This window comes from Mus caroli, unplaced genomic scaffold (genome assembly GCF_978045245.1).
Source record: "Mus caroli unplaced genomic scaffold, Mus_caroli_1 scaffold_5, whole genome shotgun sequence".
Taxonomy (NCBI): domain Eukaryota; kingdom Metazoa; phylum Chordata; class Mammalia; order Rodentia; family Muridae; genus Mus; species Mus caroli.
The window spans coordinates 47,354,159-47,426,247 of record NW_028227260.1 but is presented as its reverse complement, the minus strand read 5'-3'; the positions used below and the strand labels follow the sequence as shown (position 1 = coordinate 47,426,247).

Sequence of the window (72,089 nt, the reverse complement as noted above, 5' to 3'; positions counted from 1 at the left end):
GGATCCTGTAATCCTAAGATCCTGGTCCTGTTACAGTGCTTGGAAGTGGTGTCTCCTCTGGGGTTCATGGGGCTGTCTGGTGTGTTTGAAACCAAGGTATACTAGCACAGATCAGAAGGAACCGGGGCCACTGGTCAGGCAGGTCTCCTCTGTCCTTGCTCCTGCTGTTACTGGCCCATCATGATTTGTTTGGAACTGATGTTGTGTTCTGCTTACCAGTTATCCTAAGATCCTGGGTGTGCTAGGGTGCCTGTGGTGTGGAGAATCCTCTGGGGACTGTGGGGACATCCATAGATTCTTTCCCACGGAGATCTGGAGTTGACACTGACCAGAAGGGCCACTTTCCCTTCTATTACATTTAGTGTATATGGTTTATGTCAAGGTCCTTGGTCCACTTGAACTTGAGTTTTGTATAGGGAGAAATGTATAATTCTATTTGTATTCTTCTACTTGTTGACCTCCAGTTGAACCAGCATCATTGTTTGAAAATGCTGTCTTTTTTTCCACTGGATGGTTTTTAGCTCCTTTGTCAAAGATCAAGTAATCATAGGTGTGTGGGTTCATTTGTGGGTCTTCAGTTCTATTTCATTGATCTACCTGACTGTCACTATACCAATATCATGCTGTTTTTAATCACTATTGCTCTGAAGTACAGCTTGAGGTCAGGCATGTTGATTCCCTCATAAGTTCTTTTATTGTATATAATAGTTTTCATTATCCTGGGTATTTTTGCTATTCAAAAGGAGTTGTGGGATTTGGAGGGTTGATGGGGTGGAGGGAATGGAATATTGAATGTAAAAAATGAATTAAAAAATAAAATAAAAAGAATTGCTCTTTTATCACTATGAAGAATTAAGTTGGAATTTTGATGGGGGTTGCATTGAATATGTAGATTGTTTAGGCAAGGTGGCCATTTTTTTACTATATTAATCATGCCAATCCATGAGCATTGAAGATGTTTCCATCATCTGACGTCTTCTTTGATTTCTTTCTTTAGGGTCATGAATTTCTTGCTATATAGATCTTTTAAGTGTTTGGTTAGATTCACACCAAGATAGTTTATATTGTTTGTGACTATTGTGAAGAGTGACATTTCTCTAATTTCTTTCTCAACCAGCTTATCCCTTCAGTATAGGAAGGTTACTGATTTATTTGAGGTCATTTTATATTCAGCAACTTTGGTGAAGTTGCTTATCAGGTTTAGTTGTTCTCTGGTAGAATTTTTGGAGTCAAGTATGTATACTATCATATTATCTGCAAATAGTGATATTTTGACTTCTTCCAATTTCTATCCCCTTGCCCTCCTTTTGTTGTCTAAGTGCTCTACCTAGAAATTCATGTACTATATTGACTACATAAGGAGATAGCCCCAGCCTTGTCTAGTCTCTGATTTTAATGAGATTACATTAAGTTTCTTTCTATTTAGTTTAATGTTGATTACTGGTTGGCTGTATGTTTCGTTATTGTGTTTTGGTATGGGCCTTGAATTTCTGTACTTAATCAGTCTTTTAATATGAAGGGATGTAGAATTTTGACAAATGATTTTTCATCAGGTAATGAAATGATCATGTGTATTTTTCTTTTGATTTTTGTCTATGTAGTATATTATGTTGATGGATTTTCATATATTGAGCCATCCCTGCATCCCTGGGATGAAGCCTACTTGATCTTGCTGATTGTTTTACTGCACTTTTGCATACAATTTGGGAGTATTTTATTGAGGAGTTTTGCACTGATATTCATAAGGACTGAATTCATAAATCAGACTGAAGTTATCTTTCTTCATTAGGTCTCTGTGGAATTTTGGTATCAGTATAACTATGGCTTCAAAGAACCAGTTGGGTAGTGTTCCTTCTGTTTCTATTTTGTGGAATAGTGTGAAGAGTATTGGTATTAGGTCCCTTTGAAAGTCTGAAAGAATTCTGAACTAAACCCATTTGTTCCTGGGCTATTTTTGATTGGGAGCCTTTTAATGACTGCTTCTATTTATTTAGGGGTTATGGGACTGTTTAGATAGTTTATCTGATCTTGGCTTAACTTTGCTACCTGATATCTGTCTAGAAAATTGTCCATTTCATCCAAATTTTCCAGGTTTTATTTTGAGTATAGTCTTTTGTAGTAGGGTCTGATGATTTTTTGGATATCTTCAGTTTCTGTTGCTATGTATTCCTTTTTATTTCTGATTTTGTAAATTTGGATACTGCCTCTGTGCTTTCTGGTTAGTGTGGATAAGGGTTTATCTGTCTTGCTTATTTTTCCATAGAACCATCTTATGTTTTTGTTTGTTTGTTTGTTTGTTGATTCTTTGTTTTGTTCTTTCTGTCTTTACTTGATTGACATCATCCCTGAGCTTAATTATTTCCTGATGTTTATTCCTCTTGGATGTATTTGCTTCTTTGTGGTCTAAAGCTTTCAATTGTGCTGTTAAGCTACTAGTATATGCTCTCTCCAGTTTCTTTTTGGAAGCACTCAGAGCTATGAGTTTTCCTCTTAGCACTGCTTTCATAGTGTCCCATAAGTTTGGGTATGTTGTGCCTTCCTTGTCATGAGATTCTAAAATGTCTTTAATTTCTTTCTTTATTTCTTCCTTGACCAAGTAATCATTGAGTTGAGCATTGATTAGCTTCTATGTGTATGTATTCATTATGTTGTTTTTGTTGTTATTGAAATTTTTCCTTAGTCCATGGTTATCTGATAGGATGCATTGGATTATTTCAGTCTCTTTGTATTTGTAGATGGCTGTTTTGTGATTGATTATATAGTCAATTTTGGAGAAGTTATCATGAGGTGCTGTGCATGTATGTTCTTTTGTTTTAGTATTAAATAGTCTATAGATATCTGTTAAATCCTATTGGTCCATAACTTCTGTTATTTTCACTGTGTCTCTTTATTTTGTGTTTCATGGATCTGTCCATTGAAGAAAATGGGATGTTATAGTCTCCCACTATTTATTGTGTGAGGTACAATGTGTGCTTTGAAAGTTAATAAAGTTTCTTTAATGAATGTGGGTACCCTTTGATTTGGAGCATAAATATTCAGAACTGAGAGTTCATCTTCATAGATTTTTTGTTTGATGAGTATACAGTGTCCTTCTGCATCTTTTTTGATAAATTTTGGTTGAATCTCAAATTTATTAGGTATTAGAATGGCTACTCCAGCTTGTTTATTGGGACCATTTGGTTGGAAATTTTTTTCCAGCCTTTAACTTTGATGTACTGTCTGTCTTTGTCACTCTGATGTGTTTCCTATATGCACCAAAATGCTAGGTCCTGATTGTGCATCCAGTGTGTTAATATATATATATATATATATATATATATATATATATATATATATATATATATATTTTATTGGGGAATTCATTCCATTGATGTTAAAAAGATATTAAAGAATAATGATTGTTGCTTCCCATTATTTTTGTTGTTAGAGGTGGAATCATGTTGGTGTGGCTATCTCTTTTTTGTTTTGTTTTGTTTTTGAAAAAAAATATTACTTTCTTGCTTTTTTTTAGGGTATAGTGTACATCCTTATGTTGGAATTTTCTATTTATTATCTTTTGAAGGGCTGGATTTTTGGAAATATATTGGGTAAATTTTATTTTGTCATGAAATATCTTGGTTTCTACATCCATGGTATTTGAGAGTTTTGATTGGTGTAGTAGCCTGGGCTAGCATTTGTGTCCCCTCAGGGTTTATATGACATCTGCCCAGGATCTTCTGGGTTTCATAGTCTCTGGTTAGGAATCTTGTGTAATTTTGATAGGTTTGTCTTTATATGTTATTTGACATTTTTCCCTTACTACTTTTAATATGTTTTCTTTTTGTGTATTTGGTGTTTTGATTAAAATGTGACAGGAGGAATTTCTTTCCTGGTCCAGTCTAGTTAGAGTAGTGTAGGCTTCTTGTATGTCCATGGGCATCTTTTTCTGTAGGTTAGGGAAGTTTTCTTCTATAATTTTGTTGGAGATATTTACTGGCCCTTCAAGTTGGCAATCTTCCTTGTTTTCTATACTTATTATTCTTAGCTTTGGACTTCTCATTGTCTCCTGGATATTCTGGATGTTTGGGTTTAGAAACTTTTTGCATTTTGCATTTCTCTGACTGTTATGTCCATGTATTCCATGGTATTTCTGCACCTGAGATTTTCTCTTCTATCTCTTGTATGTAATTGGTGATGCTTATGTCTATGACTCCTGATCTCTTTCCTAGGTTTTCTATCTGCAGAGTAGTTTCCATTTGTGATTTCTACTTTTATTTTTAGATCTTGCATGGTTTTGTTTAATTCCTTCACCTGTTTATTTGTGTTTTCCTGTAACTCTTTAAGGGATTTTTGTGTTTCCTCTTTAAGGGTTTCTAGCTCTTTACCTGTGTTCTCCTGTATTTTTTAAGGGAGTCATTTATGTCCTTCTTAAAGTCCTCTATCATCATCTTGAGATGTGATTTTAAATCAGAGTCTTGTTTTTCCAGTGGGTTGTGGTTTTCAGGTCTCCCTGTGATGGGTTAACTGGGTTCTGAAGCCATGTAGCCTTGTTTCTAATCTTGTGTTCTTGCCCTTGCCTCTTGACATCTGGTTATCTCTGGTATTATCTGGTCTGGCTGTCTCTGTGTCTTGTTCCTGTTGTAATCCTGTCTGTTGGCTCTCTGGAAGACCTGTTCTCTCTGGGAATTATTTGCATATGGAGAGCTATGGCCCAGGTTCAGCTCTGAGTTTCAAATGGAAATTGGAAAGACCCTGTTCCATGGTGTTCCTTGATTCCTGTGTCCTGATGCCTCTGGTTAGGTCCTTCTTGGGCCAGGAATTTGAACAGAAGTGGTGGTCTCACATGTGCTCTCAGGTGTGTCCACACTCTTGGGAGACCTGCCCTTTCCTGGCAGGATCTGGGTTTCCTTCCTCCAACTCTTACATAAGTCTCCCAAAGTTGTTTCTTATGTTTGGCTGTTGATCTTTGCATCTGTTTCAGTCAGTTCATTTTTGGAGCCTCTCAGCGGACATTATGCTTGTCTCCTGTCTGTAGGTATAAAATTTTGCAATCTAATTTTAATAAGTGTTCAAACTCTCTTCTAGCCCACTACCCAGCTGAAGTAGTAGAAGAAAAATGTTATTAGGATATAGGGGAAGTGTTCCTGTTCAGCAATATTTCTTTGGGGGTGAGCTTGAACTTCTTTGGCAGCAGTTCAGTCCTACAGCAAACAACAAATATGACTTAGCAGCTACAGACCAGTCTTCTAGGCAGGTAGACAAAAAAGCATGAACCAGCAGTTACAGTCTACTCCTTTCAGAAAGCAAACACCAGGCACAAACCAGGAGCTACAGTCCTGACCTTTCAGTAAACAGATACCAGTCATCTGTAATTCAATCCTGAAGAATCTGCCAGGCTAGTCCAGAGGCCTAACGAGCTTCCTCAGGAATCTTGATAGCTGTTCTTGGGTGGGTTTCTCTTAGTCTTGGTATTATCAAAAGTTGAGCTCAAAGAAGCCATGTAAGGCAAACGAATTCATGTGTGTCATAGCAAAGAAGAACAAGGTGTAGCAAACCAAACCAAGGCTCGTTCTTGTTTTCCACTGTTTTTGGGGTCATATTTATATTTCTTCATCAAGTGTCCTTTTGTAGGGGGCAGTTCTTATGTTAAGGTCCTGCTTTCCAATTGGCTCTTGATCTGTCAGTAACAAAAGCAGAACAAAAGCAACAGGCAGTTCTTCCTGTTCCCTGAACACAGGCAGGGAGAGGTGAGGGAGGATAATGAGGTTCACTGTGCTTTGGAGAGAGGAGAACCAGGCACCCATGTGAGATCTCGGGAAGAACTGGGGCCTGTGGCCACTGCTACAGGTGAGTAGTCAGGGAAGGGACTAGTCACTGAAATTTATGGCAGCTGGGAGGTATAGAGCTAAGAGTATTAATAAGGGTGTGTTTTCTAGGTAAGAGATCGCAGTTCCTAGCAATTGTGCCAAGAAGGCTAGTTGATATTCAAGTGTCTATATCTTTATCTGTGGATTCAAAGTAAGCCAGTAGGGGCTGGTAGCATGGCCACCTCCTGGACCTAAAGGCTGTTAGAGCACAAATCTATGCATTACATCCCTTCTTGTGTTTGCTGTATCCAAACATCTTTTTACCTGTGTCTGCTTCAGGAAAACAGTCGTTCACATGTTTGCTTTAGCATGACATCCTTTCATCTGTGTGCCCCAACAAAAACAAACATCATTTGACAAAACTAATTTTCCAAAAAACTGGAAGTTTCCTCTTCACATGTCTGTATGCATAACAGTATTATCAATAGAACCAGGAATTGGTTCTTGGGATGGGTCTCAAATTTGACCCATCATTAGTTGGCCATTTCCACAGTCTCTGCTCCATCTTTGTCCTTGCACATCCTTTATGCAGGACAAATTTTAGCTCAAAAGTTTTTAGGTTGTTTTATGTCCCTATTGCTCCACTGGAGTTGATGGATTGTGACAGGAGGTGGTCTCTCTAGGTTTCTTATCTCCTATTGGTAGGAGCTTCAGCTAGAGTTGCCCTCATAGACTCCATGGAGTCTCCATTATCCCAGGTCTCTGGCTCCACTCCCGCCTATCACTGATTTCCATCGACTCTCCTGGTCTTCTCTTCCTGGCTCTTCCTACACCTGGTTCCCCTCAACATCCATTCTTTCCCCTCTCTCCCACCCAGTTTCCTCCTTCCATTCACCTGCAATCAATATTTTATTTCCCCTTCTGAGTGAGATTCAAGCACTCTCCCTTGAGCTCTCCAAGACTATAATTTGTCAAATCTTTAAAATGCAAAACCATGTAACTGAAGCTAATAAAATATAAACAAAATTGATTATATATTGTCTAGATTGAAGTTTTAGAAAAAAAGTTATATTTCCCTTCCTAATGAAAATACTTATTTGTACAATGTCATTTTTTTCTTCATTTCAGTTTTTTGTTTTGTTTTGTTTTTTGTTTTTGTTTTGTTTTGTTTTGTATAAAGTGAATGGTCTTGTTTCATAATTAATTCATAGATATTGAAGAGTCACATCTGGATCAAATGTAAGTATAAGTTTTGAGTTTGGTTTGAGATTTCTGTATTGACACCACAAGAGGTTTCTATTTTGACTCTCCTAAAGTATAATAATGCTACTTTGTGTGAATAAAATAAGTAAATTAAAACATAAAGCTCAAAATGCAAGAATACTGTGAACACTTACTTCTGGTCATCCTTTTTCAATCTAGATTAGAGTTCCTTAGTTCCACAGTTGTTTATGGCCACCTGAATAGTGTTAAAAATGAAGGGTGAAGAGATATTCTATACATAATTACTATGAGGAAATTTTGGAAGACAGTGCACATTACCTTTGCCATTATCACAATGGTCAAAGCATCTAGGATGCCAGGTAGTCTTAAAGTGTTGGGAGCTATTAAGACAACACTATTGTCCTGACCTCTGAATTGGGCCTCTCCCCCCCGAGAAGAAAAGGGGGTCAAAAGCGGGCCACTGACCCACCGATTCCAAGAACAACCACAGAATGTTCCAGACCTAACTCATCGCTGATGTCCTGACCACACCCTGATACCACCAAGTTCCTGCTTCCCCATGTAGCTGCCAAAAGAAAAAATTTCTATTGCCCCCTTCCACTGATAAGTACTTCTCCTTTTGCTTGTATTGCCCCACCCCTCCCACTGATAAGTATCTGTACTTGCCCTTTTGCTTGTACATTTAAGCCTTGGGCCTTTCTCAATACAGTGGGGTCTTAATGCAATTCAGAACGTTTCCGTGTAGTTATTCGCACAAAACCCTGTCTCTCTCTACCCCCCATTTGGTTCTTAGGAGAAGGTCCCCTCGAGACCCTCGAATAACTGGACCTGCTGGACAGGTCATTAAAATAATGAAAAAAATAGAATTTGGACCACAGTCAACTTGAAATACACTTGCAACACAAAAGAAGAAATAAGCTTTTGTCCTTTGTTGCTTTAAATCCATTAAAAATTGAGTGATTGATTACTCAAAATAGTTCCCCTTGGCTTGTTGACAACATAAAATGGTCTTCTAACCTCATTGGATAGTGGTTGTTTGTTTTTTGTTTGTTTGTTTGTTTTGTTGTTTATTTTATATTTTCTTCATTTTCATTTTCATTTTCAGTTTATATGTTTAGATACAATTTTTTCTAGTTTTCTGTACAAATAACTCATTCATTCCAGCATTTATTAGCATTGTCATAAAATGGAAGGAAATATTTAAACAAGTTTTGTTCCATATGTTGACAATTTCTCCAAAGTAATTTGAGAAAGATTATAAAGTTTTACCTTGGCTAAATTTAAAAATGAATTATAAAAAGTCAAAAAATTCCTAAGTAATAAAATAGCTGACAATTATGCTTTGTGTTATGATTAGGGGCATGTTTTTAGCCCTAGGGATCTTACATTATATTTTTGTATTCTCATTATAACTTAATGAGATACTGGCATCCTTAGAAACAATCATTCATGGGTAGTGTTATTATCTTATATTCATTTTTATCAGCTATTATTCCACTAAATAGAAAATATTCTGCTACAGACAATAACAGTGACCCAAATAAAGGACTAGAAAACTGAAACTTTAGATTAATCAGGCTATCCAGTTGTTTTTAGTGTTGATTTTAACCAAATAATGAAATTTTATGTATTTAAGGGGTCATAAAAAGCCCAAAAGTATATTTTTGTGAATCAATTTATATTAAAATAAAAATATGTTACTAAGTATAATTTTACTAGCACACATTCATATACACTTGTGCATTTTTTGTTTCATACTATCATAGCAGAGATGAATAGTAACTTACAACAGAATTTGTAGTCACAAAACATAAAAATGATTAGCTATCATACTTTCTTGCTATTTTTTTTTTCAAATTACTCTAAATTATTCACTCTTTGGTTCCTCTTATTCAATTAAACCCATACATCTTGTAGTGATATTTTGTATATGCACAATCTCATGTGTGTGTGTGTGTGTGTGTGTGTGTGTGTGTGTGTGTGCACGTGCATGTATATAAAAAAAATGTAGATGAATAGAGGCTCAAAGCCAGTTTACAATGTATTCCACAATTCTTCTTCACTTTATTTATGCAAGACAAACAGAGAATTCTCTAATTTCAGAAAGTCTATGTAGCCAGCTTAACTATGAATATTTTGGTTTTATCTCCAAAGTTCTGGTATTATAGGCACTTACCAAGATTTCTCAGTTTGTAAGTGTGTTCTAGGGTTTTTCACTCAATTCTTGTGTCTGTGGATCAAGTTCCTAGTTGCTGTATTATTATTTGATTTTGATTCTTTCATTATCATAATAGATCATCAAAAGGAGTTTTTGTAGAACCATAATACTTGTCATGGAATATCTTGTCATGGGCTATCAATTGTAAATAACCTTTTTTTAACGCTAGGACTTAGTTTCTACTTCACCCTTCTCAGTGATGGAATATTATATATTTGGGCTGGTACAAGTCTGTGGATTCTATTATAGTCTCTGTGTTTAGGAATGCATCATTCCTAGAGTGATATCTGAAAAACATTTGTTTTCTTAAAATTTTTCATCACTTCTGGATCTTACAACTTTTCCATATTCTCTTCTGCATTAATTCTTGAAATTAAAAGTGTGGGGTTTAATACAGTATTTGGACGAGCACTCCAAAGTTTCCGACGCTCTTCCTAATGTCCAGTTGTGTGTGTCTATACTCATTATGATCTACTTCAAGAAAAAGCTTCTGCAATGAAGATTGAACAAGTCTCTGAGACTTGATAGCCCTAATCAAGAAGCTATTAAAAACTGATATCTGCTAAGAAAGGTAAAATCTTTCAAAAAGGTAACACTGGCTATATAAACCATGGCACACTCCATGTCCAGAAGGGGTTGGCCAATGATAAATAGATTATGTATTTTTGTATGTCATCTTTGTTTCATTCTTATAGGCATTGTCTAAATTTTTTTATATTTCTATTGATTTTTATTTTTTGCTTTTTAAAAAGTTGGTACTTTAAGGTAAAAAGGAAATAATGAGAGGTATGACAAAATAAAAAATAAATTAATTAATTAAAATATGTAGAAAATTTAATAAACTCTTTAAAAATATAGTTCATAATTCCAACTTTCTGTAAATAAATAACCAAACAACTTCATTTATTGAAGAGTATTTCCTTTCCCTTTTATATATTGTTGACATCATTGAGAGAGGTAGGTTTATAATTTATACTGACTATTTCAGAGTTAATTCTTTATTTTAAATTATACATCTATATGTGTGTACGTGCAAAGAATGCTTTTATCCCCAAAGGAATAAAACAGATATATATGGCTGTTGTACCAGAATCTAGAAGCATTTACAAACTAAATAATTGTGTGCTGGAAACCTAGTTGGAGTATTATGAAAAAAAGAATAGAAAAAAAGAAAACAAAGCAAGTACAGTCAACCATTGGACCATTTCTCCAGTTCTTGAACTCTACTACACTTTCAGGATAGGGTTTCTCTGTATAGCCTTGGCTGTCCTGGAACTCACTCTTTAGACCAGGCTGGCCTCGAACTCATAAATCTGCCTGCCTATGCCTCTTAAGTGTTGGAATTAAAGGTGTGCCCCACCACTGCCTGGCTCTACTACACTTTTAATATTGCAACTCTGTAATATAATTTGAAATCAAGAATGTCATAATTCAAACTTTCATTGCTCTTCTCTTTCAGAATCGCTTTGATTACTTATGGCAATTTGCAAATTAAAGTTTTGTGGTTACTTATAAATTGTTGGATTGTGTTTATATTGTAGTGCAAAATCACACTGAAAGTTTGAGAAATATTGCACTGAATGAACAAATATTTTTAATGATATAGATATATTTATCCTTAAATGTCAAAGTCAAATATTTTGAAAATGTGCAGAAATTACTTCTAAATTGTTTAAAAACTAAAATGTACAACTGGCAACTGATAATTCCAAAAGTATCAGTGGAAACAGTGTGTCTTGACATTGTTATGACTGTGATTTTATAATATATTAGTAGCACAGAGAATAAAAGCCAAAATAAAAAAGTGGTACTATATGAAATTACAAGGGTGTTACAAACTAAAATTGACAACTAAAAAAAAAATCAAATGACAGCACATGCTGGTAAGGATGTGGATAAAGAGGAATACTCTTCCATTGCTGGTGGGATTGCAAGGTGGTGCAACCACTCTGGAAATCAATTAGGTGGTTTCTCAAAAACCTGGAAGTAGATCTAGCTGAAGACCCAGCTATATCACTCTTGGGCATATACCCAAAAGATGCCCCACAATGCCACAAAATCATATGCTCCACCATGTTCATAGCAGCCTTATTTGTAATAGCCAAAGCAGGAAACAACCCCAATGTCTCTCAACTTAACAATGGATGCTGAAATTGTGATGCATTTACACAAATGAATATTATTCAGCTATTAAAAATAGTATATTGTTAATTTTGCAGGCCAATGAATGGAACTAGAAAAGATCTTGAGTGTTGTAACTCAGACCCAAAAGGACATACATGGTATGTACTCACTGATTAGAGGCTATTAGCTAAGAAGTACAAAATACCTAGGATACAACCCATATACCATAAGGAGTGTAACAAGTAGAAAGGCCCAAGTAAGGATGTTTCAATTCAGCTTAGAAGGGGGAAGGAAATAATCACGAAAGGCAGAGGGAAGAAATGATGTGGGTAGGAGAAGGAAGCAGGAGTGGAAAGGGGAACATGATGGGGGGGGGGGCTGGAGAGAATCCCAGAGGGCCGAGAGAATGAATGGAAATCAGCATCAGGAGGTGTCAGGGGACTCTCTAGAATCTCTAAGGACTCAATGTGTGCTACCCTAGCCAAAATGTCCAACATTGGGGAGAGGGAATTCAAAGAGTCCACCTCCAGTAGATAGAAAGGGCCTCAAGCAGAGAGACAGGATTACTTATCCACAGTCAAAATTTTTGATCCAGAACTGCCCAATGATTAAAAGAATTACAGGGATAAACATGGAGAAGAGACTGAAGGAAAAGAATTCCAATTACTGTCCCAACTTGGGATCCATTCCATGGTATGGCACCAAACCATGACACTATTACTGATGCATGATGTGCTTACAGACAGGAGCCTGGCATGGCTGTCCCCTGAGAGGCCATAACAGCAGCTGAATGTGACAGAAGCATACACTTACACCTAACCACTTAACTGAAGTTGGGGGCACCTGTGGTTAAATTAGAGGAAGGATTGAAGAAGCTGAAGGGGATATCAACTTCATAGGAAGACCAGCAGTTTCAACTAACTCAGACCCCAGGGAGCTCCCAGAGACTGAGCCACCTACCAGGAGCATGCAGGGGTCAGTCACAGGCCCCTGGCACAAATATAGCAGAGGTCTTCCTGGTCAAGCCTTAGTGGGAGAAGATGTGTTTAATCCCTGAGTTATCTGAGGCACCAGGGATGGGAGAGGCCTTGTGTTTGGGGCAAAGCACCCTCTCAGAGGCAACGGGGGAAAATAATGGGATGAGGAACTGTGGGAGAAGAGACTGAGGGGCATAATGGCTGGAATGTAAATCAATCAATCAAGTAAATTGAAAACAACAAACAAAATTTTGCATACATTTAAAAATAAAAAACAAATTAAAATAAATTGTATTTTAGAATGTCTTTACAAATATTATACTGATCAATGATTTTGGAGGTAGTTTCTAATTATAGGACATATGTCATTGATGGCAGGCCTTAGAATGTCAGACAATGTCCCAAGTCCCTTTCTCCCTCTCCCTCTTTCTATTCTGCAGTGGCTATATAGTGGGAAAGTATTCTATATATTTTTTGTTATAAGAATTCCACAGAATTAATGTCTAATTATGAATATATGAAACCAAGAATGAATATAAAATTTTCTTCCTTTAATTTCTTTGTTTGGGAGGATAGTTTGTAAGAGGAATGGAACATTGATCAGTGAAGTCACCTGACAGAAAATGAGAAAATATCAGCACACCTTATATCGAATAATAACATAATACTCAATATTTATAAGTAATGCATACAACATAAGAGTAAACAAAATGGACCACACTCAAATAATGTGATTTAAATTTGGTAAAGAAATCTTTAATATAAATTTTCACAGAAAATATATGGAAATAACTTACAGGATTATGTGAAAAAAATTTCAACCACTCTAATAACTAAGGTAATAATAATTAAAATCACAGTAAGATACAATGATGAGAGTAAAAAAATAATAATAACTATATGTCCTTTCAGTGAACCTAAATTACTATAACAACTACAGAAAATAATATCAGGGTTAGTAAAATGAGTGAAGATAGAAAAAAACACAAGAGATAACAATGCCATTTTTTATGAATATTCTACTTTGTTTATTTAATCCCCAGATGAGGAGCATTTGTTCACTGTTTAAATGTTTTTATTAGATATTTCCTTCATTTACATTTCAAATGCTATCCCAAAAGACCCCTATACCCTTTACCCGCCCTGCTCCCAAACCCACACACTCCCTCCTACTGGTCCTGGCATTACCCTATACTGGGGCATATAAACTTCACAAGACCAAGGGCCTATCCTCCAAACATAGCTGACTAGGCAACCTTCTGCTACATATGAAGCTAGAAACATGAGCTCTGGGGTTACTGGTTAGTTCATATTGTTGTTCCTCCTACAGGGTTGTAGTTCCATCAGCTCTTTGGATACTTTCTCTACCTCCTCTATTGGAGGACCTGTGTTCCATCCAATATATTACTGTGAGCTTCCACTTCTGTATTTGCCAGGCACTGGCATAGCCTAATAAGAGACAACTATATCAGGGTTATTTCAGCTAAATCTTGCTGGAATATGCACTAGTGTCTGGGTTTAGTGGCTGTTTAGGGATGGATCCCAGTGTATGATAGTCTGTGGATAGACCTTCCTTCCATCTCAGCTCCAAACTTTGCCTGTGTAAATTCTTTCATGGGCATTTTGTTCCCCATTCTAAGGAGGAACGAGGTACCCAAATATTGGTCTTCCTTCTTCTTGAGTTTCATGTGTTTTGCAGATTGTATGGTGGATATTCTAAGTTTCTGGGGTAACATCCACTTACCAGTAAGTACATATCATGTGAGTTCTTTAATGGGATAATATGATTTTCTGGAGTCTAGCTTCTTGAGTTCTTTGTATATATTGGATATTAGTCCCCTATTGGATTTAGGATTGGTAAAGATCTTTCCCAATCTGTTGGTTGCCTTTTTCTCTTATTGACAGTGTCTTTTGCCTTAGAGAAGCTTTACAATTTTATGAGGTCCCATTTGTCGATTCTTGATCTTACAGCACAAGCCAGTGTTGTTCTGTTCAGGAAAATTTCCCCTGTGCTCATATCTTCAAGGCTTTTACCCACTTTCTCCTCTATAAATTTCAGTATTTCTGGTTTTATTTCGAGTTCCTTGATCCACTTAGACTTGAGCTTTGTACAAGGACATAAGAATGGATCAATTCACATTCTTCTACATGATAACTCCCAGTTAAGCCAGCACCATTTGTTGAAAATGCTGTCTTTTTTCCAATGGATGGTTTTAGTTCCCTTGTCAAAGATCAAGTGACCACAGGTGTGTGGGTTCATTTCTGGGTTTTCAATTCTATTCCATTGATCTACCTGTTTGTCGCTGTACCAGTTAACATGCAGTTTTTATCACAATTGCTCTGTAGTACAGCTTGAGGACAGCGATGGTGATTCCACCAGAGGTTCTTTTATTTATTTTTGAGAATAGTTTTTGTTTTCCTCTTTTTTGGTTATTCAAGATGAATTTGCAAATTTCCTTTTCTTACTCTGTGAATAATTTAGTTGGAATTTTGATGGGGATTACATTGAATCTGTAGATTGCTTTCAGCAAGAAAACCATTTTTACTATATTAATCCTGCCAATCCATGACCATGAGAGATCTTTCTATCTTCTGAGATCTTCTTCAATTACTTTCTTAAGAGACCCAAAGTTCTTATCATACAGATCTTTCACTTCCTTAGTTAGAGTTACACCAAGGTATTTTATATAATTTGTGACTATTGTGAAGGGTGTAGTTTCCCTAATTTTTATTTCAGCCTGTTTATCTTTTTTTGTAGAGAAAGGCCACTGATTTATTTGAGTTAATTTTATATCCAGCTACTGCAATGAAGCTGTTTATCAGGTTTAGGAGTTCTCTGGTGGAATTTTTAGGGTGACATTTATACTATCATATCATCTGCAAATAGTGATATTTTGACTTGTTCCTTTCCAGTTTGTTACCCCTTGATCTCCTTTTGTTGTCGAATTACTCTGGCTAGGACTTCAAGTACAATGTTGAATAAGTAGGGAGAAGGTGGGCAGCCTTGTCTAGTCCCTAATTTTAGTGGGATTACTTCAAGTTTCTCTCCATTTAGTTTGACGTTGGCTACTGGTTTGCTGTATATTGCTTTTATTATGTTTATGTATGGGCCTTGAATTTCTGATCTTTCCAAGATTTCTATCATGAATGGGTGTTGGATTTTATCAAATGCTTTCCTCAGCATCTAATCAGATGATCATGTGGTTTTTGTCTTTGATTTTGTTTATACAGTGGATTATGTTGATGGATTTCTGTATATTAAAATATCCCTTAATCCCTGGGTCGAAGCGTACTTGATCATGATGGATGATAGTTTTGATGTGTTTTTGTGTTTGGTTTGTGAGAACTTAATTGAGTATTTTTGCATCAATATTCATAAGGGAAACTCGTCTGAAGTTCTCTTTCTTTGTTCTGTCTTTATGTGGTTTAGGTATCAAGTAATTGTGGCTTCATAGAATGAGTTGGGTAGAGTACCTTCTGTTTCTATTTTGTGGAATAGTTTGAGGAGTATTGGAATTAAGTCTTCTTTGAAGAACTGGTAGAACTCTGCACTAAACCCATCTGTTCCTGGGCTTTTTTGGTTGGGAGACTATTAATCGCTGCTTCTAATTCTTTATGGGAAATGAGATGGTTTAGATCATTAATCTGATCCTGATTTAAATTTGGTACCTTGTATCTGTCTTGAAAATTGTCCATTTCTTCCAGGATTTCCTGTTTTGTTGAGTATGGCCTCTGATGATATTTTGGATTTCCTTAGATTCTGTTGTTATGTCTCCCTTTTCATTTCTGATTTTCTTAATTAGGATACTGTCTCTGTGCCCTCTAGTTAGTCTGGTTAAGGGTTTATTTATTGTGTTGATTTTCTCAAAGTACCATCTCCTAGTTTGGTTGATTCTTAGAATAATTCTTTTTGTTTCCACTTGGTTGATTTCAGCCCTGAGTTTGATTATTTCCTGCAGTCTACTCCTCTTGGATGAATTTAATTACTTTTGTTCTAGAACTGTGCTCTCAAGCTTCTAGTGTATTCTCTCTCTATTTTTTGTTTGGCAGCACTCAGAGCTTGAGTTTTCTTGTTACGAATGCTTTCATTGTGTCCCATGAGATTGGGTATGTTGTGGCTTCCTTTTCATTAAACTCTAAAAAGTCTTTCATCTCTTTATTTCTTCCTTGACCAAATTATCATTGAGTAGAGTGTTGTTCAGCTTCCACTTGAATGTTGGCTTTCTATTATTCATGTTGTTATTGAAGATCAGCCTTAGTCTGTGGTGATCTGATAGGATGCTTGGGATAATTTCCATATTTTTGTATCTGTTGAGGCCTTTTTTGTGACCAATTATATGGCCAGTTTTGGAGATGGTACCATGAAGTGCTGAGAAAATGGTATACCATTTTGTTTTACGATAAAATTGTTCTGTAGATATCTTTTAAATCCATTTGTTTAATTACTTCTGTTAGTTTCAGCGTGTCTATATTTAGTTTCTGTTTCCAGGATCTATCCATTGATTACAATGGGGTGTTGAATTCTTTCACTTTTATTGTATGATGTGCAATGTGTGCTTTGAGCTTTACTAAAGTTTCCTTAATTAACGTGGATGCCCTTGCATTTGAAGCATAGATATTCAGAATTGAGAGCTCATCTTGGTCGATTTTAACTTTGATGAGTATCAAGTTCCCCTACTTGTCTTTTTTGATAACTTTGGGTTGGTAGTTGATTTATTCAGTATTAGGATGGCTACTCCAGCTTGTTTCTTCAGGCTGTTTGCTTGGAAAATTGTTTTCTAGCCTTTTACTCTGAGGTAGTATCTGTCTTTGTCTCTGAGGTAGGTTTCCTGTATGCAGTAAATGTTGGGTCTTGTTTATTTAGCCAGTCTTATAGTTTATGTGTTTTTATATGAGAATTGAGTCCATTGATATAAAGAGATATTAAGGAAATATAATTGTTGCTTCCTGTTATTTTTGTTGTTAGAGCTGGGGTTCTGCTCTTGTGGATATCTTCTTTTAGGTTTGTTAAAGGATTACTTTTTTGCTCTTTCTAGGGAATAATTTCCCTCCTTGTAATGTAGTTTTCCCTTTATTATCCTTTGAAGGTTTGGCTTCATGTAAAGATATTGTGTGAATTTGGTTTTGTCATGGGATACCTTGGTTTCTCCATTTATGGTAATTGAGAGTTTTGCTGGATATAGTAGCCTGGGCTGGCATTTGTTTTCTCTTAGTGTTTGTAAAATATCTGTCTAGGAACTTCTGGCTTTCATGTTCTCTGGTGAGTGAGAAGTCTGGTGTAATTCTAATAGGTCTGCCTTTATATGTTACTTGACCTTTTCCCTTACTGATTTTAACATTTTATTTTTATTTAGTGCATTTGTTGTTATGATTATTATGTGTTGGCAGGAGTTTCTTTTCTGGTCCTGTCTATTCGGAGTTCTGTAGGCTTCTTGTATGTTCATGGGCATCTCTTTCATTAGATTAGGGAAGTGTTCTTCTATAATTTTGTTGAAGATATTTGCTTGCCCTTTAATTTAAATATCTTCATTCTCATATATACATAATATCCTTAGGATTGGTCTTCTTATTGTGTCCTGAATTCCTTGGATGTTTTGAGTTAGGATCTTTTTCCATTTTGCATTTTCTTTGATTGTTTTGTCCATGTTTTCTATGGAATCTTCTGCACCTGAAATTCTCTCTACCATATCTTATATTCTGTTGCTGATGCTTCTATCTATGGTTCCTGATTTATTTCCTATAGTTTATATTTCCAGAGTTGTGTCCCTTTGGGTTGCCTTTAAGGTTTGTACTTCTATTTTTAGATCTTGGATGGTTTTGTTCAATTCTATTTCCTTTTGGTTTTGTTTTCCTATAATTCTTTAAATGATTTTTTTGTTTCCTTTTTAAGGACGTCTACGTGTTTAGTAGTGTTTTCCTATAGTTCAAGTGAGTTATTAATGCCTTTCTTAAAATCTTCCACCAGCATCATGAGATATGATTTTAAATCCAGGTCTAGCTTTTCCAGTATGTTGGGGTATCCAAGACTGGCTGATGTGGGAGTGCTGGGTTCTGATAATGGTGAATGTTCTTGGTTTCTGTTAGTAAGATTTTTACATTTGCCTTTTGCCATTTGGTAATCTCTTGTGTTAGATGTTCTAGCTGTCTCTTGCTGGATCTTGTTCCTCCTGTGATTCTGTTAGCCTCTGTCAGTACTCCTGAGACTCCAGCTCTCTCCTGAGTCCCAGTGGTCAGAGCACTCTCTGCAGGCAAACTCTACTCTTGTAGGGAAGGTCCCCAGAATTCTGGAGCTCTGATACACCTCCTGGCTGAAGATGAATGCCCAAAGGGACCCTGTCCAATAATCTCTGTTGCTTCTTCAGCCAGCATGCTCTCCTGTGAGCACTGGTCTCTGAGAGACCCAGGATACAAATGGAGCTCTCACCTGAGTCCCAGGGTCAGAACCCTCTCTGGATATAGACTCTCCTCAGTGATCCTAAGTTCCTGGGTGTGCTAGGGCACCTGGAGCATCGAGAGGCATCTGGAAAACTTGGGCCAGTCTTCAGATTTTGTGACCAAGATAGCGCAGGGCTGGTGTGACTGGAAGGAACGCCAGCCACTGCTTGGGATGGTTTGCTTTGTCCCTGTTCCTGCTGGCAAAACCCCTTTGGGTTGTTTTGGAAAAGATGTTGCATTCCACTCACCAGTGATCCCAAGATCCTGGGAGTGCTAGGGTACATGCAATGTGGAGAGGCCTCTGGGTACCTTGAGACTGTCTGCAGAGATTGTGCCCAAGATGACTTGGAGCTGGTGCCAACCAGGAAGATCAACAATGCCATTTTAAAGTAGTCAATATTGTTAAGAAATTCCTGTAAGCATTTTTAACTGTAGTAGTTTTCACAATGTCTAATGTATGGAAAAAGTAACTGGATATTGATATGAATTAATACAATCTTAATAAAACTGTATGAAGAGGCTGCAGACATGACTAAGCGTTTAAAAGTATTGGAAGCTCTTGTTGAAGATCTATGCTTCATTCTCAGCACCCTCTTCAAGGCTTACAGTCATTTATATTTCCATTTTTATTGATCTGATATCTTTACCAAACTCTGAACACTAACTATCAGTAGTGAAAACATAAACACACACACACATATACACATATTAACAAAACATATGTTTATGTAGTGTTATTTAGTCATTGAAAAAGATGATATAATGTGGGACAACATGAGTTGACGTGATTAGGTTTTACTAACTGAAATTTCCTAGGAAGAAAAGAATAAGTACTGTGTAATATTACTTACTATATACTGGGTCTTTAAAAAACTTAACTCATAGTCAAGTAGTAGTAGTACACACTTTTAATCCCAGTACTCAGGAAGCAAAGGGAAGAAGATCTCTTAGTTTAAGGCTAGCTTGCTTTACAGGGACAGTCCTAGGACAGACAGGGCTTCAAACAGAAGTCTTGTCTGAAAACAAACAAACAAAAAAATCTTAATTCTTTTTTTTTCTCGGTTTTATATTAGATATTTTCTTCATTTACATTTCCAATGCTATCCCAAAAGTCACCCATACCCTTCCCCCCACTGCCCTACCAACCCACTCCACTTTTTGGCCCTGGTGTTCCCCTGTACTGAAGCATATAAAGTTTGCAAGACCAATGGGCCTCTCTTTCCAATGATGGCCGACTAGACCCACTTCTGATACATATACAACTAGAGACACTAGCTCTGGAGTGTACTGGTTACTTCATATTGTTGTTCCACCTATAGGTTTGAGACCCCTTTAGCTCCTTGAGTACTTTCTATAGCTCCTCCATTGGGGGCTCTGTGATCCATCCAATAGCTGACTGTGAGCATCCAATTATGTGTTTGCTAGGCCCCAGCATAGCCTCACAAGAGACAGCTATATCTGGGTCCTTCCTGCAAAATCTTGCTAGTGTATGAAATGGTATCAGCAATTGGAGGCTGATTATGGGATGGATCCCCAGGCATGGCAGTCTCTAGCCGGTCCATTCTTTCCTCTCAGCTACAAACTTTGTCTTTATAACTCCTGCCATGGGTATTTTGTTCCCAATTCTAAGAAGGGGCAAAGTGTTCACACTTTGGTCAACATTCTTTTTGAGTGTCATGTGTTTTGCAGTTTGTATCTTGTATCTTGGGTATTCTAAGTTTGTGGGCTAATATCCATTTATCAGTGAGTACATATAATGTGAGTTCTTTTGTGATTGGGTTATCTAACTCAGAATGATGTCCTCCAGGTCCATCCATTTGCCTAGGAATTTCATAAATTCATTATTTTTAATAGCTGAGTAGTACTCCATTGTGTAAATGTACCACATTTTCTGTATCCACTCCTCTGTTGAGGGACATGTGGGTTTTTTTTTTCCAGCTTCTGGCTATTATAAATAAGGATGCTATGAACATAGTGGAGGATGTGTCATTATTACCAGTTCGAACATCTTCTGGATATATGCCCAGGAGAGATATTGCGGAATCCTTAGGTAGTACTATGTCCAATTTTCTGAGAAACAGCCATACTGATTTCCAGAGTGGTTGTACAATCTTGCAAACCCACCAACAATGGAGGAGTGTTCCTCTTTCTCCATATCCTCAATAGCATCTCCTGTCACCTGAATTTTTGATCTTAGCCATTCTGAATGGTGTGAGGTGGAATCTCAGGGTTGCTTTGATTGCATTTCCCTGATGATTAAGGATGCTGAACATTTTTTCAGGTGCTGCTCAGCCAATCATTATTCCTCAGGGGAGAATTCTTTGTTTAGCTCTGAGCCCCATTTTTAATGGGGTTATTTGATTTTCTGGAGTCCACCTTCTTGGTCTCTTTATATATATTGGATATTAGTCCCTTCTCTGACTATGGATTGGTAAAGATGCTTTCCCAATCTGGTGGTGGTCTTTTTGTCTTATTGGAGATATCTTTTGCCTTACAGAAGCTTTGCAATTTTATGAGGTCCCTTTTGTTGATTCTCGATCTTACAGCACAAGCCATTGCTGCTCTATTCAGGAATTTTTCCCCTGTGCCCATATCTTCCAGGTTTTTCCCCACTCTCTCCTCTATAAGTTTTACTGTCTCTGGTTTTATGTGGAGTTCCTTAATGTACTTAGATTTGACCTTAGTACAAGGAGATAGGAATGGATCTATTACCATTCTTCTACATGATAACAGCCAGTTGTACCAGCACCATTTGTTGAAAATGCTGTCTTATTTCCACTGGATGTTTTTAGCTCTCTTGTCACAGATCAAGTGACCATAGGTGTGTGGGTTCATTTATGGGTCTTCAATTCTATTACACTGGTCTACTTCTCTGTCACTATACCAGTACCATGAAGTTTTTATTACAATTGGTCCGTAGTATATACTGCTTTAGGTCAGACATGGTGATTCCACCAGAGTTTCTTTTATCATTGAGAAGAGTTTTGCTATCCTAGTTTTTTAGTTATTCCAGATGAATTTGCAGATTGCTTTTTCTAATTCGTTGAAGAATTGAGTTGGAATTTTGATGGGGATTGCACTGAATGTGTAGATTGCTTTTGGCAAGATAGCCATTTTTACTATGTTGATCTTGCCAATCCATGAGCATGGGGGATCTTGTCATCTTCTGAGATATTCTTTAATTTCTTTCTTCAGAGACTTGAAGTTCTAATCATAGAGATCTTTCACTTCATTAGTTAGAGTCTTGCCAAGGTATTTTATATTATTTGGGACTATTGTTAAGGGTGTTGTTTCCCTAATTTCTTTCCCAGCCTGTTTATCCTTTGTGTACAGAAAGGCCATTGACTTTTTGAGTTAATTTTATATCCAGCTAATTCACTGAAACTGTTTATCAGGTTTAAGAGTTCTCTTGTAGAATTTTTAGGGTCACTCATATATCATCTGCAAAAAGTGATATTTTGACTTCTTCCTTTCCAATTTTTTTCCACTTGATCTCCTTTTGTTGTAGAATTGCTCTGGCCAGGACTTCAAATTCTATGTTAAATAGGCAAGGAGAAAGTGGGCAGCTTTGTGTAGTCCCTAATTTTAGTGTGATTGCTTCCAGCTTCTCACCATTTACTTTGATGTTGGCTACTTGTTTGCTGTAGATTGCTTTCATCATGTTTAGGTATGGGCCTCGAATTCTTGATCTTTCCAAGACTTTTATCATGAATGGGTGTTGGATTTTGTCAAATGCTTTCTTAGCATCTTACGAGATGTTCATGTGGTTTTTGTCTTTGAGTTTGTATATATAGTCGAATACGCTGTTGGATTTCCATATTTTAAATCATCCCTGCATCCCTTGAATGAAACCTACTTCATCAGGATGAATGATTGTTTTGATGTGTTCTTGAATTCGGTTAGCAAGAATTTTATTGATATTTTTGCATTGATATTCATAAGGGAAATTTGTCTGAAGTTCATTATCTTTGTTGGGTCTTTCTTTGGTTTAGGTATCAGAGTAATTGTGACTTCATAAAATGAATTTGGTAGATCTTCTTTGAAGGTTTGATAGAACTCTGCACTAAACCCATCTGGTCCTGGGCTTTTTTTTTTTTTTTTTTTTTTTTTTTTGGTTTGGAGACTACTAATGACTGCTTCTATTTCTTTCCGGGATATAGGACTGTTTAGATCATTAACCTGATCCTGATTTAACATTGGTACCTGGTATCTGTCCGAAGATTTGTCCATTGAATCCAGATTTTCCAGTTGTATTGAGTATAACCCTTTGTTAAAGGATGTGATGGTGTTTTGGATTTCTTCATGATCTGTTGTTATGTTTCCCTTTTCATTTCTAATTTTGATAATTAGGATGCTGTCCCTGTGCCCTCTAGGCAGTCTACCTAAGGGTTTATCTATCTTGTTTTTTTTTTTTTTTTTCTCAAAGAACCAGCTCCTCATTTGGTTGATTTTTTGAATAGTTCTTCTTGTTTCCTCTAGGTTGTTTTCACCCCTGAGTTTGATTATTTCCTGCCTACTACTCCTCTTGGATGAATTTACTTCCTTTTGTTCTAGAGCTTTTAGGTGTGTTGTCAAGCTGTTAGTGTGTGCTCTCTCTAGTTTCTTTTTGGAGGCACTCGGGTCTATGAGTTTTCCTCTTAGAAATGCTTTCATTTTGTCCAATAAGTTTGGGTATGTTGTGGCTTCATTTTCATTAAACTCTAAAAGTCTTTAATTTCTTTCTTTATTCCTTCCTTTATCAAGGTATCATTGAGAAGAGTGTTGTTCAGTTTCCACGTGAATGTTGGCTTTCTATTATTTATGCTGTTATTGAAGATCAGCCTTAGTCCATGGTGATATGATACGATGTATGGGACAATTTCAATATTTTTGTGTTTGTTGAGGCCTGTTTTGTGACCAATTATATGGTCAATTTTGGAGAAGGTACCATGAGGTGCTGAGAAGAAGGTATATCCTTTTGTTTTAGGATAAAATATTCTGTAGATATATGTTAAATCCATTTGTTTCATAACTTCTGTTAGTTTCACTGTTCAGTTTCTCTTGCCAGGATCTGTCCATTGATGAAAGTGTTGTTTTGAAGTCTCCCACTATTATTGTGTGAGTTGCAATGTGTGCTTTGAGCTTTACTTACATTTCTTTAATGAATGTGGCTGCCCTTGCATTTGGAGCATAGATATTCAGAATTGAGAGTTCCTCTTGGAAGATTATACATTTGATGAGTATGAAGTGTCCCTCCTTGTCTTTTTTGATAACTTTGGGTTGGAAGTTGATTTTATTCGATATTAGAATGGCTACTCCAGCTTGTTTCTTCAGACCATTTACTTCGAAATTTATTTTCCAGCTTTTCATTCTGAGGTAGTGTCTGTCTTTTTCCCTGAGATGGGTTTCCTGTAAGCAGCAGAAAGTTGGGTTCTGTTTGTGTAGCCAGTCTGTTAGTCTATATCTTTTTATTGGGGAATTGAGTCCATTGATATTAAGAGATATTAAGGAAAATTAATTGTTGCTTCCTTTTATTTTTGTTGTTAGAGTTGGCATTCTGTTATTGTGTCTTTTTTTTTAGGTTTGTTGAAGGATTATTTTCTTGCTTTTTCTAGGGCGTGGTTTCCATCCTTCTATTATTTTTTTTTCTGTTATTATCCTTTGAAGGGCTGGATTTGTGAAAAGATAATCGTGAATTTTGTTTTGTTGTGGAATACTTTGGTTTCTCCATCTATGGTAACCGAAAGTTTGGCTTGATATAGTAGCCTGGGCTGTCATTTGTGTTCACGTAGTGTCTGTATAATATCTTTCCAGGATCTTCTGGCTTTCATAGTCTCTGGTGAAATGTCTGGTGTAATTCTGTTAGGCCTGCCTTTACATGTTACTTATCCTTTTCCCCTTACTGCTTTTACTATTCTATCTTTTTATTTATTGCATTTGTTGTTCTGTTTTTTATGTGTCGGGGGGATTTCTTTTCTGGTCCTGTCTATTTGGAGTTCTGTAGGCTTCTTGTATGCTCATGGGCATGTCTTTCTTTAGGTTTGGGAATTTTTTTTCTATAAATTTTTTGAAGATATTTGCTGGCCCTTTAAGTTAAAAATCTTCATTTTCAACTTAAATCATTTTCAAATCAAATCTATTTTCCATAGATTTGATTTTCTCATTGTGTCCTGGATTCCCTGGATGTTTTGAGTTAGGATCTTTTTGGATTTTGCATTTTCTGTTTTTGTTGTGTCCATGTTCTCTATGGAATCTTCTGTACCTGAGATTCTCTCTTCCACCTCTTGTATTATGTTGCTGATGCTCACATCTATGGTTCCAGATTTCTTTCCTAGGGTTTCTATCTCCAGAGTTGCCTCACTTTGGGTTTTCTTTATTGTGTCTACTTCCCTTTTTATGTCTTGTATGGTTTTGTTCATTTCCATCACCTGTTTGGATGTGTTTTCCTGTTTTTCTTTAAGGACTTCTACCTGTTTGTTGTGTTTTCCTGTTTTTCTTTAAGGACTTATAACTCTTTAGCAATGTTCTCCTGCATTTCTTTAAGTGAGTTATTAAAGTCCTTCTTGATGTCCTCTACTATCATCAGGTGATATACTTTTAAATCCAGGTCTAGCTTTTCAGGTGTGTTGGGGTGCCCAGGATTGTGTGAGGTGGGAGTGCTGGTTCTGATGATGGTGAGTGGTCTTGGTTTCTGTTAGTAAGATTCCCTTTGCCTTTTGATATCTGGTACTCTCTGGAGTTAGTTGTTATAGTTGTCTCTGGTTAGAGCTTGTTCCTCAGGTGATTATGTTAGCCTCCATCAGCAGATCTGAGAGACTAGCTCTCTCCTTAGTTTCAGTGGTCACAGCACTTTCTGTAGGCATGCTTTCCTCTTGAAGGGAAGGTGCACATATATCTGGTGTTCGGACCTTCCTCCTAGCAGAAGATGATGGCCTGAAACAGTGCCTGTCCCAGAAGCTGTCTTACTTCTGTAGTCCACACTCTCACCTGTGCAGACTAGTCTTGGAGGGATCCAGGAACAAAGATGAGTTCCCCTGGTGTTCCAGGAAAGCCCTCCCGGGCAGGGTGGATTTTCTCCTCTGACAGGGAAGGTTTCTAGATGTCTGGAGTCCGAATAGGTGTCTGTCTCAGAAGCTGTCCTCTAGGGTTCTGCTTCCCTAATGCTGTCTCAGGTCCCGTGGGATTGGATTGGAAAAGAAGCTGTGTTCTACTCACCAGAGGTCCTAAGATCACGTGGAGACTCTTCTAAGGACCTTGGGGGTGTCTGCCAACTCCACGCCCAGGTGACCTGGTGCTGGCGCTGACTGGAAAAGATGTGTGACCCTAGTTAGGCCAGGTTTTCTCAAAAAATCTCAATTCTTAAAGGCATGGTGAAGAACACCAATCCTTAATAAGTAGAGGTTTAGATAAATATAGATTTCTTGAATAATATATACAAACTTTTAGCCATAATATAAATGAGCTTTGGAGATATAATGAATAACATAGTATAGGTGATAATGGTTATGTTTACTAATTTGAATTTGTTAAAAAATATAATTTATGCCTATGTCAAGTCAAATTCTATTATACATGGACCATATTTCATGTTTCTTTGTCAACTAGATATCCTAAAATTTCATAAAACAACATACCCAGTAGCAAGTTAGTAATCATTAAAATCAAAATATACTAAGTAATCAATGATTATACTTTTGATTACTTGTCCTCTGGATTAAGTACTTAAATGTCAAATGTGAGACAAGGACGAAAGGAAATATATAGTAACTATTACATTATGTTTTGTTTCTTTTTTCATTTGTTTACTCACTTTACAGCCCTCTTACTACTTCCTCCAGATTCTCTTCCTCCAGATTCTCGATCACATGCTTCCTCCTCCTTCCTTCTCCCCTCTTTCTCTGAGAGGGTGGAAGTCTCTGCAAGGCTAGGCACATCTTTGCCCACTGAGGCCAGGACAAGACCAACCAGTTAGAGGAAGATGACCAACAGGCAGGAAATAGATTTAGGGAGAATCTGGGCTCCATTTTTTGGTTCACCTACATGAAGACCAAGCTGAATATCTGCTAAATTTGTGTGGGAGTTAGGGTGGGGGTGAGGGTTGGTTCAGCCCCTACATGCTCTTTAGTTGGCGGTTCAGTTTCTGATAGTGCAAGGGTCCAGGTTAGTTGACTGTTAGTCTTCTTGTGGGGTTCCTATCCTGTCAGGGGCTATCAATCCTTTCCCTAAGTCTTCTATAAGACTACCTCCACTCTATCGAGTGTTTGGCTGTGGGTCCCTGTATCTGTTTCAGTCAGCCACTGGGTACAGCCTCTCACAGCACAGTTATGGTAAGCTAAGTTTTATTTCTTTAAATTTGAATCACACCTACAAATTTGAATCTTTCTTATCATTAATTAAAATTATTTTATTATCAAAATGTGTTTCTTTTAAACAATCATATATTCAAATTCATAAAACTTAAGTTTTGTAACTTTTTTGCTTGTTTGTTTTTGTGTTTTTGAGACAGGGTTTCTCTGTATAGCCCTGACTGTCCTGGAACTCACTCTGTAGACCAGGCTGGCCTTGAACTCAGAAATCTGCCTGCTTCTGCCTCCCTAGTGCTGAGATTAAAGGGGTATGCTTTACAGCCTGGCTAGTTCTGTTACATTGAAGAGCAAGCCTTATCCTTTTTGTTGTTGTTGTTGTTTTCTACTTTATATTAGAAGAATGATCAGTTTTAAAGAAAGCTGAGAAGAGTGATGCCATTTATAGAGCATAAACTGAAAGTTATATACAACTTGTAATATAACCTTCAATTCATAGTACTTAATACTTAATTCTTAAAAGAAATAAACTCTTCATTTTGCCTTCAGAAAACTCAGATGCTGAAGAATAACGAAGAAGTATAATTTCTTTAAGGAAAAAGCCTCAGTGTCAGCCAAATCTTACCTGAAAATCATTTCTATCAAGTGCTATTCTTGTACTCCTGAATAGTTTTATTCAGATTTTCACAGCCTCCTTGTTTGGTCTTTGCAAATAAAATTCGTACTCTGAATTATGACATAGTAAGTTATATGTATCAAACTGCTTCAGTTTAAATGACATTACTACATAGATCTAATAGGAATTTTCATAAACCTGTTTCATTATGTGTACTTTTCCCTCTTTCTTCAAAAATGTTGGGCTTGTATATACTTTAAAGCCTTCCAACATGAACTTCAAGCTCTAAGATTTAGTAAAATCTCTTTCAACTTTGTGTTATTCTAATTTATAAAATTAAAAAAAAAACAGATTGTCTATTTAATTAAAAAATCTAGACTATGTCATTTTGATGATATCTATGGTCAGAGTCACTTTCAATAAATAAGATTATTCAAATTCTTATAAATTTATTTTGATTTTAGGAAAATATTTGTAAATACAAAAGGTAAGTGTGAGGATAGATTGCCAAATTTGTTTATTTCTAATCATATTTAACCTTTGTGAATTTTCACATAGAAAATGGAGACTTTTAATTCATGCATTTTAATGGTACTTAAGTTTCCCTAAAATGCATTAGTGCATTCAATTAGTGTTATAATTAATATATGACTCGAAAGAATAGAGATTTGAAAATATTTGCTTGATTGAAGAACAAACATTCAAATTTAATTTATTTTTAATTGAGACTGAGAAACTAATGGCTTATAATCAAATTAGTAAATGGAAGAGGATTGCCTGACTCAGGTCTTACACATTTTAAGAAGGAAAAATGGTACTTCTCTGTGTTATCATATTTTATATGAAATTAATTTATTCAGCTTAACATGCCACATAACTTCCAACAACCTGTTTGTAATTACCTTGTACTTTCTGTTTTCTATTTGCATATATATTTCTATTATTTTTAGCAGTTTTCAGATCTTTGCTTATTATACTAAATTTCTGCTTTATTTGAACTTCAGAGATATATAATAAAAAACCTGGTACTTGTTAATATATGCAGTTGCAAATATGGCAATGACACATAGAATATTCAAATATTTATTGACTATATAATCAAGAATGCCAAATTGAACAATTAAAGTTAGGTTTCCATTTATAGAACACTGACACAGTTCTGACAAAGATTGACACGAATAGTTCAAACTCTGTAATAGTAAAGAGAATTTGCTTGTAGCCATGGGTTTTTCTAATCTTTTGATACTTAATTTTGTAATTATATATATTACCACTTTTATAAATATAATATTATCTGTGAAAAGTAAGTATGTTTAACTGATGAGATAATCTAGTTATCAACAATGCTAAAGAATTTAAATTCATTCTAAACTTTTCATTTTGTTTCTGTTTATTCTGTTTTTGTTTAGAATTATTGAATACTTAAAACATTGTTATATCAAACTTTTTTTTAAAGAAAATAAGTTAAAAATGTCTTGAATGCTGTAAAAGCAAATGATCTAGTTTTACTTTCCTTCTAACTGATCATAATTTCCAAGCCTGTTATGTATGAAACTATTCTGCATGTCATTCTCAGTCTCTTTAGCATCTTTTCTGCATCTTTCATGAGCTGTGATAAAAAAGACTCATCAATAATGAATACATACAATTCATATTTGTCCACTAACTCTGCAGTAAAGCATTTGATGCCAATATCGGTAGATATGGCATAGATCACATGATATAAGGAATGGAAGAATTAATTTCTAATGTTCCAATGTGAAAAACCTTTGCAAGTCACAGGACAAAGAAATCAAGAACAACAGAAGATACTATATCTGTAATAAATGAATGAGTCTTGTAAGTTAACTTTCAAGTTACACACTTGAAAGATTCAATTCAAGGGGCAGAAAGAATACTATTGCTAAAAGGAGGCTTATGTTTGAAATTCCATAATTTACCTTGTGGCATCACACTTTGATTTATATTAGCATGCAGAGGCCCTGGGGTTGGTAACACTTCAAGTGGTTATGAATAAATTTGTCATAGTGTGAGGAAAAAAATACTAAGAACATGTTTTTCAGGGATAGAAAAATAGGTCAAATTTGGATTTGCATAATAATGACACTGATGAGTAAGACATTTGCAATAGTAAAGAAAACAGGTTCTTAAACTCAAGAAAATGCAAATAAGCCAAATTCAGCCTTTAAATGTCTTTTGTAAAGTTCTTGTTTTCAGGTACAACAAAAAATGTCTTGTTTATACCCTTGAATTATTATTCCTTTTTGAGTCCTAAGTCACACCAGTTATCAATAGTTTTAAAAAAGTCTATATATTTTTTTTCTTTGTTTTGCTTTCTGGATATATCATGTTTTTCCATGTGTTTAATGTTATTGCAAACTAATAATTCCTAGATATAATAGAAAAATAATATAAATATATTTAACAAAGACATGCTTGTTTCTATTCTTGCCTTTGGTACATTACACTATTTGACTTGGGTCATGCTTCATAACCTGATTTTCGTAATGTCCTTTTAGAAAGATTTCTCTAAGAAATAAATGAAATAATTTTCTTATGTGTTAACACAGTGTCTATAGGTCAGTTAAATTCAATAAATGGTATCCGTAATCATGATAAGAATTATTTCACTGATAATAATAATAAAGAAATTGAGAATGTACTTTTTCAACAGAAGCTTTTGGCAAAGGTAAACATTGTTGTGAATTATTACTATATATACATATAGTATAATATGTATGTATATATATGTATGTATATACATATAGTATTAATTATATTAATAAGTAGATATATATCATTACTAGTTGCATAAACTTTTAATAATTAAAGCATAATATCAGTTAATCACCAACAAACAACTCTTTCCATTAAGTTTAGAGGACTTGGATGGTTTCATCATGGTGTCAATGCAGAAACAATTGCCAAAAGAACTGTTGGCTTTGAAGAATTACCCACCTCCAGGAATGACTTTAAATGAAAAGAGGGTTTATAAATCAATTATGGGGGCTGGTGAGATGGCTCAGTGGGTAAGAGCACCCGACTGCTCTTCTGAAGGTCCAGAGTTCAAATCCCAGCAACCACATGGTGGCTCACAACCATCTGGCGCCCTCTTCTGGAGTGTCTGAAGACAGCTACAGTGTACTTACATATAATAAATAAATCTTAAAAAAAAAATGAAATCAATTATGCAGTGGACCCTAGACATGGAAGTTTCACCAGGAAGCTTATATGAAGGGGAAAAAATTCAACTTTTGTTTGAATTTAGTAGTCATACCCTTTTAGTCTCCTCAGGTCATGTTTACTGGTGAAAAGTTCACATTCATCTTCATGTGTATATCAATGGTCATTATCTGTTTATCCATCCATTCTTTATTTTTTTATTTTTATTAGATATTTTCTTCATTTACATTTCAAATGCTATCCTGAAAGTCCCCTATACCCTCCCACTACTCTGCTCCCCAACCTCCATACTCCAGCCTCCTGGCCCTGGCATTCCCCTGTACTGGGTCATATAATCTTAACAAGATGGCTCAGCTGTTAAAGGCTAGACTCACAACGATTTATCCATTCTAACAGAAGACTTGTCCCCTAAGATATCAGCGCAATCAGTCTGTCTCAGCATTATCAGCATGCTTTCCAGCTGCAAAGAGAAGAGACGACGACCAGATAATTCTGTCTACTTGTGAACATGTAACAAGAATCCAAAGAAAACAAAATGGTGGTATCATGATGATACTTGTTGATGCCACTCTTCTCATCCCTGTAGCAGAAGGTAGTCCTACTGAAAAAATGAGCACTTCGATCATTCAGTCTTCGAACTTTATCCTTTGACTGGAAGTGACCTATAGGCAATGAGGCTATTTCCTTTTACTGCATTTTTACTTATGTGCATTCTGGGTTCATGTTGATTGCTGGTTCAGTCCAGGCAACTGACTGCTTTTATTGTACAGTATTAATGCAGGTGTCAGGAAATGTCAAATATAATTCCATATTTTAATTTTTATTTTTTTAAGCTTTTGGAAAAGTTCCAGGTCGTCATGTACTATATAATAGTGACTTCCTCAGTGGTTTGGGAACATTTATTGCCAGCAATGGATGTTGTAAAAGGAAGAGTTTTCTTAACTCCCGCCACTAGGTTATTAATGCATGATAGGACCTATGAAATGAATTTGTGAGTTGTTGTGGGATTATAAGGAAAGTGAGGGATCCAAAATTACATTGAAAGCCACTCCAAGTGCTTATATTTGGATTCTATGCACTGTGATCCTAAGGCTAACAGCATGAAATTACATGCGTCTTTAAAGGACCATAAGAAAGATTATTGCATATTGATTTAATTTTTATATCAGCTGTCAAATTGTTTTGACACGAAAAGTTTTTTGAGGAGTATTGGCAGAGAGGTACAATACGTTTTCCCTATGGTGAAAACAAATTCATTTGTTGTATATAGTCCTCAGTCTCTGAAGTAAAGGTATAAATAATAGGTTATGAATGATTTAACCAAGACATTATTTTGCAAGTAAAAAAAAATGGCAGTGATGATTAAATTACTGCCATCCATCATTTAGGACTGTTATTATTTTTCCAAGTATATTACACTCTGTTACTCCCTTCTAGCTATCAGCATGAGCCCTATTGCCTAACACTATTTCATTTATTTATGTTTGGAAAAAATCCATAAACATTTTTGTTAATAATATTGTTTCTTTTGTTATATTTTCAGTTGTTTAAATGTTACAATACAATAATTGAAAGAATTTTGTCAATTTTTTTCTTGTAAATTTTCTTTACTTGTATCATCTTGTCCTTCAATACCATACCCTAAAATGAGAAACATATTTTTTAACAGAGGCTTAATATTTTAACAACAAAAAGGGCCTTACAGATCATATCATTAAGTAAAACTCTTCTCATATAATTTTCCTTATATACAAAAATTTTCTTTCAGATGGTTTTATTTTGAACAATAGCATTTATACACATGTATAAACCCATGAACACAAAGAGACATAAAATAATCCAGGATAACAAATAATGACATTTCTCTTAAGGAAAATTCAATTGTAAAATCACTAATTAATTCACTGTTTTGTCATATATCCTTTAGATAACTACAGCTTTAATAAAATGCTTCTTTCAACTAAATACAGAAAACAACCACTTATATGATTCAGTAATCGGTAGTTAGACTTTTGTATTAGACCTACTTATTGGAGAGAGTGGTAATTAATGTTTTTTTTTTTTCAAATAGACATGGGAAATCAATAATATCAACACTCCTATTCTAAATGGTAATTAGAGTGAGTAACTCTTTAAACAACTACTACTACCAAACATGGTTCTGGAAAAGGAAGCTAAGCAAAATAAAATTAATTTTTTAAAAAATCATTGTGGGGATGTAGACACTGGTTTAGTATATTCTACCAATAAAGAAATAAAAAATAAAAGAGGAATTTTTATGAAAGACTTTGCAAATTAGTATGACTTTGAGATCCATCCCCTCAGACATATTTATGCTTGAATATCAGAGACACGTATATAAATAAATATGTGACAAGTTAGAGTGAAATAGGTACCTGAAAATAAAAAAAAAATATTGAAAGGAAAGTGTCATATATGAGGTGAGTAGGTATGAAGTATGAATGTATGCCAGAATCTTTGTAGCTGGTGACAAAAAAATAGGTATGTATGAGTCTTAGGCCATAGAATTGTACCACTTACTTACAAAATTACAAAGTTAAAGCTATGATATATATATATATATATATATATATATATATATTCCTGAACAGAACACCAATTGTTCATGTTATAAGATACACTATTGAGAAATGGGACTTCATGAAACTGAAAAACCTACTATAAGGCAAAGGAGACAGTCAACCAGATAAATCAGCAACCTACAAATTAGGGAAAGATCTTCACCAACACTATACCCAAGAGCACACTGACAACCAGACATCAGATGGAACTCAAAGAGTCTTGTAGAAGAGTGGGACATAGAATTGTGCTGGCTAGAGGGGTTGAGGATATGACAAGAAGAACTATAGAGTCAACTAACATGGGCACATGAGGGTCGCAGACATAGCCATTAAGCCAGAAACATGCAGGGGCTGGACCTAGGTTCCTTACATATTTGAAGCAGATATGCAGCTTAGTCTTCATGTAGAATACTTTCCAAAAGGAACTGGGGCTGTCTTGGTCTCTGTTCCCTGCCATCAGAACTCCCTTCCCCCTACCTGGACTGCCTGGTAACAGAGGCAGAAGATGATCTGAATCTTGCTGAAATCAGATGTCTCAGGGTAGGGTGGTTCTCAAGAGGGTGCCCCTTTGCTGATGAGAAAATAAGGGGCAAAGGGTGGAGGGTTTTTAAGGGGAGGAGGGGGAAGAGAGGAGGAATGGGGTATAATTTGGATGTAATGTAAATAAAATGTAAATTACTGGGAAAAATAAAATAAACAGACAATATAAACAAGACATAGAGAATCAGTGTCTTGATAATCAGTTTCAGAATGAAAACACATTAGAACTTTCACTTTGTTAAAAACAAAAAAATGATGAAAATAAGCATTGTCATTTCAAGCCTCTCATCATTAATAATTAATAATTGAGTCATTTTTAAACTTTATCATGTTAATAAGAATTTTTTTGGGTCAGCATAATATTGGAAGAGTGACAAAGAGTGCTGAAAAATATTTTCTGTACATGAAGAGATTATGACACTAATAAACGTACAGAAGCTGTGATTACCTACAGCATGACATAGGAAGGGGTCTGATGAATCTCAATTCCTAGATATGGAACAATTTATAATTGATGGCTACTGGAAAACAAGTGCTACTTTTGTCTGTTTGTTTGTTTGTTTGTTTTCAGAAATGTGGTCCCTAGAAGGTTCTTACGCTCTAATGGGTAGCATGCATGCATAGCAGCTCTAATTGTAGTTACATGGTAATAAAAACAACAGCAAAAACAAAAAATAAAACAGATATCTAGTTGGTGGGTAAAATGCAAAGAGGGTTACTCATTGAGTTGTAGGAGAAAATTTCAGGGAAAGATCTGTGTGTGTGTGTGTGTGTGTGTGTAAAATTCTTAAGAAGAAAGAAATTATTTAAAAAGCAGATACTTACAAAGTATATACATATTGTTGAATGTCTATCCTTACTAGTGAGAATTTGTTTGTTCCTACTATGGATAATTCTACTATAAACAGATAAATTGGAATTCTTCAAAATTAAACTTCCATTTTAATAGTAACAGCAAAATACAAATGTAATATAATCTGCATAAAGGTGTCAACATTGAACAAGATATGTGACCTTCATAGCAGTTAGAAAATCATACCAGAACCATTGAATATACAAAAAATATTCATATTTAAATCACTCAAATGGAGATACTCCAAAGCCAATTATAAGCATGGAAAAGCAGCAAGTCTAAATAGAGATTTACATTATGAAAACTAAAGACACAGTGAGCTATCATTTATATACATATATATATAATATCATTTATATATATATTTATTTATAATTTAGATATAATATAAAATGCTTGATAAGTAAATGAGAAAACTTTAAACTTCCATAAAACCTTTTGATATAAAAGTAAAATAGTATAGCTATTTGAGAAAACTGGGCCCTACAGTAGGGATTAGTAATACACTACTACACTATTATAGACAAAGTAATGGATCTTATCCGTACTACAAAACTAATTAGTATACAGTTGCCTATTTATACTACGTGAATGCATGCAAGAGAAATATAAATTATAGTCTAATGGAAAATTATACATAAATATTTTTAAAATTAATAATCACCAAAATAGTGGAAGAAACTTCAGTTGCCCATTAGTAAATAGATGGGTGACCAAAATGTTATGTATCTATTCAAGTTGTATCATTTTACAACTAAGAAGAAAGAAATAGTGATATGTGCTGATCTTAAGAAGAGTCACAGAAAACTTATTCTAAATGAATTTAATCCCCAAGGTAACATATAGTATAATCCATGTGTAAAGAAAGTATTAATGGTTACTTATGTCTGCTGTGGATGAAATAATTAGAGATCTAAAATGAGTTATACATTTATAAAAGATTATGGAAATAAGAATATGTAGTATTACAAATTCTGACAGTATCAAAAGCCATTAAATTATATACTCTAATTAGATAAATTGTATGGAATGCTAATAAAAACCTCAATCAAACTGAGGAGCACTAAACATGATCTAAATAACCACAAAAGAGAAATATATTTTTAGAAGTGAAATCTATATCATCAAATACTTACTTACTTGCTGAATGAATTAATTAAAATTATTTAATATAGAGCCAGGCCTGGTGGTGCATGCCTTTAATCCCAGCACTCAGGAGGCAGATGCAGGCAGATTTCTGAGTTTGAGGCCAGCCTGGTCTACAAAGTGAGTTCCAGGACAGCCAGGCCTGGACAGAGAAACCCTGTCTCAAAAAAATAAAAACAAAAAAACACAAAAAAACAAAAACAACAAACAAACAAACAAAAAAAGCAAAAACAAAAAACAAACAAACAAAAAACAAAACAAAAAATTAATATAGGACACAACTGCTTAGGGATAGATTATTAAATTTCAAATTTAAAGTAATTCAAAAGAGTTCATAAAATAAAAGTAAGTCTTTAAGCAATAATTTTAAATATAATATCAAAGATACTTTGTAAACATTCCAACTCAATTCTTCAATGAATTAGAAAGGGGAATTTGCAAATTCATCTGGAATAAGAAAAAACCTAGTATATCAAAAAATCTTCTCAGTGATAAAAGAACCTCAAGTGGAATCACCATGCCTGACCTAAAACTGTACTTCAGAGCAATTGTGATAAAAACTGCATGGTACTGTTATAGTGACAGACAAGTAGACCAATGGAATAGAATTGAAGACCCAGAAATGAACCCACACACCTATGGTCACTTGATCTTTGACAAGGGAGCTAAAACCATCCAGTGAGGGAAAAAAAAAAAAGACAGCATTTTCAACAAATGGTGCTGGCACAACTAGCGGTTATCATGTAGAAGAATGCGAATTGATCCATTCCTATCTCCTTGTACTAAAGTCAAATCTAAGGGGATCAAGAAATTCCATATAACACCAGAGACAGTGAAACTTATAGAGGAGAAAGTGGGGAAAAGCCTCGAAGATATGGGCAGAGGTGAAAAATTCCTGAATAGAACAGCAATGGCTTGTGCTATAAGATCGAATCAACACATGGGACCTCATAAAATTGCAAAGTTTCTGTAAGATAAAAGACACTGTCAATAAGACAAAAAGGCCACAAACAGATTGAGAAAGGATCTTTACCAATCCTAAGTCAGAGAGGGGACTAATATCCAATATATATATATATAAAGAGCTCAAAGAGGTGGTCTCCAGAAAATCCATTAACACCATTAAAAAATGGGGCTCAGAGCTAAACAAAGAATTCTCCCCCGAGGAATACAGAATGGCTGATAAGCACCTGAAAAAATATTCAGCATCCTTAATCATCAGGGAAATGCAAATCAAAACAACCCTGAGATTCCACCTCACACCAGTCAGAATTGCTAAGATCAAAAATTCAGGTGAGAGCAGATGCTGGTGAGAATGTGGAGAAAGAAGAACACTTTTCCACTTTTGGTGGAATTGCAAGCTTGTACAACCACTCTGGAAATCAGTCTGGAGGTTCCTAAGAAAATTGGACATAGTACTACCGGAGGATCCCACAATATCTCTTCTGGGCATATATCCAGAAGATGTTCCAACTGGTAATAAGGACACATGATCCACTATGTTTATAGCAGCCTTATTTTAAAAAGCCAGAAGCTGTAAAGAACCCAGATGTCACTCAACAGAGGAATGGATACAGAAAATGTGGTACATTTACACAATAGAGTACTACTCAGCTATAAAACGAATGAATTTTCCTAGGCAAATGGATGGACCTGGGGGATATCATCCTGAGTGAGGTAACCCAATCACAAAAGAACACATATGAATGTTGACGGGGCCAGCCAGTGGCTCACATGTCTGGGTTTGAGCTTGGAAGGCATCTTAGAATCTGGAAGAAAAGAGGGAGCCTAGGCAGGTTGAGAAATAATGGAATCAACACAACTAGTCTGCTCAAGGTTCAAAATTTTAATGGCAGACACGCTTTATAAAAGAGTGGGGAAAGTCCATTCCTGCGATTTTATCCTGGGAGCCTGGAAACATCTGCAAGTGATGATGTGCAGGATAGGGTGTAGTCTCCAGAATAGCTCCAGGGCCTCTCAGCAGGTAGCAGTATCTTGAAGAAGAAGAAAAACAGCAGTGGCAGAACAATAGAGTGATATAGGGAGGAAAGCTCCACCCTAGATAATCTCCTTAGTGGCAGCAAGGTCAAGTTCTGGCTAAGCCTGCTTCAGGCTTATGGGAGGCTAAAATATGTACTCACTGGTAAGTGGATATTAACCCAGAAACTTAGAATACCCAAGATACAAGTTGCAAAACACATGAAACTCAAGAAGAACAAAGACCAAAGTGTGGACACTTTGCCCCTTCTTAGAATTGGGAACAAAACTCCCATGGAAGGAGTTACAGAGACAAAGTTTGGAGCTGAGACCATCTAGAGACTTCCACACCTGGTGATCCATCCCATAATCAGCCTCCAAATGCTGACACCACTGCATAAGCCAGCAAGATTTTGCTGAAAGGACCCTGATATAGCTGTCTCTTGTGTGGCTATGCCCTGGCCTGGAAAACACAGAAGTGGATGCTCACAGTCAGCTATTTGATAGAACACAGGGCCCCCAATGGAGGAGCTAGAGAAAGTAACCCAAGGAGATAAAGGGGTCTGCAAACCTGTAGGTGGAATAACAATATGAACTAACCAGTACTCCCCAGAGCTTTGTCTCTAGCTGCATATGTAGCAGAAGATGGCCTAGTAGGCCATCATTGGGAAGAGAGACCCCTTGGTCTTGCAAACTTTATATGCCTCAGTATAGGGGAATGCCAGGGCCAAGAAGTGGGAGTGGGTAGGTAGGGGAGGAGGGGAGGGTATGGGGGACTTTTGGGATAGCATTTGAAATGTAAATGAAGAAAATACCTAATTAATAAAAACATAAAATTTGTCTTTAAACTGCTAATATTAAGAGTGTAGTGTTGCTATGAAAATAAGGCCATTTAAAAATCATAAATATACTTGTAGTATAGTCCAAATTTCTGAGAGTATTAATTTTTTTGACAATACATGTGAAATAAGCAACATGAAATTAAGGGAAGTTTATCTTGCCTTATAATTGCCATTTACATTCATCAGTACCATTAAAGGTGTGTTATTCTCATGATAGTTAGGAAGTGAGCAATGTGTTGGGGTGGGGTACAAGATATCAGTCTCTCATCCTAGGGTACATTCAGTGACCTCATTTTTTTTCCATTAAGTTCTATCTCATAAAGTTTCCACCAACTCCCAATTGCATCATTTTCTCAAATGCCAGGTTTTGGAAGGAAATTTATGATATATATCATGAAAGATGTGATCATTAGTGCATGTCAGCTGCTTACGTAATACTGCAATTAAAATTAATTCTTTTTTAAAGTTATCTAAAATAATTTCTATGTATGGCATTACTGTGCGAAAATCATGAGCTTTTTGAGATTTTTTTGGGAAAATATCTTTAACATAATGTTATATAGCATAGAAACTGTTAATTTAAAACTTAGAGATGACAATTTGGGGAAAAAAGATTTGGGTGAGTTTTAGAACCATTCTTAAAAATAATATTAATGCTATGACAGAACACATTCCTGGTATGGGTAATTGCCCCAAACTAGTAACTGGATTGATCACCGGCCCTGAGAGGAATTATAATAATATTTTATGATGAAAGGACATAATAGCATATTGCCCCCTAATTTTTTCTGTTTACACACAATGAATAGAACTCTTTCAACCCTCATCAGAGAAATTTGAAGTAGAGAGCTAATACAGAGACCAACAACTAGCCAACATGCAGAGAATAAAAGACTACAGGTTGCTAATCTGTAAATATGACATCTATTTCATACTACTTCATCCCAATGTGTACATTTCATTTGCATTTTTTCAGATGAATGGATGACAGGCATACTCAAGCCTTACAAATACATGGCTTGGGCTGAGCTCAGAGTTTTTCTATTCAAAAATCTCTAGGTCAATGGCTAGAAAATTCTAGCTTCCATACAATCTAATCTTGAAGGTTTCAGCTTTCATGCAACTTTTGCTAACATATACCTAATATGTTTCAGCTCACAGAATTATATCTGAATAAGATGACCCTTTCTAGATCTTTATGAACTCTAGTTGACTGATTCAACTTAGTTGTTCTTGCTCAAAACTCCTCTCCAAGATGACTGGTTCAAACTGGCTTCTTTTGGCCTCATACTGAATTGCTTTGTTTCTGAAAAACTGTCTCTGAATTCCACTAGCAGAACTGAAATGAACTCAACTGGATTCAACTGAGTTGTTCTTAACTACAAAGAACTAAATTCAAATTCACTGCATTGCCTGAATTTACCTGAACTGTATTCATTTGAATTCCTCAATTACTCTGTGTTGTTATTAAGTATTGCCTCTTTCCTGTTTGTTCTAATGAGAGTTAGTCTTATCCTATTTCTGACTCATTCTATCAAATCTTTCTTTGAATTTTCACTTTGTCTGACTCTCCCTTAGACTTCATTTTCAAACATGGCAGCTTTCTTTTACAAACTAACTGTAACTTCATTGTTTGGTGTTGAAGGTGTGTACTAAGGATATAGCTGTGTTCCAGCTACAGTGATTAAAAGTGTGTCAATCGAGAGAGATCACACAGACCTAGAAATACTTTGGATGTGATCTCTTGCAAGCACAGCAATATTGATGGGTTAAATTTCCTCTACAACAATGCAAAAAGATCATGATAAAATAATGGTGGATTGATAGAATAGGTGGCCCTACACCTATACACATACAGGCCACACTAACTAGAATCAATGTGTTTTTGTAGTAGGATCTGATGATATTTTGGATTTCCTCAGGATCTGTTGTTAGGTCTCCTTTTTCATTTCTGATTTTGTTAATTAGGATATTGTCCCTGTGCCCTCTAGTTAGTCTGGCTAAGGGTTTATCTATTTTGTTGATTTTCTCAAAGAACCACTTCCTGGTTTGGTTGATTCTTTGAATAATTCTTTTTGTTTCCACTTGGTTGATTTCAGCCCTAAGTTTGATTATTTCCTGCCTTCTTCTTTTCTTAGGTGAATTTGCTTCCTTTCATTCTAGAGCTTCTAGGTGTGCTGTCAGGCTTCTGGTATATACTCTCTCTAGATTCTAAAAATATGGAACACTTCATGAATGTGTGTGTCATCCTTGTGCAGGGGCCATGCTAATCGTCTCTGTATCGTTCCAATTTTAGTATATGGGCTACTGAAATGAGCATGACTCAATGTGTTTTTAAAAATTCATCACATGAGTTTGGGAAGGAAAAAAATGGGAAAGGGATAGAGGAAAAATTTGACAGGAGAGAATTAGGAGTACATTTCTTCAAATAAGTTATATGTATCTAGGAAACTTGAAAGCAACAATAATAAATGACATAGAAATAACTGCATATAAGATCACTGCATTTTTCTTTTTACTAAATTTTCAGTGATTTCAACTCTTCTGTATAACACAAAGTTTAAATTAGAAAGGAAAGCAGTAAAGGAATGATGATATACTAAATTTTGGAAGAAAAATATTCTAAGTATGAGGACTAGAGAATAGTCTCATAGTTTAGAGCAATTCCTCCTCTTGCAGAATATCTAGATTTGTTTCCTGGAACCCATATCAGGTAACACACAACTACCTATAGCTCCTTTTCCAGAGCATTGAACGTACTTTTCTGCCTTTACTGGGCAGTTGCATATGGGTGGTACATGTAAAGATGTACACAGAGACATACAGATTAATTAAAACACATAAAAATACCAAAAAAAAAAACATTGTAATCTATCCAAAGTTTCAATTAATTAAAAATAATATGCAATACTGAAACAGTGAGGGAGGAATACCACAATGGATTTGAGAGTCACTTCAAAAGGATGACTTACAAACTCTGGAGATAAATGAAATACAAATTTTTTTGAATGGAAGATGAATAAAGGAACCAATGAAAGTCAGCCTGAAAATGGTAGATAATCTACAATTTGATTTTATTTTTGTTGGGGGAAGGGAGAGGCACTGCTTAACTTTTACAGTTTTTAGTGCCAAGGATTAACCTGAGTACTTTTAATGTTCTACATAAATCCTCTACAATTGTGCAACATCTTCATCACAAATATAATACCTAAACTCATAAATTATGAGGAGACAGACAAAGAGGTACTGGTTTAAAGTGAAGAAAGGATTATTAAAAATCTTAAGAAAGGAAATTGTGTGCCCAAGACTTTAAAGAAGTATAACATAAGTCTGACAAGGCAGTACTGATTAAACTGCCAGGGCCAAGAAGCGGGAGTGGGTGGGTAGGGGAGCAGGGTGGGGAGAGGGTATAGGGAACTTTCGGAATAGCATTTGAAATGTATATAAAGATAATATCTAATAAACAAATTTGGTTTGTAACTAAAAAAGAAAAGTGTGAAAGACTACAGAGACTTGACTGTTTTACTTGATGTTATGAAAAACTTGTAGTTTTCAGATTTTGCCTTCATAGTATGATTTCTTCTGGAGATTATTTAATAATAGAATTTCTTTAACCTATTTTCAACTGGATTGCCCTTCAATTAAGCCAGTTGTGAAAAAAAAAAAGAGTTTAACTTCTGCAAAAGTAGTTGTAAAACCAGGATTCCCTTAGGTAAGTGTAGCCAAGATCTCTATTCATTTAATTGGAATAGAAAACCATTTTTTCATTGGATATTAGTTGTATTATGAAAATGTGAAGATATGCTTACTTTTATTGAAAATGGATCATATAGCCTAAATAGTCACTTAATTCTTCCCCTTGATTTTAAAGATCAGAGAGCCACTACTATATACTTGAAGAGGTAGTGCAAAGAACAAGGAGAAACACATTATGAAAGTTCAGAAACAGTTCAAATTAAAACTTATACCGAAAAAGTAAAAGGAAAAGCCTGTTTTTTCAGGCCTACATTTATTGAGTGTCTCCTTTGTAGTTGGGCATGAGAAGTAAAGAGTGTATTAGGGTAGGCAGCATACTTACCACCAGAAATTCTTAGTATAAACGAGTTCATTAAGATTTCAGGGGCCTTTAACACCTCAATAACAACTTGCCCGAAGGTTAACATTTATTGTTTTGAACTGCCAGCATCTTGCTTTTATGGGACACATTTATATGCTAAATTGCCTATTATGTTAAGTTGTACATTCCCATTTAGCAGCATCAGAAATAAGATTTGAATATAAGTGTTTGTATTTTATTATTGCTATGCCAGACTTCCTAATAGCTTAAGATTCCTAAAGGCTGAAACTCATTGCATCTCATTCAGAAGGTACTTGCCTAAAATAATTTGTTATAAATACTGCATTTGCATAGATTTGAAGTTTTCAGACGTGGGTCATCAGGAAAACTGGAAAACCAATTACTTCATTTGATCTTACCCTTAAGCAAATCTTAAGTGACATTTAAGCAATTATATGGAGAAAATAAAAGTACAATCTAACTAATGACTACAACTCTCTTAATGATTTCAGAGAAAATCAGGAGAAAACTTTAGGGAAATTGATGTTGAGTGATGATGTATATTCTTGCATTCTCACAAGTTTGTAAAATTCCCTAGGATTTCTATAGCATATTTGTGAGTTCACAACTTTACTGACTGTAGCATAATATTTAGAAAGTGAACAAATACTAAATTTTTATTTAATGCAGTTAAATAGAAGAAACAATGATTTTAATGACTGATTTATAAAACAAACTTGAAAACTTCTACTCAAAATTATGTCTCATTGCTGGTGGATAGTAGATAAGCAGAGGAAAAGACATGTTGCATTGGGAAATACTAAAGCACTCAGCATTTTCTTCAAAACATTTTTTAAGTTTATTTTTAAGAGCTGATACAGTTCCACAATACTCCATACCCAAATATCACCAGGAGAGATCTGGTCTCCCAGGAGTGCCAACACACCTGTGAGCACATGTCAGACCACCAATCCTACTCAATTTCCTGGCCCAAGAAGAACATGCCCAGAGCCATGAGGACACTGGAACCAAAGAACAGGTAGAGAAAGGATCCTTCTGGTTTTGATCTGTACCACAGAGCCACAGGCCTCCACACCCCAATTCCTTCCAGAAAAAAACTGGTCTTCCAAGAACACTGAAACACAGGCTTGCAGGAGGAATAAGCCACAGTCAAAGACAGCAAAACCAGCTAACACAAGAGATAACAAGATGGCAAGAGGCAAGGTCAAGAACATAAGCAACAGAAACCAAGGCTACATGGCATAATTAGAACCCAGTTCTCCAAGCAGAGTGAGTCCTGGATACCCCAACAAACCAGAAAAGCAAGACTCTGATTTAAAATCACATCTCATGATGATGATAGAGGACTTTAAGAAGAATATAAATAACTCCTTTAAAGAAATACAGGAGAACACAGGTAAACAGCGTGAAGCCCTTAAAGAGGAAACAGAAAAACCCCTTAAAGAACTACAGGAAAATACAACAAAACAGATGAACAAAACCACCCAAGATATAAAAATGGAAGTAGAAACAATAAAGAAATCACAACGGTAGACAACTCTGGAGGTAGAAAACCTATGAAAGAGATCAGGAGTAAAAGATTCAAGCATCATCAACAGATGCAAGTGATAGAAGAGAGAATCTCAGGTACAGAAGATACCATAGAAAACATTGGCACAACAGACAATGAAAATGCAATATGCAAAAATCTCCTAAACCAAAACATCCAGGGAATACAGGACACAATGAGAAGAACAAACCTAAGAATAATAGGTATAGAAGAGAGTAAAGATTCCTATACTAAAGGGTCAGTAAATATCTTCAACAAAATTATAGAAGATAACTTTCCTAATGTAAAGAAATAGATGTCCATACATATACAAGAAGACTACAGAACTCCAATTAGACTGATGCAGAAAAGAAATTCCTCCTGTCACATAATAATCAAAACACAGAATGCACAAAACAAAGAAAGTATATTAAAAGCAGTAAGAAAAATGGTCAAGTAACATATAGAGGCAGACCTATCAGAATTACACCAGACTTCCCAACAGAGACTATGAAAGACAGAAGATCCTGGGCACATATCATACAGACCCTAAGAGAACACAAATGCCAGTCTACACTACTGTGCCCAACGAAACACTCAGTTGCCATAGATGGAGAAACCAAGATATTTCATGACAAAGACAAATTTACACAATATCTTTCCACAAATCCAGCACTACAAAGTATAATAGATGGAAAACACCAACACAAGGAGGGAAAGAAGACCCCAATAAATGACTGTGAGCATCCACTTCTGTATTTGCCAGGCACTGGCATAGCCTCACAAGAGACAGCTATATCAGGGTCCTTTCAGCAAAATCTTGCTGGCATGTGCAATAGTGTCTGTATTTGGTGGTTGATTATGGGATGGATCACCGGGTAGAATAATCTCTGGATGGTTTATCCTTTCATCTTAGCTCCAAACTTTGTCTCTGTAACTCCTTCTATGGGTATTTTGTTCCCTATCCTAGGAGGAATGAAGTATCCACATGTTGGTCTCATATCTTCTTGATTTTTTTGTGTTTTGCAAATTGTATCTTGGGTATTCTAAGTTTTGGGGCTAATATCCGCTTATCAGTGAGTGCATATCAAGTGACTCGTTTGTGATTGGGTTACATCACTCAGGATGATATCCTCCAGATACATCCATTTGCACAAGAATTTCATAAATTCATTGTTTTTAATAGCTAAGTAGTACTCCATTGTGTAAATGAACCACATTTTCTGTATCAATTTCTCTGATGAGGGACATCTGGGTTCTTTCCAGGTTCTGGATTGTATAAATAAATGCACAAGCTAGAGAAAGTACCCTAGGAGCTGAAGGGGTCTGCAACCCTATAGGTGGAACAACAATACGAACTAACCAGTATTCCCAAGGCTCATGTCTCTAGCTGCATATGTAGCAGAAGATGGCCTAGTTGGCCATCATTGGGAAGAGAGTCCTCTTGGTCTTGCAAACTTTATATACCCTATTACAGGGGAACACCAGGGCCAAGAAGTGGGAGTTGCTGGGTAGGGGAGGAGGGCATGGGGAGGGTATATGGGACTTTCGGGATAGAAAATATCTAATAAAAAATGAGAAATAAAAGGAGGGAAACTACACTCTAGAAAAAGCAAGAAAGTAGTCTTCTTTCAGCAAACCCAAAAGAAGATAGCCACACAAACATTAAAGTAAAATCAAATATAACAGGCAGCAACAATCACACTGTTCATTAATATCTTGTAAATTCAATGAACTCAATTTCCCAATAAATAGATATAAAATAACAGAGTGGATACATAATCAGGACCCAACATTGTGCTGCATACAGTAAACGTACCTAAGTGTCAAAGAAAGACACTAACTCAGAGTAAAAGGCTGGAAAATAATTTCCTAGCAAATGGTTCCAAGAAATAAGCTGGAGTAGCCATCCTAATACTGAATAAATTCGACTTTCAACCAAAGCTTATCAAAAAAGTAAAGATCAGACACTTCATACTCATCAAATGAAAAACCTACCAAGGTGACCAAAAGCATTTAACAGATATCTTTAGAAAATTTAATCCTAAAATAAAAGAATTTACCTTCTTCTCAGCACCTATTGGTACCTTTTCCAAAATTGACCATATAATCAGTCACAAAACAGGCTTCAACAGATAAAAGAAGATTGACATAATCACTTGCATCCTATCAGATCATCGCAGACTAAGACTGGTCTTCAGTAGCAACAAAAACAACAGAAAGCCCACATACACATGAAAGCTGAACAATTCCCTACTCCAAGAGTACTTGTTCAAGGAAGAAATAAAGAAAGTAATTAAAGACATTTTAAAGATTTAATGAAAATGCAGGCACAGCATACCCAAACGTATGTGATGCACTGAAAGTAGGAAAACTCAGCTCTTTGTGCCTCCAAAAAGATACTGGAAAAATCATAAACTACCAGCTTAACAGCACACCAGAAAGCTCTAGAACAAAAAGAAAAAAGTACACCCGAGAGGAGTAGATGGCAGGAAATAATCAAACTCAGTGCTGAAATCAACCAAGTAGAAACAGAAAGAATTATCCAACTAATCAACCAAACCAGGAGCTGATTCCTCGAGAAAATCCAAAAGATAGATAAACCTTTAGCCAAACTACCCTGAGGACACAGAGACAGTATTCAATTCAGCAAAATCAGAAATGAAAAGGGAGATATAACAACAGAAATTGAAGAAATTCAAAAACATAATCAGATCCTACTACAAAAGCCTATATTCAACAAAACTGAAAAATCTCGGTGAAATGGCAATTTTCTAGACAGATTTCAAATGCCAAAGTTAAGTCAGTATGAGATAAACTATGTAAACATTCCCATAACTTCTAAAGAAATTGAAGTAGTCATTAAAAGTCTCTGAACTATAAATAGCCCAAGACCATAGGGTTTATTGCAGAATTCTAACAGACCTTCAAAAAAGACCTAATACCAATACTCTTCAAACTATTCCACAAAATAGAAACAGAAGGAACAATATCCCATTCATTCTATGAAGGCACAGCTACTCTGAGTATTCTCCCTTGGAGATGGAACAGTTTCTGTCTAATCAGGAACTTTTCACAATTTCCTTTCATAGTGGACTTCATAAGATATTTTTCTATTTCTATCATGTTTAATATTCCATATAGATTTCAAAACTTATTGAATGCATATTACTTTTAGCTTCAGAAGATACATTTTACTATTATAAATTATTTTGATGCCTAAAAAAAATAAGGTCTGTGATACTAAAAGTGACATTATTAGATTGAACTATAAAACAATTTTAAAATTTTCAATATATGTTGCTTCAAAATATTCTAGTGATTTTGGTGACATTACTTATATATGAAAGTCACTATATTGACACACAGTCTAGCAGGTTAAATTCTCATGTAAAGATATAAGCTATGAAGAAAATAAGAAATACCAGATTAGCATTTTATTCTTCATTGCATTTTCTTTTATGAAAAGTTATATATTTCCCATATATAATCTTTGTTATATAATCTTTGTCTGTTGAAGATGACATTATCATTTACCTATTGATTAATTTTCTCAACAACAGTCTGTGATGCTAAAAGGACTTACCAACAGATGTATTAGCATAGACATATTAAAGCATAAATCAGCAGAGGTGTATGAGTTACATATTTACAAAGAACAACATCAGCTAATATCACAGAAATACAAACGTTTCTCTTTGTTGTTCCCAGCCGTTTGCATAACTCTTTAATAAAATTCACATTTTAAATTTCCCTCTAAGATTAGAATAAGATCAGAATCAGGTATGAGGTATTTCTTCAGAAAGTCATAAAGGTCCAAAATTGCATAGTCTCAGGGCATGTATCTTGATTTCCAAATACAGGAAGAGGATAAGATCCTGTTGCTGAAACCAAACACACTATTATAGCAGGATATGTTGCAATGGATTAGAAGAAATATATAAGTTTCTTTCCTTCTGCTTAGCTTTCACAGTGCTGGAACTTACTTTCTGGCTGGCTCGGGGAGAGAACGCGTCAAGGATTTTACCCATTTGTAAACCCCTTGATCTGTAATATTATCTCTTTAAAAAGATGTAGTTACTGATAGAATCATGACCCAAATGTTATGGGCATTGGCAAGCATTGTGTAGCCATACCCTTAGAAATGAACCATTGTATCCAGGAGAGAAGATACTTAAAACTTAGAAGGTTTGAAAGAGAGCCTTACAAGTCTCAGTAAATCTCTAAAACTGCATGGCATTCAGAAAGCCACTCCCTCCCTAAGGTTGTATAAGCAGATATGACTAGTGAGGAGAAAAGAATCTTTGACTTACCACACATCCTGAAAGTCCTACGAGTCTCAATGTCCTAGCTTTCTTCATCACTTATAACATTTTGAGCTTTGGGTGGTTCACCTGCTTTTGAGTCACCCATGCTACTCTAGACCATCATTCATACTTCAGCAATTCTCCCCAATAGATTCATTGATTCATAAAGTTTGACTATTTTTTAAGTGATCGGTAGTATATTTGAAGAGAGTATCTATGGGAATTGTGTCCCACAACATCAATCACTCTCTGATTTGTTTGTGGCCCATTTTATAAGATGGAACTCATACTTGGCAAAGAAATCCAGTTAACAACTTATAGATGGTGATGTCTTAAACCATACATGTGAACATAATACTATTATTAAGATTGCAATAGTGTCAAACTGTCCTTTAAATATTTTTATTGAACCCAGTTTTAATCAGAAGCCTTTATTTACTGTCAATATTAGTGAAAAAGCAGATAATAAATGATTGGTAAGTGTCCAGTTCTACCAAACTGGACATATACCAGTTCCTTCAAAACTCAGGAAACAGGAGCTAGAGAAAGTACTCAAGAAGCTAAAGGGGTCTGCAACCCTATAGGTCGAACAACAATATGACCTAACCAGTACTCCCAGAGCTTGTGTCTCTAGCTTCATATGTAGCAGAAGATGGCCTAGTCGGCCATCTTTGGGAAGAGAGGACCCTGGTATTGCAAAGTTTATATGCCCCACTACAGGGGAACGCCAGGGTTAAGAAGTGGGAGTGGGTGGGTAGGGGAGTAGGGGGTGTATGGGGGAATTTGAGGATAGCATTTGAAATGTAAATGAAGAAAATACCTAATAAAAATACATATATTAAAAAAGAAGACTCGGGAAACATAATGAAAGAGGAGGCAGAGAGAATATAGAATATATAACGTAGGAAGAAGTATTCTGTAATGTTGTATTGTGCACATGGCACAGCTAATGATGTCATGACCCTAAGGCAGATATGGTTGCCTTCAATGGTTGCTCACAGAAGAGTACCTATCAACATACCGTCACCGATTGACAGAAGTTTTCATTATCCTATCATTCCTGCTGAACTACTAACAAATTATCAGGGTTCATGAGTTGTTTTCAGTTGTGTACCCAACTGAGAAGCACATTAAGCAAAATGAATAGTCCTAAACCTATGGTCATACAAATAATTCATATTAAACTGAGTAGGTCTCAAGAAAAAAAAAGTCATAGATATGGAAGAACTTACAGGAAGAATGTTAAGTGATAGAGATGGGAGAAAGATTAGAGAGCAAATATAATAATCAGAATGTTTGTTATTCATATATATGAAAATTTCAAAGAAAAAACTCAGTATATTTTGCTTGTGTTTTTGTTTCTTCATTAGGAGGAAAGATAAAGTTTGCTTGGAACCATGTCTTTGTATACTGCTTATACCCTTCCTAACCTTTTTACCCCCTTATTAGTATGTTATGGATACATTATCCTAATAAAAAATAACTAATTTGGGTGAATATATATATATATATATGTGTGTGTGTGTGTGTGTGTGTTTGATTTTACTTTCCATTTCATTATAGATTTTGGTAATATTATGTTCTTCTATAATATTACCATAAGAGAACAGATTCACATGATTCTTTTCCATTCCATAAAGTGAAAACTTTTGAAATACGTTTACATGTGTAAAAGTGAAGAAAATTTAATACAATGAAGTTCTATAAATAATTTTACAACAGCTAGGACTATCCAGTACTAGAGTACTCTAGTCTCAAGACCCAATAATCTAAAATCTTACCTATTTTGATCTGTTTATGAGAAAAACCTGCAGCAAATGACACAAGAGCTAAAGCCCAATTTTGCCATCATTTTTGTACTTTAAAACCACCCAATCTCTGTTATCCTTTACAATGCACAGGATATAAAGTCTTTCATCAAGAAACTGTTGTTTCTTCTTTGAAAATTTGTCTGTCATGATCATCTCTCAACAAATTCTGTCTTCTCATAGATAATAAAATCTTCTCACATGTCACACACAAAATGACTTCTGATTATAAGAGCCAGAGAAATTGTAGTAAAGAGCACTATCCTCTATGTCTGGTTGTTTTCAACATGAACTGGAGTTTATATTTCCCTTTCTATAACCTCAAACGTAAATGATCACATAGTTTAAGTAGAACAGTGTCAAAAAGGAATATGAATTGCAAGTTATATAGTGTAAATTGATCAAATAAGTAATAACATAAAATTCTAATGACTGGTAGGTGCTTGAAGAATCTTCTTCTCATTGTTATGGGCACTGGTACTGTTCTGCCAGGATGTGTGCCAATGTGAGCAGAATTCTGAGTAGAGTTCTCAGGAATGCAAATGAACCATGGTTTGGACAACTGAGACTAAGTGAGTGTTGCAACATTGTAGCATACAATTGATCATTACACTATTTCTTTGAAAATGTTATTCAGATCATGTCACGACTGAAAGAATTTTTGTTGTACAGATTTGAGCCTATGATCCCTTCTGAACTTGTCTTTTTTTTTTTTTTCAGCTTGTTAAAGTTCTTCAAGTGGAAAGACTTTTGAGCATAACAAGGACACTGCTGCCCTGTGATTTTTACCTTATAGTCTTTCTAGCTGAAACTGATTTCCTTTCAGATATTTGGTCTACTGCTTCTTTTTTTTTGTAAGGCCTTGAATGATAGATCTATTTTTTAAATGCCCTTATATGTTACTTCACCTTTTTCTCTTACATATTTTAATACTCTCTTTGTGTTCTGCCTGAAATTACCTATTATTTTTCTCATTTAATTTTACTTCTATTTATTTTGAAATCATTAATTGAAAAACATAAATTATACATATTCAAAGTACATGTAATGATTTTATATACTTTTTAACATGATCAAATGAAAATACAAATAATTACACTTTTTATATATGTCCATTGAAGCCAATGTAATGAGGTAGCTTGAAACTTTAACTCATATCAAATTTGGTAGTGGTGATTACAGCTATGCACTAAGTCCCAATATCGTACTCATATACTAACACACTTTCTTTCTTTCTTTCTTTCTTTCTTTCTTTCTTTCTTTCTTTCTTTCTTTCTTTCTTTCTTTCTTTCTTTTATATTTTGAGGGAAACACTTTGATTTTATTTATATATTTTGTTTCCTCTTAAGAGTCAAAGCTGCCAAAATTAGAATCTTTATGCTAATATTACTACATATTCCTTGGGCAGGTATTGTTCTCTTAGTGTTTGTATGACATCTGCCTAAGATCTTCTGACTTTTAGAGTCTCTGGTGAGAATTTTGATTTAATTCTGATAGGTGTGCCTTTATATGTTAGTTGATCCTTACTGCTTTTAATATTCTTTCTTTGTTCTGTGCATTAGGTGTTTTGATTATTATGTGATGGAAGAAATTTCTATTCTGGTCTAATCCATTTGGTGTTCTGTAGGCTTCCTGTATGTTTATGGTCATCTGTTGTATATTTAGGGAAATTTTCTTCTATATTTTTGTTGTAGATGTTTATTGTCCCTTTGAGTTGGTAATCATCACTCTCTTCTATACCTTTTCTTAGGTTATGTCTTTTAATTGTGTCCTGGCTTTCTTGAATATTTTGGTTTAGGAGCTTTTTTCTTTTTGTATTTTGTTTGACTGTTATGTCAATTATTTCTATGGTATCTTCTACACCTGAGATTCTCTCTGCTATCTCTTGTGGTCTTTTGGTGATATTTGCATCTTTGACTCCTGCTCTCTTTCCTAGGTTTTTCCATCTCTAGGGTTGTCTCCCTTTATGATTTCTTTATTGTTTCTATTTCCATTTTTAAATCCTCGATGATGCCGTTCAATTACTTCACCTGTTTGGTTTTTCTGTAATTCATTATAGGATTTACATGTTTCCTCTTTAAGGACGTCTACCTGTTTACTAGTATTCTTTTGAATATCTTTAAGGTAGTTATTCATGTACTTCTTAAAGTCTTCTATCATCTTCATGACATGGGATTTTTAGATCAGAATCTTGCTTTTCTGGTGTATTGGCGTATCCAGAGTTTTCTGTGGTTGGAGAACTGGGTTCTGATAATGCCAAATAGCATTACTTTCTGTTGCTTATGATCTTGTGTTTGCTTCCTGCCATCTTGTTTTCTCTGATGTTATCTGGCTTTGCTGTCTCTGACAGAAGCCTATCCCTCCTGGGAGCATATGATTCTGGATCTGTGAGAACTCTTGGAGGTCAAGTAGCCCCTGGGTATAAGTGAGTTGGGGAGTTCTGTAGCATGCTGTAGCATAGCTTCCAGTTATCAGATGAAAACTGGAAAGATCCTGTCTCCAGATGACCAGAGATTCCTCTATCCCCTAGTCCCCGGGCATATCCCAGTTAGGCCAGGTATTCGGGGGTAATTGTGGACTCACTTGTGAGACTGAGTGTGTTAGAACTCCTCTAGGTCAAGCTGTCTATGGGTGTGATTGGAGTGTGGAGTGCTGTAGCACAGTGTCTGCTACAACATCTGTTAATTTCATTGTTCTATGTTTAGTTTCTCTTTTAATGAGCTGTCCATTAGTTAGAGTGGAGAGTTGAAGTCACTCACTATTATTGTGTGGAGTTCAATGTATTTTTTTGAGATTTAGTAAAGTTTCTTTAAGGAATGTGGCTGCCCTTGCATTTATGGCATAGAAATTCACAACTGAGAGATCATTTTGGTGTATGTCTTCTTTGATGTGTATGAAGTATTCTTCCCTATATATTTCAGTAACTTTTGATTGAAAGCCTATTTTACTAGATATTAGAATGGGTACTGTAGCTTGTTTCATGTATCTTTTTTTGGGGGGGGGGGGAATCTTTTTCCAGCCCTTAACTCTGAGGCAATGTGTATCCATTTTTTTAAAAATGTCTAATTCTTGTTTACAGCGAAGTGATGGAACCTGATTACATGTCCATTCTGTTAGCCTGTGTACTCTTATTGATGAATTGAGCACATTTATATCAAAATATATTAATGGACAATGATTGTTAGTTCCTGTCGTCTTGTTTTTGAATGTGTTACTGTGTGTGTGTGTGTGTGTGCGTGCATATGATTCTCTTCTTTTTGTTTTGCTGAAATGATTAATTTCTTGTTTTTTCTTGGGTGTGGTTGCCCTCCTTCAATTAGAGTTTTCCTTCTAGTATCCTATGGAGGGAAGGTTTATTAGAAAGATATTGTTTAAATTTGATTTTGCCATACAATTTCTTGGTTTTTCCATCTATATTAATTGAGAGTTTTGGTGGTAATAGTAGTCTAGGCTGGCATCTGTTGTCTCTTAGAGTCTGTAAGACGTCTGTCCAGGAACTGCTGGCTTTTATAGTTTCTCTTGAGAAGTCAGGTGTAATTCTAGTAGGTCTGCCTTTATATGTTAATATATATATGTTTATATATATATATATGTGAACCCTTTTCTCTTACATCTTTTAATTCTCTCTCTGTTCTGCATATCTAATGTTTTGATTATCATATGGCAGGAGACTTACTTTTTCTGGTCCAATCTATTTGGTGTTCTGAATGTTTCTTGTTGTTTATTGTCATTTCTTTCATTAGGTTAGGGAAGTTTCTACGTTTTTGTTGAATATGTTTTCTGGCACTTTGAACTGAGAGTTGTCACCCTCTCCTATTCCTATTATTCTTAGGTTTATTGTTTTCATTGTGTCCCAAATTTGCTGGATATTATGTCTTAGAAACCTTTTAAATTTTGCTCTTTCTTCGATCATTGTATCCATTTCTTATACGGCATCTTCTATGCCTGAGACTGTCTTTTCAATCTGTAATATTCTGTTCATGTTTGCATCTATAGTTGCTGTTGTCTTCCTTGGGTTTTCCATCTTCAGCGTAGCCTCCATTTTTTTGTTTGTATGTTTTGCTTTATTTATTTATTTTATTTTTATGGTTTCTATTTCCACTTTTAGATCTTGGATTTTAATGATTTGCATTACCTGCTTGTTTGTGTTTTCCAGTATTTCTCTAAGGGGTTTATTTGTGTCCCCATAAAGAGCTTCTACCTATTTGTGTTTTCCTGTATTTCTTTAAGAGAATTATTTATATCCTATTTAAAGGAATCTATCATCTTGATGGAATGGTATTTAAAGTTACTAACTTGATTTTTTTTTGTTTTGTTTTTTGTTTGTTTGTTTTTAAATTGTTTTTGTTTTATTTTGTTTGTTTTTTTTAATTAGGTATTTTCTTCATTTACATTTCAAGTTCCCCATACCCTCTTCCCCAATCCACTCCCCGTTCCACTCCCACTTCTTGGCCCTGGAGTTCACCTGTACTGAGGCATATAAAGTTTGCACGACCAAAGTGCCTCTCTTTCCACTGATGGCTGACGAGGCCATCTTCTGATTCATATGCAGCTAGAGACACGAGCTCCTGGGGTAATGGTTAGTTCATATTGTTGTTCCACCTATAGGGTTGCACATCCCTTTAGCTCCTTGGGTACTTTCTCTATCTCCTCCATTGGGGGCCCTTTGATCCATCTAATAGCTAGCTGACTGTGAGCATCCACTTCTGTGTTTGCAAGGCCCCAGCATAGTCTCACAAGTGACAGCTATATCAGGGTTCTTTCAGCAAATTCTTGCTAGTGTATACAATGGTGTGAGCATTTGGAGGCTGATTATGGGATGGACCCCTGACTATGGCAGTCTCTAGATGGTCCATCCTTTCGTCTCAGCTCCAAAATTTGTCGCTATAACTTGTTCTTTAGATGTGTTAGGATATCCAGGGCTTGCAGTAATAGAAGAGCTGTGTTCTAATTGTGCTATATTGTAATTATTTCTATTAATTATGGTTTTGCACTTACCTTTGCCATATTGTTGTCTCTGGTGGTAGCTGGTCTGGGTTTCATGAGTTTGATCAGGCCTTCTTGGAGTTATGTGGAGCTGTGTATCTTGGACTTGTAGCAGGCTTCCTGGGACGAATTTCAATTCTTAAATACCAAAATTGAGATTATTTAATCTGGTAACATGCATTTTGTTAATTTTAATTTAATTTGCTGGATTATTAAATTTATTTCAGTTTTTATAGACTTATTCAATTGCCTTCTATCTCCTTGACCTGGACAATAAAGTCAGTCATTTTCTATTTTTCTCTCTTATAATAATATAAAACATTTACAAATATAAAACTATATAAAACTATATTTTTCTATATAATACTTTTCCTATTTTCCACATGAATGAACATATGCTAATATTATATTTTATATGTAAGGTTTTACAATTTATTTTGTTATAGCTTTTATAACTTAGAAGACAATGAAATTTATGTTTTCTTACATGGACTCATATAAGACAATTTTAGAAAATATTTTACTGGGCTTTTTAATTGCTTCTATTGAGGTTAGAAAACACAATGTGTATATAGGTAAGTCTATTTTATGCTGTTGTTTTAGGTAAGTTTTTTTTTAATATAATTTATTTTTTAATTAGGTATTTTCTTCATTTACATTTCAAATGTTATCCCAAAAGTCACCCAGTCCCTCCCTCCCCACTCCCCTACCCACCCACTCACACTTCTTGGCCCTGGTGTTCCCCTGTACTAGAGCATATAAAGTTTGTAAGACCAAGGGGCCTCTCTTCCCAATGATGGCTGAGTAGGCCATATTCTGATACATATGCAGCTAGAGACATGAGCTCTGGGGGTTAGTTCATACCGTTTTTCCACCTATAGGGTTGCAGACCCCTTTAGCTCCTTGGGTTACTTTCTCTGGCTCCTCCAGTGGGGGCCCTGTGCTCCATCCAATAGCTGACTGTGAGCATCCACTTCTGTGTTTTCCAGGCCAAGGCACAGCCTCACAAGAGACAGCTATATCAGGGTCCTTTAAGCAAAATCTTGCTGGTGTATGCAATGGTGTCAGCATGGAGGCTGATTATGGGATGGATCCCCGAGTGTGGCAGTCCCTAGATGGTCCATCATTTCATCTCAGGTACATGCTTTGTATTTGTAACTCCTTCCATGGGTGTTTTCTTCCCAATTCTAAGAAGGGGCAAAGTGTCCACACTTTGGTATTCGTTCTTCTTGAGTTTCATGTGTTTTGTAAATTGTATCTTGTATCTTGAGTATTCTAAGTTTCTGGGCTAATATCCACTTCTCAGTGAGTACATATCATATGAGTTCTTTTCTGACTGGGTTACCTCACTAAGGATGATGCCCTCCAGGTCCATCCATTTGCCTAGGGATTTCATAAATTCCTTCTTTTTAATACCTGAGTAGTACTCCATTGTGTAAATGTATCACATTTTCTGTATCCATTCCTCTGTTGAGCGACATCTGGGTTCTTTCTAGCTTCTGGCTATAAGTGGATCAAGGAACTTCACATAAAACCAGTGACAGTGAAACTCATAGAGGAGAAAGTGGGGAAAGGTCTGGAAGATATGGGTACAGGGGAAAAATTCCTGAATAGAAAAGCAATGACTTGGGCTGTAGGATCAAGAATCGACAAATGGGACCTGATAAAATTACAAACCTTCTGTAAGGCAAAAGACACTGTCAATAAGACAAAAAGGCCACTAACAGATTGGAAAAGGATCTTTACCTATCCTAGATCAAGTAGGGGACTAATAGCCAATATATATAAAGAACTCAAGAGGATGGACTCCAGAAAATCAAATAACCCCTTTAAAAAATGGGGCTCAGAGCTAAACAAAGAGTTCTCACCTGAGGAATACCGAATGGCTGAGAAGCACCTGAAAAAAATGTTCAGCATCCTTAATCATCAGGGGAATGTAAATAAAAACAACCCTGAGATTCCACCTAACACCAGTCAGAATGGCTGCGGTAAAAAATTCAGGTGACAGCAGATGCTGGTGAGAATGTGGAGAAAGAGGAACACTCCTCCATTGTTGGTGGGATTGCAAGCTTGTACAACCACTCTGGAAAGCAGTTTGGCAGTTCCTCAGAAAATTGGACATAGTACTACCAGAGGATCCCGTAATACCTCTCCTGGGCATATATCCAGAAGATGTTCCAACTGGAAAGAAGTACACATGCTCCACTATGTTCATAGCAGCCTTACTTATAGGTAAGTTATTTTAATTTTGCATAATTGCTTCAAAACAATTTTTATATTATATTCAAGTTCAATCTTGAGAAAACCATATAAAACATGTATTTCTGTAAATGACAAGGTTATAATCAAGTATCATAAATACACCTTTTCTAAGTGGTTTTATGTGATATTGAGAAAATTAAAACTTGGGAAATGAAGTTGCTATAGCTGACCCAGACATGTGGGTTCACTGATTAAGTTTCATACAATATTAAATGGCTTTGATTCTACCTCATTTGAGTCCGTTAAGTATTTTCCTTCTGGAAATTAGACTGGGAAACCAAAGGCAAATAATGAATTGAATTATTCTTACATAGTGCATTACATGAAATTAATAATAGTTGTCAATTGTTCATACATTCACAAGTATACTAAAATGGGGCATATTTATTAAAGGTTCATTACATCAATCAAATAATTATCTTATTGAATTTATTCATACACATCCATTAAATCAAGCATAACTGTGTTCAAATCTAAATTCATATAATTATCAATTTGACATGCTTCTAACTTTGCAAGATTTACTAAGAGTACCTATTATCAATGAGTCATTTTCTTTGTTGTGCTGCATATATTTTTGCTTTAAGAAAATGACTGACATATAATTTGGATCTTGTCATATTATTATTTATTACTGTTCATCTTATTTGTGAACACTTGCATGTAATGTCAAAATTTGGACCTGGATATGGTAGAACATGCCTTTAATGTCAGAAAAAACAGATAGACATCTGTGAGTTTGAGGCAGGTTAGACTATATAAAAAATTCAGGGCCAGCCAGGTCTAAATCAGGAGAGAAACCCTATCTTGACAAAGAAACCAAACAAACATATAAAACAAAAATTGACAAAATGACTAAAATTGGGCAGTAATTTTACTGTCTTAGAAGTTTATATTACTGACTCTACCATAATTTCAATTTATAACCTCAGCCTTGAAAACCTTGTCCTCTATCACTGAGCTCTACATTTAGCTCTCTGTCTAAATGTTTCTTAAAAGCTTTGGATATTAAATTTGATAGTAACAGGTTTTAGTAAAGCAGTTTGCGGTATACCTGTTCTCTATATCCTTAGATTAAAGTGGATGTTATTTCCTCTTAAAATAGTGTATATTTTTCATAGATAGGATCATTGTGGTTAGGCGTTTTCTATGGGCTAATGATTTTAATTAATGTTTCAATATTCTTAGATCTTGGATTTTTGTTTTTATACAGAAAAAAAGTTTTATTGTTTATTTTTATGTGTACGGGTATTTTGTCTGTGTCACAGCACTATGACTGAGAAGTATTTGTGGAAGCCAGAAGCAGACATTAGACCTTCTGTAAGAGGAGGTAGAGATATGATACAAACTGTCGGTGATGAGCATTAAACTCAGGTTTTTTGTAATAACAGCTTTGGTACTTATCCAGTGAGTTATGTCTCTAACCCTTAATTAATTTAAAAATTAATGTACATTTATAATATTTATAATATATTCAATAAATAAAATAAGCTCTATAGTTATATGATTTTGTATTTATTATTATAGATTTGAGATTTTTTGTCTCTACTTTTAAACTTATAATTCTGTCTAGAACATTAAATATGTTTTTTAAAGACTGAAATTTCAGTGATAATTTTTATTTATCATTTGCTTGATAAATATCTGTATTTAGTTGTCTTTAAGTTTCTCAAGATTTAAGTCATTTACTTTTATTATTTCTCTAGATACAAATGGAAGTAATTTACAGGTTTATCCAATAATATTTAAGTGACGTTTTTATTGTTCCTACTTATATATTTACCTCATGCAACAGAGATGTAACAGAAGTGGATTGCTTATTTCTCAACTACATTAATATTTTCTATGTATTCCCTTGCTATTAATTTACAGTTTAAATTTAAATGGCAAAATGGTATAATTCTACATGACAATTTTTCAAACTGAATTTATGATTCATAGCACGAGAATTATTTTGTCATTTGAAAAGATATACTTAAAAACTGACATTGTCAACAGACAGTATTTCTTATTTTTAAATTATATGCTAATTTTTGACTATCCTCTCATATCATTATTATAATCTTATCAGAATATAGAACTTGAGTGTGGAAAAATAAATGACTTCATCAGAAAACCGACAAGGAGGGGAGACAACTTAGGTGGCTGTAGTGGGGCAGGGGAAATTTTTTCTCCTGCTACATCCACAAGTCTGTCCCAAGAGACCAGGACTCCAGGGCACACATGGGGGCAAAGAAACAGGAGTTGAGGCACACGGCCTCTCCCTGATCCCCACCAGTCACTTGGTTTATCAGTGCCCTATAAGAGTAACTGGTATTGACAGTGAAATTGGTGGAAATAGCTTTACACAGCTATCTTCACTTTCTTTAATGCTGAGCATCATGTAATATGAATGTTGGTGTTGACACACTGTTACTGAGAAGATCACAGTCTTTACCAGTTTCCTACAGGATACTTTGCCTTTCTTAATATATGTGTGACTCAGATATGTGTTCTTTTTGCAAACACAGTATATTCCCTCCCAAAGACAGTTCTTACCTGAGCTGTGTCTTTTGTGTTATGCCTGCACTTTATTTTTATCATTTTATTTTCTTTTTGTTTTTGAATTTTTTATTAGTTATTTTCTTTATTTACATTTAAAATGGGATTGCAAGCTTGTACAACCACTCTGGAAATCAGTCTGGCGGTTCCTCAGAAAATTGGACATAGTACTACCGGAGGATCCAGCAATACCTCTCCTGGGCATATATCCAGAAGATGTCCCAACCGGTAAAAAGGACACATGCTCCACTATGTTCATAGCAGCCCTATTTATAATAGCCAGAAGCTGGAAAGAACCCAGATGTCCCTCAACAGAGGAATGGATACAGAAATTATGGTACATTTACACAATGGAGTACTACTCAGCTATTAAAAAGAATGAATTTATGAAATTCCTAGCCAAATGGATGGACCTGGAGGGCATCATCTTGAGTGAAGTAACACAATCACAAAAGAACTCACACAATATGTATTCACTGATAAGTGGATATTAGCCCAAAACTTAGGATACCCAAGATATAAGATACAATTTGATAAACGCATGAAACTCAAGAAGAATGAAAACCAAAGTGTGGACACTGTGCCCCTTCTTAGAATTGGGAACAAAACACCCAGGTAAGGAGTTACAGAGACAAAGTTCGTAGCTGTGATGAAAGGATGGACCATTTAGAGACTGCCGTATCCAGGGATCCATCCCATAATCAGCTTCTAAACGCTGGCACCATTGCATACACTAGCAAGATTTTGCTGAAAGGACCCAAATATAGCTGCCTCTTGTGAGACGATGCCGGGGCCTAGCAAACACAGGAGTGGATGTTCACAGTCAGCTATTGGATGTATCACAGGGCTCCCAATGGAGAAGCTAGAGAAAGTACCCAAGGAGCTAAAGGGATCTGCAACCCTATTGTTGGAACAACATGATGTACTAACCAGAACCCCGGAGCTCTTGTCTCTAGCTGCATATGTATCAAAAGATGGCCTAGTCGGCCATCAATGGAAAGAGAGGCCCATTGGACTTGCAAACTTTATATGCCCCAATATAGGGGAATGCCAGGGCCAAAAGAATGGGAATGGGTGGGTAGGGAAGTGGGGGGCGCTATGGGGGACTTTTGGGATAGCATTGGAAATGTAATTGAGGAAAATATGTAATAAAAATATTAAAAATTAAAAAAAATGTTATCTCTTTTGCCAGTTTCCCCTCCGAATACACCATATCCCATTCCTCTTCCCCCAGCTTCTATGAGAGTGTTCCCCCACCTACCCACCCATTCCTACCTCACTGCCCTAGCATTCCCCTTGGCAGTGGCATCAAGCCTTCAAAGGACCAAGGGCCTCCACTCCCATTGATACCAAATATGGTAATCCTCTGCTACATATGCAGCTAGAGCCATGTGTAATTCCATGTCTATTCTTTGGTTGGTGGTTTAGTCTTTGGGAGTTCTTGGAGTACTGGTTATTTCATATCATTGTTCCTCCTGTGGGTTTGCAAAGCCCTTGAGTTCCTTAAGCCCTTTCTCTAACTCCTCCATTGGAAACCCTGTGCTCAACCCAATGGATGGCTGTGAGCAACCATCCACCTTTGTATTTGTACCCGCATTTTTAATTAGATCTAGTCTCTTATTGGTGGAACTTTAAATGGCCTGGTATCTTTTCCAGAAGAAGTTTCTGATATGTAAAAACATAAGATAAATAAATATATAAATAAGTAAATAAACTAATAAGCTCATCTAATTACACGAGTAGAAGCACATATTGTGGAAACTAGATAAACTATGTGTTTTACTTTTAATATTGTAAAATGGAAATGAAAGTAATGGAAATTAATTTCATACATTTTTAAAATGATAATTAAAATTGCTTATAGGAGTCAATGTAGTCCAAAATGGTACTAAAAACTTCTCTAAGGCAAAAAAACACCATCAATAGTACAAGGACACATCCTAGAGAACGGGAAAATAGGTATTGTCAATTCGATAGAGTTCTGATATTTAAATTATATAAAGTAATCAAGAAACCAAATATCTATATCCCAAATAAACCAATTAAAATGGGGTACAGCCCAAGAAGCTGAAGGGGTCTGAAGCCCCATAGGAGGGACATCAATACGAACTAAACAATACCCCAGCACTCCTTGAAACTAAACCACCAATCAAAGAAACACATGGTGGGACATGTGGCTCTAGCTGTATATGTAGCTGAGGATGGCCTACTAGTTCATCAATGGGAGCAGAGGCCCTATGTCCTATGAAGGTTCTATGCCCCAGTATAGGGAAAGGCCAGGACTGAGAAAGGGAATGGGTGGGTTGGCGAGCAGGGGAAAGGGGTAGGGGATAGGGGTTTTTCAGAAGGAAAACTAGGAAAGAGGATAACATTTGAAATGTAAATAAAGAAAAATACCTAATAAAAAAGAAAAAATGGCATACAGATCTATATAAAAATTTTGAAACAACAATCTCACGTTTCTGAGAAACATTTAAATGAATGTTCTCATGCAGTCATCAAAAAATTACAAATCAAAATGACTTCGAGATTCCATCTTACACCTGTCATAATGGCTAAGATTAAAAAAAATATACACCCCACAATGGATAGATCATGCAGATGAAGATGTGGAACAAGAAGAAAATTCTTCCATTGTGGGAGGGAGTATGAACATGTATAGTCACTATAGAAATCAATATAGCAGTTCTTCTAAAAAAAACTGGGAATCAATCTAACTCAAAACCCAGCTACACCACTCTTGTGCATATAGTTAAAGGATGCAGCATCCTGCCAAAAGAATACTTGCTCAACTATCCACATCTGTGGCTTTATTTATAATAAACAAAAATTGTAAACAAACAAGTTGTCCCTCAACTGAAGAATTTGATAAACAAAAATGAGGTACAAGGTACATCCATACAATAGAGTGGTCGTGTTAAAAACAAACAAACAAACAAACAAAACAAAAAACAAAATGACATAATGGTTTCTGGTTCTCAGAGCTGATCCTATGCCATAGTGTTTCATACACAAATACCTCCATGAGAGAGTTGTTCTTTCAGAATTATGGACATGCCTTTGAGCACAAATAAGAGCACCACTTCTGCTCCTAGGGACCCACCTTGAACACTTAGGACACAGGAACCAAGAGCAGTCTGGGGCAGGATCCTTCAGGTTTCAGGCCTCACCCAGAACTGTCACTGTGCCACAGATCTTCATACACAAATACCATCAGGAGACAGCTGGTCTCCCAGGAGTATAAACACACCTGTGAGCACAAGTAAGACCACCAATTCTGCTCAAATTCCTAGCACAAGTGGGACCCATACAGAGTCATCAGGACACAGGAACCAAGAAACATTCAGGGACAGTATCCTTCCTGTTTCCTTCTGCACCTGGGAACTGACCCTGTGCCACAGCTCTCTATGCCCAAATTCATCCAGAAGAAAACTAGTCTCCCAGGAGTACTGGCACACAGGCTTGCAGGAAGGACAAGAAACAGTGGGAAACAGTAAGACAAGCTAACACCAGAGATAACCAGGTGGCAAGAGGCAAGAGAAAGATAATAAGCAACAGAAAGCTAGTTTACTTGCCATCATTAGAACCTAGTTATCCCACCACAGTGAGCTCTGGATACCCCAACACTGGCGATAGAAAACCTAAGAAGGAGAACAGAGTCATAGATACAAGCATCACCAAGAGAATACAAGAGATAGAAGAGAGAATCTCAGGGGCAGAAGATACCATAGAAAACATTGACACAATGGACAAAGAAAATGCAAAATGCAAAAAGCTCCTAGCACATTCATCCAAAAAATTCAGGATACAATGAGTATACCAAACTTAAGGATAATATTTATAGAAGACAGTGGAGATTCCAAACATAATGGGCCAGTAAATATCTTCAACAAAATTATAGATATAAACTTCCCTAATCTGAAGAAAGAAATGCCTATAACATACAAGAAGCCTATATAGAGGTGTCAGCAGGGCCTGGGAGGGCTTTGCCAGAGCATGAGTGGAAGAAATCTTGGTTCCCGGACTCCACCGAGAGCAGTCTGCACAGAAATCTGGGCACCATCTCTGCCATAGGATAGATGTCCACCCGACCCAGAAGGGCTTTACCTGAGCATCTGCAGGAGACATCTTGGTTCCTGGACTCCACCGAGACTAGTCTTCACAGGTGAGAGTGTGGACTACAGAAGCTAACAGTTTCTAGGACAGGTCCTGTTTCAGCCTTCATCTTCTGCCAGGAGGCAAGTCTGAACACCAGACATCTATGCACCTTCCCTGAAAGAAGACAGCCTATCCAACATAAAGTGCTCTGACCACTGAAACTCAGGAGAGATCTAGTCTCCAAGGTCTGCTGGTAGAGAATAACAGAATCATGAGAGGAACAAGCTCTAACCAGAGACAACTATAACAACTGACTCCAGAGTTTACCAGATGGCGAAAGGAAGACGTAAGAATCTTACTAACAAAAACCAAGACCACTCACCACCATCAGAACTGAGCACTCCCAACTCAGTCAGACAAGAGCACCCCAACACACACAAAAACCTAGACCCGGATTTAAAGACATAACTCATGATGATTATAAAAGACATCAAGAAGGTCTTTAATATCTCACTTAAAGAAATACAGGAGAACACAGCTAAAAAGTTGCAAGTCCTTATAGAAAGACAGGAAAACATACACAAAAAGGTGATAGAAATGAAAAAAACTATAATACACATAAAAAGGAAAGTAGACACAATAAAGAAAACCCAAAGTGAGACAATGCTGGAGATAGAAACCCTAGGAAAGAAATCTGGAATCATAGAAGCTAGCATCAGCAACAGAATATAAGAGATGGAGGAGAGAATCACAGGTGCAGAAGGTTCCATAGAGAAAATCGGCACAACAATCAAAGAAAATACAAAATGTAAAAAGATCCTAACTCAAAACATCCAAGGAATCCAGGACATAATGAGAAGACCAAACCTACGGATAATAGGAGTAGATGAGAATGAAGATTTTCAACTCAAAGGGCCAGCAAATATCTTCAACAAAATTATAGAAGAAAACTGCCCAAACCTAAAGAAAAAGATGCCCATGGACATACAAGAAGCCTACAGAACTCCAAATAGACTGGACCAAAAGAGAAGTTCCTCCCAACATATAATAATCAGAACAACAAATGCACTAAATAAAGATAGAATATTGAAAGTAGTAAGGGAAAAAGGTCAAGTAACATATAAACTCAAGCATACCAGAATTACATCAGATTTTTCACCAAAGACTATGAAAGCCAGAAGATCTGGACAGATCTTATACAGACACTAAGAGAACACGAATGCCAACACAGGCTACTATACCCAGCCAAACTGTCAATTATCTTAGATGGAGAAACCAAAGTATTCCATGAGAGAACCAAATTCACACATTATCTATCAACGAATCCAGCACTTTAAAGGATAATAACAGAATTAAAAAAAAAAAAAAAAGAACACAATACAAGGACAAAAATGCAAGAAAGTAATCCTTCGCTTCCACTCCACTGCAGAACCAGGTTTCCTGGCCCAGGGAGTCTCCTGGAACCCGCAAGGACCCACACAGGATCCCCCACGGGATCCTAAGACCTCTGGTGAGTGGAACACAGCACCTGCTCCAAGCCAATCTCTCGGGACCTAAGACTGCAATAATTAAGGAAGCAGATAACATGGCCTGTCAGGGCACAAGTCCTTCCGGTCCACTGCAGCAACGGGGTTCTTTGTGTGCAGAGTTCTGGACACCCCCAAGGTCCTCACAGGACCCTCCAAGGGATCTTAAGACCTCTGGTGAGTGGAACAAAACTTCTGCCAGGAGGCAGGATCGAACAACAAATATCTGGGCACCTTCCCTGCAAGAGAAGAGCTTGCCTGCAGAGAGTACTCTGACCACTTAAACTAAGGATAGAGCTAGTCTCCCATGTCTGCTGATAGAGGCTAACATAATCACCTGAGGAACAAGCTCTAACCAGATACAACTATAACAACTATCTCCAGAGAACACCAGATGGTGAAAGGCAAAGGTAAGAATCCTACTAAAATAAATCAAGACCACTCACCATCATCAGAATGCAGCACTCCCACCCCACCTAGTCCTGGGCACCCCAACACAACCGAAAAAATAGACGCGGATTTGAAAGCATATCTCATGATGATGGTAGAGGATATCAAGGACTTTAATAAATCACTTAAAGAGATACAGGAGAACACTGCTAAAGAGTTACAAGTCCTTAAAGAAAAACAGGAAAACACAACCAAACAGGTAGAAGTCCTTAAAGAAAAACAGGATAACACATCCAAACAGATGATGGAAATGAACAAAACCATACTAGACCTAAAAAGGGAAGTAGATACAATAAAGAAAATCCAAAGTGAGGCAACGCTGGAGATAGAAAACCTAGGAAAGAAATCTGGAAACATAGATGCAAGCATCAGCAACAGAATACAAGAGATGGAAGAGAGAATCTCAGGTGCAGAAGATTCCATAGAGAACATCAGTACAACAATCAAAGAAAATACAAAATTCAAAAGGATCCTAACTCAAAACATCCAGGAAATCCAGGACACAATGAGAAGAACAAACCTACAGGTAACAGGAGTTGATGAGAATGAAGATTTTCAACTCAAAGGGCCAGCAAATATCTTCAACAAAATTATAGAAGAAAACTTCCCAAACCTAAAGAAAGACATGCCCATGATCATACAAGAAGACTACCGAACTCCAAATAGACAGGACCAGAAAAGAAATTCCTCCCGACACATAATAATCAGAAGAACAAATGCACTAAATAAAGATAGAATATAAAAAGCAGTAAGGGAGAAAGGTCAAATAACATATAAAGGCAGGCTTATCAGAATTACACCAGAATTTTCACCAGAGTTTATGAAAGCCAGAAGATCCTGGACAGATGTTATACAGACACTAAGAGAACACAAATGCCAGCCCAGGCTACTATACCCAGCCAAACTCTCAATTACCATAGATGGAGAAACCAAAGTATTCCACGACAAAACCAAATTCACACATTATCTTTCCATGAATCCAGCCCTTCAAAGGATAATAACAGAAAAAAAATACAAGGACAGAAATCACGCCCTAGAAAAAACATGAAAGTAATCCCTCAACAAACCAAAAAGAAGACAGCCACAAGAACAGAATGCCAACTCTAACAACAAAAATAAAAGGAAGCAACAATTACTTTTCCTTAATGTCTCTTAATATCAATGGACACAATTCCTCAATAAAAAGACATAGACTAAAAGACTGGCTACAGAAACAGGACCCAACCTTATGTTGCTTACAGGAAACCCATCTTAGGAAAAAAGACAGACACTACTTCAGAGTGAAAGGATGGAAAATAATTTTCCAAGCAAATGGTCTGAAGAAACAAGCTGGAGTAGCCATTCTAATATCGAATAAAATCGACTTCCAACTCAATGTTATCAAAAAAGACAAGGAGGGATACTTCATACTCATCAACGTTAAAATCCTCCAAGATGAAATATCAATTCTGAATATCTATTCTCCAAATGCAAGGACAGCCACATTCATTAAAGACACTTTAGTAAAGCTCAAAGCACACATTGCACCTCACACAATAATAGTGGGAGAATTCAACACACCACTTTCATCAATGGACAGATCATGGAAACAGAAACTAAACAGGGACACAGTGAAACTAACAGAAGTTATGAAACAAATGGGCTTAACAAATATCTACAGAACATTTTATACTAAAACAAAAGGCTATACCTTCTTCTTAGCACCTCACGGGACCTTCTCTGAAACTGACCATATAATTGGTCACAAAACAGGCCTCAACAGATACAAAAATATTAAAATAGTCCCATGCATCCTATCAGACCACCATGGCCTAAGGCTCATCTTCAATAACAACATAAATAATGGAAAGCCAACATTCACGTGGAAATTGAAAACACTCTTCTCAATGATACCTTGGTCAAGGAAGGAATAAAGAAAGACATTAAAGACTTTTTAGAGCTTAATGAAAATGTTGCCACAACATACCCAAACCTATGGGACACAATGAAAGCATTTCTATTAGTGAAACTCATAGTTCTGAGTGCCTCCAAGAAGAAACTGGAGAGAGCACACACTAGCAGCTTGACAACACATCTCAACGCTCTAGAAAAATAGGAAGAAAATTCACCCAAGAGGAGTAGATGGCAGGAAATAATCAAACTCAGGGGTGAAATCAACCAAGTGGAAACAAGAAGAACTATTCAAAGAATTAACCAAACGAGGAGTTGGTTCTTTGAGAAATTCAATGAGATAGATAAACTCTTAGATAGACTCACTAGAGGGCACAGGGACAACATCCTAATTAACAAATTCAGATATGAAAAGAGAGACATAACAACAGATACTGAAGAAATCCAAAACACCATCATATCCTTCTACAAAAGGCTATACTCAACAAATCTGGAAAACCTCGATGAAATAGACCAATTTCTAGACAGATACCAGGTAGAAAAGTTAAATCAGGATCAAGTTAATGATCTAAACAGTCCCATATCCTCTAAAGAAATAGAAGCAGACATTAATAGTCTCCCAGCCAAAAAAAGCCCAGGACCAGATGGGTTTAGTGCAGAGTTGTACCAGACCTTCAAAGAAGATCTAATTCCAGTTCTGCACAAATTTTTCCAGAAAATAGAAGTAGAGGGAACTCTACCCAACTCATTCTATGAAGCCACAATTACTCTGATACCTAAACACAGAAATATCCAACAAAGATGGAGAACTTTAGACCAATTTCCCTTATGAATATAGAGGCAAAAATACTCAATAAAATTCTTGCTAACCAAATCTAAGAACACATTAAAGCAATCATCCATGCCGAGTAAGTAAGATTTATTCCAGGGATGCAGGGATGGTTTAATATATGGAAATCCATCAATGTAATCCATTATATAAACAAACTCAAAGACAAAAACCACATGATCATCTCGTTAGATGCGGAAAAAGCATTCGACATGATCCAACACCCATTCATGATAAAAGTCTAGGAAAGATCAGGAATTCAAGGTCCATACCTAAACATGATAAAAGCAATCTACAGCAAACCAGTAGCCAACATCAAAGTAAATGGTGAGAAGCTGGAAGCAATCCCACTAAAATCAGGGACTAGACAAAGCTGCCCACTTTCTCCCTACCTATTCAACATTGTACTTGAAGTCGTAGCCAGAGAAATTTGACAACAAAAGGAAATCAAGGGGATACAAATTGAAAAGGAAGAAGTCAAAATATCACTTTTTGCAGATGATATGATAGTATATATAAGTGACCCTAAAAATTTCACCAGAGAACTTCAAACTTGGTAAACAGGTTCAATGAAGTAGCTGTCTATAAAATTAAATCAAACAAGCCAATGGATGTTATGTACATAAAGGATAAAGAGGCTGAGAAAGAAATTAGGGAAAAAAACACCCTTCTCAATAGTCACAAATAATATAAAATACCTTGGCAAGACTCTAAGGAAGTGAAAGATCTGTATTATTAGAACTTCGAGTCTCTGAACAAATAAATTAAAGAATATTTCTCAAGATGGAAAGATCTCCCATGCTCATGGATTGGCAGGATCAACATTGTAAAAATGGCTATCTTGCCAAAAGCAATCTACAGATTCAATGCAATCCCCATCAAAATTCCAACTCAATTCTTCAACGAAGAATTAGAAAGAGCAATCTGCAAATTCATCTGGAATAAGAAAAAACCTAGGATAGCAAAAACTTCTCAAGGATAAAAGAACCTCTGGTGCAATCACCATGTGTGACCTAAAGCTTTACTACAGAGCAATTGTGATAAAAACTGCATGGTAGTGGTATAGTGACAGACAAGTAGACCAATTGAGTAGAACTGAAGACCCAGAAATGAAGCCACACACCTATGGTCACTTGATCTTCGACAAGGCAGCTAAAAACATCCAGTGGAAGAAAGACGGTATTTTTAACAAATGGTGCTGGCACAACTGGTTGTTATCATGTAGAAGAATGTGAATCAATCCATTCCTATCTCCTTGTACTAAGGTCAAATCTAGGTGGATCAAGGAACTTCACATAAAACCAGAGACACTGAAACTTATAGAGGAGAAAGTGGGAAAAGCCTCGAAGATATGGGTACTGGGGAAAAATTCCTGAATAGAACAGCAATGGCTTGTGCTGTAAGATCAACGATTGACAAATGGGACCTCATGCAAAGCTTCTGCAAGGCAAAAGACACTGTCAATAAGACAAAAAGGCCACCAACAGATTGGGAAATGATATTTACCTATCTTAAATCAGTTAGGGGACTAATATCCAATATATATAAAGAACTCAAGAGGGTGGACTCCAAAAAATCAAGTAACCCCATTAAAAATTGGGGCTCAGATCTAAACAAAGAATTCTCACCTGAGGAATACCGAATGGCTGAGAAGCACCTGAAAAAATGTTCAATATCCTTAATCATCAGAGAAATGCAAATCAAAACAACCCTGAGATTCCACCTCACACCAGTCAGAATGGCTAAGATCAAAAATTCAGGTGACAGCAGATGCTTGCAAGGATTTGGAGAAAGAGGAACACTCCTCCATTGTTGGTGGGATTGCAAGATTTTACAACCACTCTGGAAATCAGTCTGGTGATTCATCAGAAAATTGGACATAGTACTACTGGAGGATCACACAATACCTCTCCTGGTCATATATCCAGAAGTTGTCCCAATCTGTAAGAAGGACAAATGCTCCACTATGTTCATAGCAGCCTTATTTATAATAGCCAGAAGCTGGAAAGAACCCAGATGCCACTCAACAGATGAATGGATACAAAAAATATGGTACATTTACACAATGGAGTACTACTCAGCTATTACAAAGAATGAATTTATGAAATTCCTAGGCAAATGGTTAGACCTGGAGGGCATCATCCTGGATGAGGTAACACAATCACAAAAGAACTCAAATTATATGTACTCACTCATAATTGGATATTAGCCCAGAAACTTAGCATAGCGAGATATAAGATACAATTTGTAAAACACATGAAACTGAAGAAGAACGAAGACCAAAGTTTGGACACTTTGCCCCTTCTTAGAATTGGAAACAATCACCCATTGAAGGATTACAGAGACAAAGTTTGTAGCTGGGACAAAAGGATGGACCATCTAGAGACTGCCATATCCTGGGATCCATCTCATAATTAGCCTCCAAACGATGACAGCATTGCATACACTAGCAAGTTTTTGCTACAAGTACCCTGATATAGCTGTCTCTTGTGAGACTATGCCCGGGCCTAGCAAACACATAAGTGCATGCTCACAGACATCTATTAGATGGATCATAGGGCCCACAATGGAGGAGCTAGAGAAAGTATCAAGGAGTTAAAGAGACCTCCATCTCTATAGGTGCAACATTATGAACTAACCAGTACACAGGATCTCTTGACTCTAGCTGCATATGTCTCAAAAGATGGCCTAGTCGGCCATCACTGGAAAGAGAGGCCCATTGGACACACAAACTTTATATGGCCCAGTACAGGGGAACACCAGGTCCAAAAAATATGGGAATGGGTGGGTAGGAAAGTTGGGGGGGGGGTGAGAGTGACTCTTGGGATATCATTGGAAATGTAATTGAGGAAAATATTTAATAAAAATATAATTAAAAAAAAGAATTATAGGTACAACAGAAAGTGGAAAAAAAAAAAAAGAAAGTAATTCTTCAACAAATTTAAAAGAAGACAGCCACAACAACAGAATGCCAATTTTAACAACAAAAATAATAGGAAGC

General features: G+C 36.0%; 1 non-coding gene and 1 pseudogene across 1 annotated transcript; one reads left to right on the top strand and one right to left on the bottom strand.

The window, feature by feature from the left end:
* Positions 1-30,556: 30,556 nt before the first annotated feature.
* On the top strand, positions 30,557-31,408 carry LOC110287317 (ubiquitin-conjugating enzyme E2 W-like; annotated as a pseudogene).
* Positions 31,409-40,998: 9,590 nt separating this feature from the next.
* Positions 40,999-41,105, bottom strand: LOC115030256 (U6 spliceosomal RNA). The gene has a single exon (XR_003835848.1). It is a non-coding gene; the product is annotated as a U6 spliceosomal RNA (small nuclear RNA).
* Positions 41,106-72,089: the final 30,984 nt, after the last annotated feature.